Genomic DNA, 71,183 nt, shown 5'->3' on the forward strand with positions numbered 1-71,183 from the left:
TGGCAATACCATGAGCCCCCTACAATAGCCTTGCAACTCCCCTCCCCCACAACTCATTTTCAGTCAGGACCCCCCACAGTTACAATACTGTGAAATTTCAGATTTAAATATCTGAAACCATGAAATTTATGATTTTTAAAATCCTATGACCATGAAATTGACCAAAATAGACTGTGAATTTGGTAGGGCCCTATTATAGGTCATAACCATCACCTTACATTCCACCTGCAGGCCAATGGGCAGCTGGTAAAGATCCCAGATCAATGCTTTCAGCAGGATGCCCCACTCCACACCAGCTTCTGTCCCCAAATGTAGGGGCCTAACTTGATGCACCCGAGCAATCTCATCAAACCCTCTGGTATTTAAAATGGGGCATGTGCTTAACTGGGGCCTATTATAATTTAAAAATAGTTTTGCTTTATTTAAAAAAGTTAATTACTTTTATTTTTTTTTACCCAGCTCCCAGGGCAGGGGGAAATGCAGTGTTGTTGAGATGCTTAATTACTGTTTGTTAAGCCCTTTGAGATCTTTAGGTACTAGCAAAAGAGTAATAAAAATTCAGAGAACCCTGGAAGTGGTTGGGGAAATCTCCAAAACAAGGGAGAGGTGGGGTGCAGTACGTGTGAATTATAATCTTCACCAAGAAAAGCAAATTACGTTGTTCCTACCAAAAAGTAATTGAATAAGTACCTGCTTTTAAAATGGTGAACTTAGTCTATTTAAACAAACCAACCAACCTTAGGTTACAAAAAAGGAGAACTGAACTGGATGTGTCTCTTAATGCTGTCCCTGGGGATTGTGCAGCTTTTCCAACTCTGTTTCCTATCTTCTACTTTTTCCCCTCCTCCAGGTTTGCTTTATAAGGTTTAATTCTTTAAATTCCTGCTCCAGATTTCCTAAGCAGGCAGTAAAATTTTCCTTGAATCCCCCCAACACCAGAGATTTTCCATTCCCCAACTGCCATTAGAACTTTTGGATCTCAAAGATCTTTGTTAAAGGACCAGCACTTGACACACTTTTCTTGTTTTTATTCTCTGTTAAACAAAAGCAGCTTGTCGCGATTTCTGTGTAGCCTTTGCTCTCGGTTCGGGAAGGCACTTAACAACATGCTTAAAGTTAAGCATCTGCTTAAGTGCTTTCCTAAATTTGGGCCTTTGTGTGGCTACTCTGAGACCCTGTAAAATGTTATGGAGCTTGCATGGAGCATAACTGGGATAGATTCTATTTGCTGAATCCAGCCCTTATGTGTTGTAACCTTTTCATTGGCTCTCCTGTGCTGGGTCAGAACAGCGTTTTTATTATGTTTTCAGCAGTGCCACTTGGGGTGCATATGGCAGTTTGTTTAAGAGCTTCTTTGATTGGGTTTTGTTTAGATTGTGCAAGACAAAGCTGTCTTCTTAAAAAATTGGTACAGCTGCAGTTATTATTCACGCTGATAGACAATAGTTTTCCTGAGAGCCACTGAAGTATCAAGGCAAGCATAACAAGCCGAGGCCCTTGTATATACATAGACATCAGTCATCACTGGGGATTGAATCCGATACCTCCAGCACCAAAAGCACAGGTCTCTAATCACTGGAGCTAAAGAAGAGATCACGCCTCCATCGTAGGTAATTACTAGAGAGAGCCATGGTGATATGTATTATGCTGTTGTATTACACGATCACCAGCACTGAAGCAAAAGACAAAGAGATACAGATGAGAAAGTGACTGTACTGAACATTTGCATGTGGTATAGGCATTGGGAATTCTGACTTTCTTTTTTCTCGGTATAGGTTGTTAATTTACTGTTGGTGAAATAAGCCGCATTGTCTGCTGTGGTGATTCGAGTCCTCTATCTACCCACAAAACAGATATAGCAGGGCCCATGGCAATGCAAACGTCACATATGCTGCTCCACCAACTCCCCTCAATGCTGGATCATGGAGACCTGTCTGCATGGTTCTGGACTTTTATGCTGAGGGGTGAATAAGAGTAGCTGTGATAGCGTGTGGAGCGGGGGGAAAGGGGAGGGCTATGTGGATACTTGTGTGTAAGGAAGTGGATTAAGACCATCAATTCATTTCATACAGGTGACTGAACCGCCATCACAGGCTGTGTCTCCATTGCAATTCCCCACTATTGCACTAGGACTAATGCACCTACACCCGTGCTGGCAGCAGCATCGACCAGTTGTGAGCATTTTCACTGTGAGGTCATCTAACCCTGGTCCGAGTAGGCCAAAGGATAACAGCTTTCAGTCACTACAGCATATAGGCTGGATTTGAACCAGCAAGGCTGAATTAAAAGGCTAGGTACCCTATTACCAATTTCCTGAGTGGTCCAGTCACTCGCTTTCCTTTAGTGAGGATTTTCTTATCAATAGGGAAAGTGCTAGTGTAGCAACCCAAATGGGGCATTAGCTAGATGGTAAGGAGTTGAGACTAGGGGAGTCCTTTTAACATCAGCTGTTTACTCATCCTGAAAGTCAATATTGGAAAGCACTCCACTGGGGCCCCAAAATGAAACCAGTCCCTTGAGTGCATTCCTGTATGTCACACCTTAATTATTTTTTCAAAATCTGAGGGTTTTTTGTGAACACAGATACATTTACGTGTCTTCTGGTTGGTTGAAGCAGTATGTCAGGCAGCACTTGCCGCAGTAATGTCTGTCACAGTGACCGGCCATGAAGACTCCAGCCCCACATTCCTCAGAGGGGCACTCTCGACCGACATTAGCATTCTAATTTCTGATCATATTTGCTCATTTTACAAAGCAAACAATGATTTATTTGTTGCAAGCTCTACAAACTCAGCCTGGCCTCTGAAAATCAAGCTGCTTTTTTTTTTTTTTTTTTTAAAATGAATTGTTAGTAATAAAGATTCTGCAGGATGAAATGTGCCCTCAGCAGCATCTGGGCAAATCCATAGTCTCTAAATTATGTTCTCAGTGGAACTGGGCATTGCACAAGTGTCACCAAAGGCACAGCTTGGAGACGAGGGTCTTACACAGGCAGGTGTTGCTGATGGCCCGACTAGGAGACTGTGGGGTTGCACGTGAGTTACTGAAAACATAATTCATCGTGGAGAATCTGCATTACAGGCAATAATTAGGACCCCACCAAATTCATGGCTGTGAAAAATGTATCACAGACTATGAAATCTGGCCTCCCTCATGAAATCTGGCTATTGCGTGGGGGGGCGAGGGCTGTGGTATTGCCACCCTTACTTCTGCATTTCCTTCAGTGCTGGGCGGCCAAAGAGCATCCGCTGCTGTCTGGCCGCCCAGCTCTGAAGGCAGCAGCGCAGAAGTAAGGGTGCCTATGGGGTTGGGGGGTCACTTTTTGGGGAGGGCGTTGTCACAGCCTGAAATATTTTCAAAGGGGGTCCCAGCAAAAAAAAGTTTGAAAACCCTTGATTTAGCAGACTCCCTTACTCAGGGTGACTTACAAACCTAACAGTAGTTCAGTACAATACTTATAAATACTGTGTGAACATATCTGCACAATTTTCTATTTATGCCATGACCAACCCGTGAAAAATGTGTGATTTCTCTGTGATTTAAGTAGACCACTAGCAATAATGTATAACAGTGATACTCCGACCTCAGTGATTCAGGAGACAAATTGGCAATCATTACCTAAGAGAGCCACAGTAGTGTGAATTTATGTATATTATTCCCACAGCAAAATGACTGACCAAGTATCTTACAATTGGTTAATAATATAGTAAAAACATCCTTATTGGTTAATAATGTAGATTTGGTTAATAATTAAATCATACAGTGTTTTAATATCATGAGCTTCAGGAAACACATTAAAGAGCCACTTGTGGCTCCCGAGCCTAAGTCTTAGTATCATTTGAGAGAACACCGCTTGAGTCTCAGACACCAGAGTGAGTTTGCAAGGCTGGATGCTAAAAAGTCACTTTTTCATTTGCAAATGGAGCACATTTGATGTGGAATCAGTAAGACATAATAACCACGGGACCTGCCCAAATTTTTTAAAAGGGAGTTTTAAAGCAGCGCTGCAGTTTTGGGCCTCGGTTTCCTAATATGAGCCACGTGTGTTGACTGCTTGCAGAACTGGGGCCCACGTACACCGGACCCTCGCTAGAACGCGGGATTTGGGATCTATGCCAAGTACTGCGTTAAAATGAAATTATATTTTTGTGACCAAAATTTCAGTACAGGTATATGTAGTTGAGTATTTGCTGGTTATCGCAGGCTAACGATAGCATCAAAACTCGGAACTGTCGCGAAAAATGAGTCTACAATATACCGTACCCACCACGGGTGTCAGTGGAAATTGCGTTTTGAAATGGAAGAGATTTTAATGAATTTGGTTAAATGTTTTGTGCGCTTTGTTTTGATTGGCCGCTTTCAGGCGCCACGAACTTCTGTCTTCGCGTATGGAATGCCATAGAGAAACTTCTGTCTTCCGTCTTCGCGTATTTCGGCGACGCCACTACGCAAATGCATGGCGATGATGGTAGAACAAAAAACTCGTACATACCTTGGAGAGTTCTGCCCGGGGGAAAAATCTTATAATGAACACCAAGGTCACTTAAAACCCAGAAAAATTGTCCTGTACTTAAATTTGGGATCCATGGCCGCAACCGTGTTATATAGCGAGGGTCCGGTGTATATTCAGTGTGGACATGTTAACAGCCAGAACCTTGTGTGTGTGAGCCACCCCCAGGTCAAAACTCGCCGCCCCTCCCCACAGAGGTGGCACTTTACACCCCCTTTGCCCAGTGTAGATGACTGCACAGGGTAGGAGGTGGGGAAGAGTCAGGCCTTGAGGGCTCCTGCTTGGGAAGTTTTAGGCTGGTCTTTGGTCTAGTGCTCAGTGACTTCAATGGGAATCGCACACGTGGGCAGCATGGGGGGGCCTCTGGTGCGTCGCAGAGCCCAGCTGGGGTCCCGGGAGGAACCCTGGCTGTGCCCCCGTGCGTGGTCGGGGGGCCCCCAACGAGCAGGTTTCCACCAAGCCACACCTAGTTCCCCCCCCCATCGCCGCCAACTATTCACCCAGACAAGGCTTCTGGCCCTTTAAGGCGTTGCCACTCGACCCGGCCTGCCCCTGTTTCTGTCCCTTCTGTCTCGCCGTAGCGTCCCCAGGAGAGAGCGGCATTGTGCTGTCCCGTCCCCCCCGCCCTTCGCGCATGCGCCACCGCACATTCCCCCGCCTGGCGGCTACGGAGCTGCCGCCGCTTCCCCCCTCCCCGGCCCTGCTCCCCGCCGAGGAGGAGGCGGCGCCCCGCCCCCCCGGTAAGTGACTGAACAGGGCCGGGGCCAGAGCCCCTCCCCCCCGCCCGCTCCTGGCGGGCACGCGCCAGCCGCCGCCTCGCGGCCCGGGCCCCGCGTCCCCTCCCCGCCCGGACCCGCGGGGCATGCGCCGGGCTCTGCCTCCTCCCGGGGACCTGCCCGCGGGGGGAGGGGGGGTGTATGTGCGTGTGCACCGCCCCCCGCCCCCCACCCCCCACCTGCATGGACCTGCCCCCTCCCTAGCCCCACGTGTGTGGGGCATGCCCCAGCCCCGGCCCCTCCCTAGCACCCTGGGGGGCTGCATGGACCTGTCCCCTCCTTAGCCCCATGTGTGTGGGGCATGCCCCAGCCCTGGCCCCTCCCTAGCACCCTGGGGGGCTGCATGGACCTGTCCCCTCCTTAGCCCCATGTGTGTGGGGCATGCTCCAGCCCTGGCCCCTCCCTAGCACCCCGGGGGGGGGTGGTGTGCATGGACACGCCCCCTCCTGAGTGCCCTGGGGGGGGGGGTGCATGGACCTGCCCCCTTACTATCTCCCATGTGTGTTGGGGCATGTTCCAGCCCCTAGCTCCTCCCTAGCACCCCTGGGGGGAGGTGCATGGACCTGCCCCCTCCTGAGGACTCCTAGGGGGTGCTTGGATCTGCCCAGGGTGTATGGACCTGCCCCTCTCTAGTTTCCATGTGTGTGGGGGCATGGATCTGCCTCCTCCCTAGCTCGCTTGCAGGGGTTGGGGGAATGCCCCAGTCCCTGCTTCTGGGTTGCATGGACTTGCTCCGCTTTTTCTAGTTCCTGTGCCAGGCTGGCACATGCATCAGACCCTGGCCCAGGGATGCATGGCCCTGTCCCCGCACACCCTCCATGCTTCTTCCTCCCCCCGCTCCTATGCTAGGCTGGGGCATGTATCAGTCCGTGCCCCGGGTGTATGGATCTGCTGTCCTCTCTAGCTCCCATAATCTGTATCTAGCTTTGCATGCACAAACCTTTCCCTTCCTTGGTTCACATGCTTTATAGCCTCTGTAGGGGGATGCATTATTCCTTTCTTCCCTCCCCACCTTCTGTGCACTGGTTCTGGGTTGCTTGTGTGGCCCATGTTACTTGCATCCCTTGATCCTGGCCCTTACCATTCATTACATGGAGAACGGTGGGTGTGTCTCATCCTGGGTGCCCAGGCTTCTGTAGGTGACTGGATGTTGGACTGGCACCAGTACGGAAGTAGAGCTTACACCCTCTCCAGCAGGCTGAAGCTTTAAGCATTAATGATTTGGGCTGGGAATAAGTCTCTTCATGAGCTCAATCTTAGCCATATTGTCATCGGCCAGTTGCCATTCAGGAAACCTGGATTGAATATTGCTGTTTCTACTGTTTGGTGCAGAAAGCTGCCTCTTGTTCCTGTGCTGAATGATGAATAACGTTGTCCTAAACAGAGCCACGCACTGAAAAGCTGACGTACAGTTTCCAAAGATCTCTTCCAAAATTTCTTACCAGTGGCTCATCTCCACCGAAGAGAACTCTAGTGTAGATAAGACACAGGTAATACCATGCTGCATGGCCCCCCCAAGGATGATATGATGCTTAAAATGCTACCAGTCACTTCAAATACAGCTCCTACCAGCAGAACAGAACTGGTGGTAGCAACAGTGGGGAAATTACACTAATATTTTTTTCTAAAGACAAAGCCTTACTGTATGTGTCAGAGGTATTTTCCATTGCCAGGCTGAAATCTACTTGGGCTGCAGTAGAGGTTATTCCCTCTGCAGTGTTAAGCCCTGATTGCAGAACATTGGTACAGCAGTTACAGGTTTTGTTTCACAGGGCGAGTCTGTTGAGACTACTACAAGGCTGGCTCTTAATCAGGTGAAACATCTTCCAAGTATACGGCAGAAATGAGTGTAATTTGCTGTTCTGAAGTGCAGTTAAGGAGGCAACCCTTGGTTGAAAAGGGTGAATTAAGAGAGCAGAGGAAGCTAATAGGTTTTTGATTTCTGGGTATGCCTGTTGCATTTTTTGCATTATCATAGGTTTTGCATTGTGTCTGTCATTCAGCCTGAAAGACATCCAGGGCTATTGCTTGCATCTGTTCCATGAACTGAAATCTTTGTCTCTTATGCTTTTGAACTATTTAATTTTAATGGCATTTCAGGGAGTGTGCTGAGAAATAAACTGCCCTCGCCAGATCCTCACAGCTGTATTCTTAGTGATTGCTGAATATGGTGCCAGAAGAGCCTTGCAAAATGTGGTAATCGGTCATAACTGGGGTTCTTAAACTTGTATTCTGTAGACCGCATCTTCTCAGCGCATCACACGGAGCACCTCCCTTGCCACTGGCTAACAAACCTGTGGTAACTACAGCAATTCTTTACACGGAAAAGAGCTCTCAGGAACAGTAATGTGCTTAGCTGTTTAAATGTTGTTTGGCATCTGAGAAAAAGGACAGCAAGCATAATGTGGCTAGCAAAAGGCTCTATAGTTTAGCTTATAAGAAGGGGAGTTGAGAGGAGCATTACATATGGTACAAAGTCATGGGCATGAAACTTTGTGTTTTCACTGGTTATTTGGGGACATGGATTATGGTTAGGATGTACTGTTGTGTTAATTCTCTTCTAGCTGCTGAAATAATTTACTTGATGGCTAACAGTGGAGTTTTGTTTTCTCATAGGTTTGTGTTATTAGAGCAGTTCTTTTGGTGTGAAAGGCTCCCTTTTGAAGCAGCACATTCATTCATTGCTTCAAGTACCATACATCTGACTTGCTAGCTTGAGAACCATGGCAACAGAAGAGAAGAAACCAGATGCAGAATCCACCAAAACACAATCTACTCCTTCCTCCTCAACCAATCAGACCAAGGTGCGTGTAAATCTCAGAATGATATCTCCACCTGTCAGTGCACATGGAAGTTACTTGCATCTTTTACTGACAGACTTACAAATAGGACTGGGGTATTTAATAACTTACATGAATTAAAGGAATTGTTTAGGATTTCTCCTAATTTTGTTTAGAGCCAAGAATATGCTAAGTGCTTTGTGGACAAGACAGACAACAAGATTCCTGCCATTACTCTAAAGAGCTTAGTTTTGATGCAGGTGGATAATGTAACTTGTAACATGCATAACTGAGGTCCAGTACGGCTTATTGAATTTTGCTAGTTTGCAAAATTCATTAAAGGGAATATATCACAAAATGTGTAAATTTTGTTTTATGGTAACACTTCAGAGTATTCATAAATTTGGCATGGTATATTTTGTAACTAATGTAATCACGGTACTAAAACATTGGTGTGACACTAGTATTAAATCTTTGCTGAGAAATGGGGAGACACTGTCAGGGTTTCTTGAAATAATAAACAGCGTTTCCAGTTAGCCATGAGGGAATTATGAGGTCTGTCAGAAGTTTGGTTTCTTTATGATTTCCACAATCATTACAATTGGGGTCAGACTGTGGGGGAATGTTATGGTATCCTACCAAAGCCTTCCCACAATCCCAGAGTAGATGAATATTTCTGCTAAAAAGATCACCAGTGAAATAGCCAGTGCTGGTATGTAAAGGTGACTTGCAAAAGGTGAAAAAAATGGCCTTGCACCCTTTTCTGTTTTGTGATATTTTAAAAAACCCTAAAAGAGTCTTATCAAGAAAATATTTTATTGCGTTCTGCACGAGCAGTTCAGGCCATGGGACAGCTCTAGGGTGACTGGAGAACTGGTGAATTTATTATCTCAATAGAGAGAGGAACAGATTGAAAAATTTGAAGTCACTTGCAATACTTGTGGACATGTGGGAGAAAAAGGATGTCTTTGTTAAAGACCATGGTCCCAATAAGGGTGTGAGAATGTGCAGCACCCCTCTGAAACTCCTTCCCCAAAAAGTCCTTCAGGAAAACCGGGGAAGGTTGGATTTGACATTGCTGATAGTTAAGGTGAAAACAAGTTGTGATTATGGGGGAGCTTTTCAGGTCTTCATTTTAAATTGTAAGCAAAAAAGGCACAACCCCAATTTTTAAAAATCCTTTGCAGGTCACTCCATTGAGATCATTGGCTCAGTTCACACTTCTCAGAGTTCTTGGGCCAGCTTCATTCCTGGTAAAGCAGACTTGGCTGGAGTTACACCAAGGATGAATTTAACCCATTGTTTGAGCATGTTTCTATGTTGGCTCAGGAAGACATTACTGGCTCAGGTTTCCTTCGTAAACATAAGGGCTAGGAACTTAAATTTTTTTAAAAATAAAGGATCAAATCTGGATTGCCATCCAAGTGCAGAGCACTGCATAGTGACTCAGTTTGATACCCCAGTTACAACTGAAACACTGAATTAAAGCTCCGGTCATCTTACTCATGTGATTCTTTCTTACAGCCGGCACCTGTAAAACCAAACTACGCTCTAAAGTTCACATTAGCAGGACACACTAAGGCGGTTTCGTCAGTAAAGTTTAGTCCCAATGGAGAGTGGCTGGCCAGTTCCTGTAAGTATTAGTCTTCGTTAATTCCTTCCCGTTATCTGAAATGTGCACATGTGAACCTCCTGATGGGAGACAGGTAGATGGCTAATCTTAATGCAAAAGGTGGGGGAATATAACCACATGGCTTGTTTTTTAAAGGGACACTCAAAGCTGGCTGTTCCGCAGTTTGACCCACTTTAATGTTTGCTTTTATGTCCTGTTGTCCAATATGCTGAATCTTCCTCTGCCTGGCTTGAAGGGCTTGAGATGCTCAACTTATGCTACTGAGCCACTTTACAAAAAACAATGCAGAGTTACACACTGATTGTGGATACATGTGAAATTAATCCTCGTGCAGAGAGGGGCCCCATGCAGCCCTTTGCACCACTTAAACTTTGGCTTAAGTCTTTAAATTGGGGCTTGCCTGGCATGAGCAACCAGTGTGCATTCTCTGCATTGAGGTGAGATTCACCCAGAGGGCTCCCAGCTCTTCCTCCCCTCCATTGGCATTGTAATATAAAAGCATCTTGGAGAGTCTGCCTGTTCCTTTCTTGTAAGTAGCCAGGTGAAATGTACAAGACTGACAAACTTGGGAAGGGAGGAACTTGACAAGTTTTTTGCCTAGAACTCAAAGCTCACCTTGATATCCATTTAACCTTTTCTTTGGTGATCATTGCAACTGCCTGACAACTTCCTTTTGAATCAAGTACCACATACTTGGGCACTGGTTATTCAAAGGGGATTGGAGAGGAAAGAATTAATTTAGAGGAACACGACTGAAGGTGATGGAGATGGCCACTGAAATCACCATGGCCTCTAGAAATGGGCAGTGATTCTGGTCTTTTACTTTATTGTGACTGCCTTTACGTGTGCAGTTTTCTCCATAGAAATTAACTTCTCACTCTTCATAGTACCTTCTAGAAGTTCATTTATCTTCCTTCCCTGGACAGTTCTCTAACTTTTAACATCTGGCAAATATCAACCTCTTTCTCTCGTACAGAGCACAAGCTAACATGATAATGGGTAGCAGGTTTGTTTCTCACGAGCAGTAATGTCGGCCCAACTTATGGATCAGTTTTGCTTTCTCTGAGGCAGAAGTGTTTCAGTGGCTTGTGTGGAATGAAAACTTTTTTCTCATTGACATTTTTATTTTTAAAAATGAGAAACCAAAGGTCACTGCTTGTCAGATAAATTACAGTGGATCCAATTTTGGAACTGAATTATTTGAGACCTTTTACTTTCAAGGCAGCATGTGTAATCTCAGCTCCTGCAGTGAAACGTTGTCATTTAATGTTTACACCCTACCTTATGCACTGAAGTCTGTGCTTGAGGGTAAAAACAGTAACGTGTTTGCAGAAAAGTAGCCAATGCGCTTCTCGCTCCTTAAGGGAGCTATTTTTAGTACTGCTTGTTTACTAATTGGGAATCTCTTCTCTTTTAGCGGCTGACAAACTAATTAAAATTTGGGGAGCATATGATGGCAAGTTTGAAAAAACAATATCTGGTCACAAACTGGTAAGTACTGAACTCTAAAGAATATTTTGCAGTCTAAATAGCTGTCCTTTCAGATCGCAATTGCAATTCAGTATTGTATCTGGGCTTGCATAATGGATTAACTTGCTAGCTTTCACCTCCAGAAGCCTTCGTATATTGGTTTAATTCATATGAAAGCAAATTGTTTGGTCTAATCTGGAGGCGGGGTTTATTTGTCCCTATGGCAAATCCCCTCCCAACATAAGAATGGCCATAGTGGGTCAGACCAAAGGTCCATCCAGCCCAGCATCCTGTCCACCGACAGTGGCCAATGCCAGGTGCCCCAGAGGGAGTGAACCAAACAGGTAATGATCTAGTGATCTCTCTCCAGCCATCCATCTCCACCCTCTGACAAACAGAGGCTAGGGACACCATTCCTTACCCATCCTGGCTAATAGCCATTAATGGACTTAACCTCCATGAATTTATCCAATTCTCTTTTTAAACCCTGTTATAGTCCTAGCCCTGTATGATGATGATGATGATGGTGGCCTGGGCCTGGAATAACGGGGATGTTTCAGGTCAGGATTGAGAGAGATGGGCGGAAACCTGTGGATTGTTGATAAAGCATCTACATTCACAATGCTTAGCTAGTGTGAAAGTCATTCCCTTCGTGAGCACTAACACTACCTGTTTGAACAGCTGGGCTTCCACCTAGGAAAACTACATTGTGTAATGATTTGCTTTAAATTTTGATCAGAATGGTGCTTTTTAAAAAAAATTTTATTTAAAGGGAACCTGACATTTCTCATGGCTTTACCCATTGAAATTCCGGAAATAAGATCTAATGTTTGGAAATGAAGAATACGTTCCAAAGTACTGAAGTCCAGTTTTCAAAAGTGACTTAGACGATGGCTGTGTCCCGTTCACGTCTACTGAGACTCAGGCTCCTAAATCTCACTAAGAGTCAATAGGACGTAGCTGCCTAAATCACTTTTGAAAACATGACGTACGCTTCTAAGTCACTTGGCTGCTTTTGAAAATCGTACTCTGGGTCATTTCAGGCAGACAGTAGGGATAAGCCCCTCTTCAGGGAGGGAGAAGGAAATGAATCTAACCCAGCTATGTATAAGTTATTATTTATGAACTTCAAAAAGAGGACTAGGTCCCAGAGTAACTAGAACTTCTGGATGAACAAACCACTATGCTCTTGCAATGCGAGGCTCAGCAAAGCTAAAAGCTTCCTGGAGTCATTGGCTGTCCTGTGTTAAGAGGAAGAGGTGTTGAAGTTGCTGTGATCCATTTCTATCCTGACTTTGCAAAGTTAAGGTAACCCTGCTTTTCTCTCTTTCTGGCTTCAGATATGAAACTGTCTATGCTTTGCCTGCTCTGGAGTGAATGAGCAAGCAAAGCTTAGTGTTAAATTGCTTTCCTTTGTTTCAGGGTATCTCTGATGTAGCATGGTCATCAGATTCCAACCTTCTTGTCTCTGCCTCCGATGACAAAACTCTCAAAATTTGGGATGTGAGCTCGGTAAGGGCGGGGCTTGAGTTTTCTCTTCTCCCCAGTCCTCTCTCGGGGTATCTTAAAATGAAGAAGACTAACTTGACATGGAACATTTGTTGTTAACTTTTCACCAGTGATGCCGCTTGCTTGCCTTCTGTATTAGCAATTAAAATAAGCTAGTTCATTTCACTTTTGTTTCTAATCAGTTTAACCGCCTGGTTCTCATGCACTATGAAAATGGGACAGGGTTGGGGTTGGAAACACGCTGTTTCTGTTTTGCTTAATGGTTCCTGTCCCATAAAAACTTGAAGGACTTTTTTTATTTTTTTTTAATAGAAGCCTAGATTTGGGGTAGAAATTTAACCTGACGTTGTCCCTTTATCACAGCATGACTAGTCCTGAATTCAGGTCACCATGGGAACTTTGAAGGTGTGGGAAGTTACTGGTAAATCTACTGTGTGTATATTTGACTCTAACAATATTTTAAATCTGATTTCAGGGCAAGTGTTTGAAGACACTGAAGGGGCACAGTAACTATGTCTTCTGCTGCAACTTCAACCCCCAGTCCAACCTCATTGTTTCAGGCTCAGTAAGTGAACACACTCTCAATGGAGTACAAGTCCCATACACCGTGCAGAGGTCTAGACCATCTGAATTCTACCATGCATAACATGTAATTAAATGAAGTCTTAAAGGGGAGAGTTGGTAGCATCACTACTATGTTGGCTCTTGAGCCAAGGTCAAAGCCCTCAGTCCAGCTTTAGAAGTTTGGGGCTTCACCCATAGCACCCTAAGCGCTGGCTATAGGTCTAGCTCCAGATGTTCTTTCTGGCTTCACTAGCAGTCAGCATATCTACATTCAGTTCATTGCAAAGCCTTCCTTAAGTACTGAGTGGTGCTCTGGCATGAATAGCTTGGGAAATAGAAGCTCCTTGTATCGTCATAGTTCAGATTCTGTGATTGCTCTGGAAGATACGCTTATCTCTTTGAAGGATTATTTGATTATTTCATGCAAACCATGGCATCACTGAAATGTAGCTTCATGACCATTTCAACAGCTTGCTCTGCAGCTCGGAAGCCTTATGCACACGGCTTGTGAAGGGACTGGGAATAGGACTCTCGGGTTCTCCTCACGTTTCTTCCAGCTCGCTGTGTCACCTTGAGCAAGTCATTAAATCTGAATTACCTTTTCTGTAAGCTAGGGATAAATACTAGCTTCCTTGCATGAATATTTGAGCTTAAAATTCACAGAGCTCCTTGCAATTGGCATCAAAGGTCCATGAAGTGCAAAGCATGAAGGTTAGGATTGAACTCCTTTGAAGATCCCCATGCTAAGTGAACAGTGCTCAGTGACTAGCAGTGAAGAGGAATTCCATTAAAATCTTGGGTGCTCCCAAGCAGAAATAAGTCTGGATGCTTGAGGAATGTAGTCATGCATATTTCTCTCCCCTCCCTGATCAAACCTGTTAATCCGTTCATGCGGGCTGGGCGGTACGGCTGGGGAGTGAGTGCATTTAAAAATCACTGTGAATTTGTCCTCTGATTTTCAGTTTGATGAAAGTGTGCGGATATGGGATGTGAAAACAGGGAAGTGCCTCAAGACACTGCCTGCGCATTCTGACCCAGTTTCAGCTGTAAGTGCCTTCAGATACATTAACATGCTGACATGTTTGCCTGCATCTAGCAGGGCTTTTTCCCCTTTTGCAAAGAAGGGAGCAGTGTCTCACTGTTACTCTCTATCTGCCCCTTGGTGAGGGACACAGTGTAATAAATGCCATGTGATGACTTGTAAGGGTATTAATGAACAGGGAGATGCCAGTGACCCATACTTACCACTTGAACCCCAGAATGGATTCTGCCTCTGGGCATTATGACAGGCAGCATCTGCTATAAAAGCGCAGGTTGTGGGGCTACTCCAGTCTGCTCAATGAAAATCTGAATTTGCTGTACCTCTGGGTTTCTCCATAACTTTCTCATTATTCTAAACCACTTCAGGAGGTAGAACGAGAGAACTTCAAAATAAACTGCATTTAAAATCTCATCCATTTAGTGGATGAACATGAATAAAACGTAAAAAAAAAAAAAAGAAAATCCATTCACAGTAAGGAAAACAGAAGGTGTGCAGCATTTAACAGAGATGAAACGTTATAAAATGAAAGCAGAGGTGAGAGAATTCTAAGCTTCAGACATTTTGAGCTGTGGCTGCTCTGAACACATGGATCTGATATTAAAATGGAGTATAGTCCACAATGCTTACCAGAAATGCGTGTGATCGTACAAACTCCCTCCTCACAACCCTCATGTGTGTGTTTAAATATTTGCTATTTAAAATTCACTTTACTGGGGTTTTGCGGGAAGCTCATGGGTGACTGAAGAAAATAAATTGACCCGACTGAGGCGTGCATATAACTAATGCACTCTTCTAGTATGGTCTTGCTACTGTTAGCAAAGTTCCTCACGGTACTGGAGCAGTGAATCAGTTCAGGTCTTAATGTTTTAAGAGGCCTCTTAAAACTGTCTATTACAGTAACTCCTCACTTAACGTTGTAGTTATGTTCCTGAAAAATGCAACTTTAAGTGAAACGATGTAAAACAAATCCAATTTTCCCATAAAATTTAATATAAATGCGGGGGTTTAGGTTCCAAGGAAATTTTTTTTGGGCAGACGAAAGGCATTTATATACTGTACTGTGGTTGGGAAGTGCCCTTGGCTTACCCCACACAGGCACAGCCCGCTGCAGGCAAGAACACTAGGAAGCACCTTTGCAGCAGCAGTGGCAGCTTACCCGGAGAAGAACAAACGCCGACTTCACTGGGGGATGCTCCAGGCCTGCCTCTTCCCGTCCCTGCTCCACTCCAGGCCCACCTCTTCCCACTCCCACTCCACCTCCTCTCTGGAGCACGCCGCATTCCCGCTCCTTCCTCGCCCCCAAGAAAGCCCTAAGCCCGCCCGCTTAGGGCTTTCTGGGGGGGGGGGGGGGGAGTGGAGATGCAGCGCTTCCCCGCTCCTCCCCCTCCCTCTCAGAAAGTCCTAAGCACCACCAAACAGCTGTTTGGTGGTGGGGGAAGCGCTGGGAGGGAGGGGGAGGCGGCGGAGAAGAGGAACGTGTACAATGCACCCTTGTAAAGTTGCTGCTCTTCCACAAAATCTTACATGCAGTGGACAGAGCAAGCAGCCAAACGATGTTATAAGGGAGCAGTGCACAACTTTAAACGAGCATGTTCCCTCATTGAGCAGCAACGTAACTTAAGCTGGAGGATGTTAAGTGAGGAGTTACTGTAATTGTTATGAAAGTTTACTAGATAGTCTCAATCTATTTGCCCACCCATTACCCTGCTAACTGAATTAACTGCAGCTGTCTGTATTCAAGCTGGGAAAAAAAACCCAGGTGGATGCAAATGAGGCATTAGAATTTTGCAACGCTGACTGACAGTAACATTCCCAGAGTGCTTTTTTTTAACCTGATATGTCTGAACTTTCTGTGCCCATCACGTTGTTGTGAATTCTTGCCATACCCTCTGCATGAATCGCAGCGTACTCGTTGTGTGACAATGGGGCCCCAACGTACTACTTGGGAGACAAATAATTTTCAAATGTGTCTGCTTGCTCTTCAGAAACATGAATACTGCTATTTTCCCCCCATATATAAAACCACAGGTGCATTTTAATCGTGATGGTTCCCTGATAGTGTCAAGTAGCTATGACGGTCTCTGGTAAGTGGTTATTTCTTCAGTAACATTTATTATGTGCCATAGCCTTCTAGGCTCCTTACATAAAAATAACTTAAACGTAGATTCTTTTAGTTTTACACTTCTTATATCATGACTTTGAGATTAAAATGTAAACTTACAAGTTGATGATATAATACATTCCATAGCTACAATAGTGACTGATGTCTCTTTTTTGTTATAGTCGAATCTGGGATACAGCATCAGGCCAGTGCTTAAAAACATTGATTGGTAAGCAGGCAAATGTGTGTATGTTGTTCTTGATTCTCTCTGCTGTATTATCGTTTAGAATATGAAATACCCAGCATGACTTTGACTGCTGTTAGGTGGTTTTCTTATCGGCTTTGATTTCTCTTTTCCTTCTCCTTACACTGTCCTCTTTATACACAACCATCCTTGCAGTTGATTTTGGGGGAAATATCCTCTCAGATGCGTAGGAAACCTTCTTAGGCTTGGAATATAGCCTAGTGTGTGCTGACAATAAACCTAAGTACCTTACTACAGGGTTTTCCACTAGTCATTGTTGTATTATGTCTGGCTGTGCAATGGCTTGGAACTGCTGTGGCAAAAGTAAGTCTTCTTTCACTTTCAGAAATGATAGCTACGTACTCCAGTGCAATAGCACATGGCAGTGGGAGAAGACTAAATGTGTTTACAATTTAGGGTTGTGGTATTTGAGAACTGATGCCCTTCTTAAGACAATGGGCAGCCTGTTGAACAGTGCATGTCATGCCTTTGATTACCAGACTCTAGTGTTAACATGAAGTGACGTAGGCAAAACTGCACCTTCTCGTATTCACAATGGACGTACTTTAGCAGTAGGGTGTGTCTCAGTGAAATGGTTTTATGACTAATGCCCTAATCTTGGGATGATCTTCAAATAGTTGTGGACAAGACATAGAAAATTGCAGAAATGTAATAATGGACCTTTATTCATAGTGGTAATTTGGAAAAGCCAGAGTAGACTTAAGAATAGCCATACTGGGTCAGACCAAGGGTTCATCTAGCCCAGTATCCTGTCTTCCGACAGTGGCCAGTGCCAGGTGCTTCAGAAGGAATGAACAGAACAGGGAATCATCGAGTGATCCGTCCCCTGTCGCCCACTCCCAGCTTCTGGCAAAAGACCTATTTGTTTAAGAAAAAAAATGACTGGAGTGATATAAACATTCAAGCATTATGTTATGCCAGTTATTTTTTTTTTGATAACCAGACATCTTGCTGCAACGGTATTACAGTCCTTTTTTTAAAAAAAGTGACTGATACGATCTAAAAATTCAGTGACTAAAATTCCGAAGACTAAAAGTCTTAACACAAACGCTGTAGAAATTGAATCCAATCATTTTAGCCTTTAAGATTTTACAGGCATCAAATGTTAGTGCGGTACTATTTGCATACTCAAAACACATGCAAAATTGTGGACTGTGCAAAATAAGCTAATTAAAACGAAAACTGTGGTGGAAGCCCAATATTGCATGTTTTGCAGTATCACAAATGAAGTAGGGCTTACTTATGACTTTTACAGCCACACTCTGGTCTATAGGGAGGGTTGATGCAGGAGTGGGAAGGTTGGGTAACGGATGATTATGTAATAATAAAATGCTAGTAAACCAAATATTCTTCCTCTTGAACTATTTCACGTTACCACTTTCCTGTATCTCCCATCAGTTTGCTTGAAGTATAAAATGGTAGCTGAACAAAAACGTAACTAAACTAATCTTGAAGTTGGCCTTTCTAATCTGCGGTAGGTCTGTTTTGTCACAAGAAATTCTTTGTCCATGAGAGAAATATTTCACCATATTCTGCATAACACCCTTGTGTTTCCAACGCAGATGATGATAACCCTCCTGTGTCTTTTGTGAAATTCTCTCCAAATGGCAAATACATACTCGCAGCAACTCTGGACAAGTAGGTATTAAAAAACACATTTAAAGTGCATTCATCACCTTCAATAGCATAAAAAAGGTTGCTTTTGTAATATTCTTACGATGGGTAAACTCATACCTACCGTCACACTTCTATAATCGAGTCCTCTGGGAATTATATGGTCAGAACGTCAGCAAAGTTTATGCTATTGGCAGTCTTAGCACTGAGGTTGCCATACCCCCGTGCACTCTTAGCTTTGCGTCGTTTCAGAGCCTTCGTCGTGGAGTAGTTCCTTGATCGAATGGTTCTCTTGTTGGAACACCATGAAAGGCTGTGAGTCTCCCTCTCTCTCTCTCAAAGGCAGCAGTGCTCAAATAGCTGTGTATACAAAGCAGAAAAGCTATGCAGGGGGATTGGTTCTATTGAGAGTTCTCCAATTGGAATATTTCCAGTGCCACTGCTACCAAGAACCAGCCACTCTTCCTTCTCCACCCTTGTATTAATTGCTGCTGCTGTAATGAGACGTTCCCATCCCTAAGTCCCAGGGTGATGAGCTAGTTATCTATGAATGTCGTCTTATAAAAGACATTACAGGATTGTTCCTTCTCTTTTCATACGGTGAATGCAAGGAAACCCTAAATTAAGGCTATTTTGCAAGCCAGAGCAGGGGAGTCAACATTGTTGCCTCGTACTTCAATATGGGTGGGGTTTTTGTGTTTTTCTTTTGTGTGTGTGAAAGACACACATCTGTCTGAAACCAGTGGCTAATTTCATTTAGACTACCAAATAGAATTTGAACGTTATCTCTTTCTTGCCTACTACTGACTGATTTAAAAGCTGTCATCCCATTATGCAATCCCTGTAACTACCTAGATGCAGGACAGTGTGTGGTTCTGGCTTGGTTTTGCTTGGTCCAAAATTGGTATCTTGCAGTATGTGTTAGCTCAAAATGTGGGGGACGAAAGGAACTGAATGACAATTCTCAACTCTATTGGTCACATACCTCATCATTGCATCTCTTCACGTAAGAAGAAAAAAGGACTTGACAAAATGCATTCTTAAAGACTTGCTCCGTATTTTTTTCACAGAGGAGAATACAAATGGCATATAAATTAAAATCTAATTCTTGTTGGGTTAGTTGAAACTCTGCATTCCCAAGCCGGACTAGAATGAGTAATGTAGGCTCTGGGAAGCTCTAGTATGGAAAAACTTTTATGTACCAAGAAATCATGACTGGCGAAATAACACAAAGCCTAAAGTCCTTGTTCTCCTTTTTGTTCTCTAGCACACTGAAACTTTGGGACTATAGCAAAGGAAAGGTACAGTCACAATCTCTTACTATAAAGTCCTAGCTAGGTTTGTAGCCTGCTTTGGATGGTTTCACATAAGGTTAAACTTGTTCTGTCATCTGTACAATATAATTACTATAAATAATATTTGTTACAGCCCTTGTTCTAGAGTAGTGGACTAAATGGGATAATTTAAAAAGTTCCTTTACATTTTTGTGATGCCCAGAGACACTGAATTCTGTGTTTCTTGAACTGGTAAATTGTTCTTTCTGTGGGTGGAAGTGACAAATTGGGGTCATTTGCCACACCCCCCCAGCGAAGTGATTGTTTAGCATTCTAGGGCAGAGATGCCCTCTGCATCCTTTGGACAAGTTGATGGAGTGGGAAATGTGCACAGATATATTTAGTCTGCCCTGCAAAGGGAGTTTGTCCTTGACTGCTAGATATCTCATTGCCAGCTGCGCTTATGGTTTTTTTACCTTTTGGCTCTTCACTTCCAGTGCCTGAAGACGTACACAGGTCACAAGAATGAGAAATACTGCATCTTTGCAAACTTCTCCGTCACTGGTGGAAAGGTTGGTGATTACTGAGCTGCTTTTAGTGATGTGGGTGCATTTGAGGATTTATTTTTCATCAAAATTAAGGAGATGATGCAAATCTCTCTGGGCCTATAAATAGCTGACGTGCCCTGAGTGCAAAACTGTTTTCATCCTGGGGGGAGCCCAGTATAACAAGTGCTACAGTTAATGTTGCAAACTTCCAAGCAATGAGGAGGGATTCTAATAGAAGCAATGGTCCCAAGGTTTCAATCTCCTGGAAACTTTACTTGCTGGGGGCTTGGTCGAAAGGGACCATTTTGGGGAAAGTTTTAGGAAACTCCATTCAGCTGTGTGGGTGCTCCAGGGTACCTGTTTGCCACAGCTGCCAGTGTAGACTCAGTGCTTCGAATGGTGCCAGGTGTCACCTACCCCAGTAACACAGGGAAAACCTCAGTGATGAACAGCCATATCGTTAGTTCATAACCCAGCACTTGCCTGGTACAGATTGTGAGTTGCCTTGGTTGAGATGCTGGCTCTAGGACCACAGCATCCCTGTGCAGGAGGTGGAACTTTCTTGAGGGGCCGCTCTGAGAGTCCCTCAAGGACTAAGATCCATCTTAACCCTCACCCCCTTCTGCTTCGAGGGCTAAGGCCACTTCTTCAACTAGCCTTGCTGGCCTTTGGCATGGCCTAGTGGAAGGAGCATTGGACCAGGATTCAAGAGACCTGGGTTCTATTTCTCTCTCTGCCACTGGCCTGCTGAGTGATCTTGGGCAAGTTACATCCCCCTCCCTCTCCTCCTGGCTCTGTGCCTCAATGTCCCCGTCTGTAAAATGGGAATAATATCTACCTCTGTGAAGTGCTTTGAGAACCACTTATGAAAAGCACTGTAGAAGAGCTAGATATTATGATTAAGACAGAACAACGTGGACATATGAAAACAAACCCCAAGGCCTACCAAAACAAAACACTCGACTGCACACACAGTTCTCCTCGCCGGGGGGTGTGTGTGTGAGTGAGAGAAAGGGAGAATGAACCACACATGACTCATGATAGCCACGTTGCTGAAGGCACTCAAGTGCTATGGTGATGAGGGTAGTATATGAACCTATATAGAGGAAATAGCAATTAAAGCTGGGGTGGCAGGAAAGACTAGAATGGCACTTCAATAACTATTTCCCTCTGCATCTTTTCCAGTGGATTGTGTCTGGTTCAGAGGACAACCTGGTTTATATTTGGAACCTCCAAACAAAAGAGATTGTACAGAAATTACAGGGACACACAGGTGTGAATCTGCTTTGTGGTACACTGATCTTGATTAAACATTCCTTAACTGAATAAATAACGAGCACATAGCGTTTAAGGTTAATTTGATGCTGTGAATTGGAAAATGTCTGTTTAGTGTTTTTGTTCAGAATTTGACAGATGAGATTAGTATAAAAATCTGTCTGAATGGAGCATGATTAGGACCCATGGTGTGTTTTCCCTGACACTTGATGGGCATTTTTACCGGAATTATTGTCCTATCAGAGACATTTCTTTCCTTGAATTATATGGAAAGAAATTGGCCAAGATTTTCACAAGTGTCGTGTGACGTTAGGCACCCCAACTCACTAGTCGCTTTGGGGAAAACCCTGGCCATTGGCTCCTCCCAAAGCTGCACTTGTCTGAGGATGCGTTCCGAGTGAGCTTGAGGCATCTTTAGAGACACTGACCCCATCTGCAAAGAGCTTTGAATACTTAGCCCCTGCCCCTACAAATGCTTAAGCACATGCTCAGTTTTACTCACATGAGTAGTCAGGGGCATGACCCCAGTTAATAGAATTATGCACGTGCTTAAGTGTTTGCATGATCAGTGTCTTAGGGCCAAATCGTGCAGATTTATGCACCTGCTTAACCCTGTGCACTGAGCGTGCCCATCGAATGGGACTGTTTGCAATCGGTAAGTGGAGCCTGTGTGCGTAAGTCTTTGGAGGATCAGGGCTTTCAGTCGTGAGTTTGGGGCACTTGTGGCTTAATCAGCTATCTGCTATTTGCTTTGGTGGGCTTTTATCTGTCCTAACTTGCATGCGTAGGGTTTCTTGGTATAATGTGGTCAGAACATTGGGTCTGGTTCTGGTTCTTTCCTATATTACTGCTGTGAAATAGTTCCCTAAGTTCTGCCCGTTGTAATATCGTATAAACTTTCACCCACTTCTCAGCTATTAAACTCACAATTGGGGTAGGCCCACTAACATTTGTATTCATAAATCATCATACTCAATTGTCAGTATCTGCTGTAGCGAGAGAACCTGGCCATGTCTTACGATGGGGCAGCTGTGCACATTTGAGCTGAAAATACCTGCTCTGAACCAAAGCATCTTGGACTGGTATAAATGATGATATCTCTCTCTCTCCTTTTATTTAGATGTTGTGATCTCAACAGCTTGTCACCCGACAGAAAACATCATTGCATCAGCGGCACTAGAAAACGACAAAACAATTAAACTGTGGAAGAGTGACTGTTAAACACTTTCAGTATCACTTTAGAGACTGCCAGGAAAATTGTGGGTTTGTGTTTTTTTTAAATCCCCCCTCCCCACCCCCATGAGAATAATAATGAGATAAAACCCAGGTTGGCAGGAAACCTGAAGAATATTTGAGAAAGCGGTTTCTGTTAGTCTTGACCCAAAGAGAATGTCTTAGCTTGTTGCTAGAGCCGGGCAGTGTGGTGGAAAAAAGCAAGCAGTCTCTCCTTTTCGTGCCTGATCCCTTGGCAGACAAACGGATCCTTCTAACATCGCATTAGGAGTATCAGCCTTGAATTGGAAGCCCCAGAGATACTGTACTTTGTGGTGAAGGTGGCACTGCTCCTTGGCTGTCTTGTTGCTGCTTAAGGAGCTGTCGGTCTGTTTTGTACCAGTAAGTTAAGTCGTAATACTAGAAATACTTGGGTTTTTTTTTAAAATGTCTAATTTTTATTTTTTTTATTGCAGACCGGTAGGTTCTAGTCTATCAGAAGTGTCTCTTTATTGTTTTGAATAGGAGTGCTGCATCTTTAAGGATGCCTCATTTTAAACACTCAGCTCCAACTTTGTGACCAAATAAAACCATCCAGTTCCAGAGTTCCCTTTCCTGCCCCAGCTCCAGACTCCTGTGGTGAAATATCTGCTCTTACTTCTGTGTAGTTGCTGACCCCTCATTACGTGTGTTTAATAGATGCTGTCATAGAACAAAGTTGCAGCGTTTTTTCTTTTCCCTGTTAACCATTAAAGCGATTCCTGCTTATAGTTGTTCTCAGCATATTTTACCTTTTTTTTTCTCTCTACTGGAAAAAAAAGTGAGTTCACAAAATATTGTAAAGTTACTTCAGTGTAGGAAACCCTCTCCCCCCCCCCCCCAACAATTTTGTATCTTGGAAATCCATCGTATCAACCTGTGTTGCTAATAGCATGACTCTGTAACTATTTCAGCGTCGCTATGTCTTTTCCCCTTTTTTGTCACACTCGTGTGGTATTGACACATCCAAACCAGAACCATATGCCATAATAAAAAGGTGGGATTTTACGTGTACGCTGGTGGTGAGAGTGCACTAATGTGAAGTGTCCGCGTCCCTTCCGTTCACAAGGCTTCCTCCAAAACCAACTTTTTTTTTTTTTTTGCAGCCCACTTCTGCTGTAGAAGTTTAGCCCCTCTTATAAAATACTGGGGTCAGTGATCTGGTAAGAGTCCATTTTGTGGAGGGAAGAGATGATGAGCATAACTCCAGTCCAGATGCACTTTAAAGAAGCCAGCAGACAGTTATGTGGAAGGAGTCCTCAGCTTGAGGCAACACGTGTAAACTCTCACAGTGGACTGGACTCTTACCTAAGGTGAAAAGAATTCTGGCCAGTCTGCTGTCCTATCTATAGGGGAAGCAAAAGTCTCAAATGCTAAATAATTGTTGGGTTAAAGGATTACTGCATCTTCCAGCCGGCGTTGGCTTTTGAGAACTAGCTGGAGGTTAGTCTTAACCGTTTGCAACAAAAAAGCCTAGTAGCCAAAAACAGGCAAACAACTGCCATAAAACAAGACTCATCTGAAACCAAACCTTGGTGGGTCAGAAAATGTGAGATTTTTTTTAAATTTTGCCTAGGGTGTTCCTTCTGACTTTGCACTATCTGCTCTTGTGGAGGCAAAAGTGCCCAATTCTGGCAGCCCCATTTTCGCATCGACTCTTAAACTTTCAAATAAGTAGTGCAAACTCCTTGTGTTTCCTATGAGAAGGGATTTTTCAGTTAGTAGTGAAAGGCAGAGAGTTTTAACCATATTCATGATTGCCCCTGCCAAGCAACAGTGCAAGAGGGTACAGGGCACTTAAAGAAATAGAATGAAGCAACTTATCTCTAAGTGTGGATGATCTGAAGGGGAAAGAGCTGTGGAAACTGATGCTTAACACCTTAAGTGTATTAACTTCCCAGTACAAAGTGTGCACCTGCAAAAGTTGCTTTAGAAGTCAGCTACACATGAGCTGGCTTTCTGGTAAATAAAGTGAATCCCATGTGTAAGCTTGGAAAACAGCTGCAGAACAATCTCTTGACTGATGAGGTTTATAAGAGTCTGCTAATAATGGAATTTTCTGAATAATCAGGGCCTCTACCCCTAAAATAAATCTGTCAATTTTTTTTATGTAGTCCTTTTTTATTTAATAAGTGGGAATAGTTTTTTAACAGGCTTTCTCAATAGTCAGGTGCTTCAGTGACGAACCTAACACACCGCGGACCAGTGGAAACAACCTGATGTAGAGTGGGCCCGAATCTGAAACACTTGGTGGTGTTGGCATGTGGCTTACTAGCTTCTCCACTCCTTCTTCAGATTGAAGCTACATATTTTAATTTGTACCATCTAGTATGAGGAGACATTTAAGGTCAATATTTTTTCCTGCATAAATATAGGGGTCAAGTTGGGCTGTACCAAACTGGCTGTCAAGCCATCCTTACTACTTCTGTGTTTGTTTTCTCACTGCACCCAACGAGGGAGCACTATGTCCCTAGTTAGATTTCCCCCCACTTTTGAATTGCCATTTGTATCAGTAACACCATGTAACAAGAATCCTCATGTGAGATTCTGTTCCTGTAAGGTGCCAAATGTGATTTCTTAAGGTTCTTGAAATAAAACTCCTGGTTTTTGTGCTATGGACAGTAACATCCACGCCTGGCTAAAAGGCTTGTCATGTTCCTATTGCATTCTACCTGCTAAACCTACACCATTAAACGCTATTTCCAAATGTTGAGTCAATGTCTTAACTCACTACAGTAAATACCTATTAGTTTCAAGACAACTGATTCAGCCAGGGTGTACGGCTTGCTGGCCGATTGTTTGCATGTGAGGGGATTCACATGCAACAAGCAGTTTCTCCAGCAAGGGCTTCTGTTTATTCAGTGGGATTCTGCCCAGTGCTGCCAGCCCTGAGTGGCTAAACTAAGTAGTAAAAGGGATAACGTCCTCCTCCCTGGATAGTAGTCTGAGACAGAATTGAGCTGTCCACTTTTACAGGTTCTAGCTAGGGCAAGGAAGTCCTACATTGTTTAGAGCCCATTTGTATTAGTGTAGCCCTAATCATGGACCAAGAGCCTTTTGTGCTGGGCACTGTACAAACAGAACAAAAACAATGGTCTAAGTATAAGACAAGCTAGTTACAGAAAGATGGGGGTATACAAGGAAACAATGAGACAATACATATAGGGCTTGGGGCTGAACAAGCAGTATCCAGGATCTCAACCAAGTTGGGATGTGAGACAAGCCTCTGCTGAAAATTTTCTCCCTCCACACCCATTGTGTAGCATGCAGTTGACCTGGCTACTGCCCTCCTCAGTACACAGAGCATTTCAGAAGTGCTGTGTGTCTATTTTCAACATCTGGCCTCGTTGGACTAGAAATGGCTGTAGTGACATGTCAGATCCAAATCAGCATTATGACATGATGGTGCATCACACTGTAATAAATGCTGCGTTGTGCTGATCCTGAAAACTGGCTTGAAAATTCGTGGATGCCCCACAGGTCTTGTGGGGCACAGAGTTGTGATCTTGGAAAGACAAGGCTGTATGTGTGTCATCACCACCATGATTGCTGAGACCAAAACAAAAATGATTTGTTCCTTAGTTTTTCATCAGAAACTCCTGGGTTTTGGCATCCTAGCCAGCCTGATTTAGAATGAGCTAGACTCCTCCATGAGTGATCTAATCTCTGTTAAATTATTGTGTAGTCTACTGGAGTTTTCCAATGGGGTTTAGGTCTTTTAAAAATATTTAAGCTTTTCAGCCACTTTTGTTCATGTTTGCATAGCGCCTGATGGGCACTACCATACTATAAATAACAAGAGAAAATAGTCTAATACATAGCAAATGCTGATTCCAAATTATGAGCAATGTGAAATACCCTCCATCGTGTACCAGGACTTCTCCATCGATCTATAAAATGATTTTTGCAATGATTTTTTCCCCCTTTTTTTTTTAACCCATCACACACATCCAGCCACTGTACCATAGTCTGACTATATAGTTAAGGTGTTTGGGCACCACCTGGATGAAGGGGTGGGTGGGTTATATTGCACTGTAAAAAGGGAGTAATTTCTTTGATGCAAAATCTCAGTTTTCCCTGTTAAAATGGGATTTTTAACTAGCTATTATTAACATTTATTTCTGTTTTCAAACCCTGGACATGATAATGCATAAAACCCACGCTTGACAGAACTGAAAATCAGCCGGGGAAAATGGCCTTGCTGTGCTAATATGCTCTGCTGTTCTACTTGGGGTATTTTTATGATACTTTGGTTTTAGCATAATCCCATATTGCCACTTAAAAAAAAGCATCATTTATGAAATGCAGCAATAAAGTCAAGCAGCCTTGCCCACTGCAACGGTTATTGTGCTCGACGGGCCTATGACAGAGCAAAAAAAAAAAAAAAACTTGGTTAGATGCCACGAAGTAAGTGGCAATGCCTTAACCATATGCGTGTTGTAAAGGTCACTAGGACCTCTTCCATCCTTATCAAGGGGAGTGCTAACCTTCTCTCCTTTCATACAACACGAGTAGTGGGTGCAGGCAGTAGGCTTTTAAATCACTGGAACATTACAAGTTTCTCAGTTAGGGTGATTACAGAAATGCAATATAAAAGATATTAAATAACACGAAGCGTCAAATAATAACATTTCAACTGATTCACAAAAGTAATACGTATTGAATTAACCTGCGCTTGTCCCTTGGTACTCTGATTCAGAAGCCAAATAATTCAATAAAGAGCATAACGTTAGGCTGTTGCCCGGCTGTCATGCTCTAATATATTCATCCCTTTTAGCCAATCAGAATGAAGGAGTCAGCAGATTCGGATACAAGGGGGTGCTGAATTTTAGCTCCTAAAAATACGATAGGATCCTGCTTTCGGCTGTGAAGATCCTAACTGTTGGACTGGCCTGAAAAAGCCCCTCATACACTAACAACCCATAACAGACTAGCCGAATCAGCGGTCTCCAAACAGCAGATACATTTACTGGCCATTTTGAAGGTGGCAGCTGCCGCTCACAGCGCCTATCCGCCTCACCCACGATGGCGGCCGCAGCGGGGCGGGGAAGAGCCTGTATTTGAGGTTCGAATCCCAACTGGGACAGAAACGTCATCGTTCTCCAAACCCCCCCGCTTTTTTTTTTTTTATAAAAGCCCCACACCAGCACAGGAGCTCGTTGGAAGCTTTGCTCTTTCACCAACAGAAGCTGGTCCAATACAAGAGATTACCGCCCCCACTTTGTCTCTCTAAAACTTTTTAGCACGTTTACACTTTTTTCTATTTAATTATTATTTTTTTCAATGATAGGGGTTTTTTTTGTTTTGGTTTTTTAAAAGAAAACTGATTTTTAAAAACCCCTAATTTTTACTGTAGTTTTTTTTTTTTCATTTCAGGGCTTTAGGCAAGGCTGGCAATTTAGCATTCTTGGGACCCCCAAAGGAGCAGCCAGTGGGGGCACAATGGGGCTTCAAGGACCCCCAAGGGGCAGAGCGTGGGGGTATAGAGGACTGCACAGGTTCCCTGATCCCCGCCGCTAACACGGATGTTGGTGGAGCTGTTCATACTTTGCTCCAGCATGAGGGTGATCCAATCAGGCCCATGGGGTGTCTTAACCCCTCTTCTGTGTGTCACACCTCTCTGGTCCTGAGACATTGAACTGGGGAGTCGGGGAGAGATTGGGCTGGTCTGTATATTGCCATATGAGCACAGTGCGCAAAGAATGCAGGAGGCCCTCAAGAAGTTCCTTGCATTGCATGAAAGGGAAGTCATCTGCAGTGCTGGAGTGGCTGGCCAAACAGGTTTTGACCAGCAATTTCATGATAATTGCATGAAAAATTATCAGCATTCTTCAACTTGCTGTATTTGAACAGCACTGAGCCAGATTCTAGGGCTGATATAATGAACTGAACCACCATCCCTGATCCAGCGACCCCCATCCCTGTTTCCAGCTCATCGGCCCAGCTGAGATACAGCTCTGTCTTTACCAGAGTTTTCTTTAAGGCACCTCTGGGCACGTAAGGCCTTCTGTAAAGAAACAAGTGCTGTGAGGTGCATGCACAGGATGGTGTCACAGACAGGGTGGCTGTTGTTGTTACTAATTATTTTTCAGCTCTCTGGGTGCTCCACAGAAGGCTTAGAAAGATACAGCTCTTGCCTCAGGGCGTCTACAATCTCCATTTCAGCTGTGACTCAGGCAAGAGAGACCATAGGAAGGGTATGGGATGAGGATAAAAGGCACATGAATGAGTGTGTTCCTTCTTTGCATATGGAGCCACAAATTGATGTAAAAGTTGGGATTTTTTCTGTTTGAGTGGCATTTTGTAGGTCTAAAAAGCTTGAGGCCCATGAATGAACTGCTGAGAAGTGGATGAGGTTTGGGGATTAGCATCTTGAATTCTGAATCCCATGTGAATGCTTCCTAATCCCCGTGAAATCCCCCAGAGTTTAGTTCTGTCTCCATTTCAGTCGGCAGATTCTGAATGGAACAAAACCAGAACGGTTTCCTTAGTCCCAAAACCATGGAGTGCAGAATTCTGGGGGGGAGTCTGTGTCCTCTAAAGGTCAGCACAAAGGACTGGGGTCAGTGCTTCTGGGTGAAAATCCTCAACTGGTGTAAATTGGTATCGTTCCATTGGCAATTTACACCATCTGTGGCTCTGCCTCCTGGTATCTATCCCTGGTTCTGCCAGGGACACTTTTGTGTGTGACCTGAGGCAAGTCATAACCTCTTTGTGGCTCATTTCATCTGTGGGTAAAATGAATACAATAATGCAGACCTCCTGGAGGTTAATTAATTAACATCTTTGAGATGCACTGGTGGAAGTGCAATGTTTCATTAGTTTATTTCTTCTTTTATGTTTTGAACACATCCAAATAGACTCTTTAGAAAGTTCAATGAAAAATGACTGTCTAAGAGCAGCTGCAAATTCAGTGTTTACAATCAACAAATATTTCAGGTGCAAACAAGCAACATGCTGGTTTTTGTGCCTGCAGCATTCACAATAAACTAGCGTTCCAGCTGCCCCAGACTGAGACCCATTCGTGGGGGGATTTGACTGAGAAGGGAAAATTAGTGCCATGTGATAAATTATGACTCTGGTTGGGGATGAGCTCTAAGAAGGATTTACCCGCAAAACCGTCTAATCTGTGCTCAGTTTATCCATCTTTCTGGGTATCCCAAAGGTTTAAGTGAGAACATGAATGTACCACGAACTTGTTAATCAAATTTTTCTCAGTCAGGGGAGGAATGCAGTTTGCTGATTCCAATTGTCCAGCGCTGATAAAGCTCTGTAAATTACATCAGGGCTAATGACGCGATGAGGGACGTTTATGCTAATCCCAAAGACGGCAACAGCACCAAAAACATGCTCTAAACAAATGGGATCCAAAGGAAATGAAATCAAGAAGCCAAGGCAAATCAGAAATTGAAGCACTTCAAATTGTGACCTCATGAGCGGAGCAGCATCATGCCTTGGCCATTGCTTTTGTAAGAAACAGGGACACGAGTCAAATTTCCTGGCCAAATTTCAACTTTGTTAGATGCTCAGTGACAACTTAAATATCAGGACTGTTGACGCTTCCATTCCTCCTCTGAGAAGGGAGTGGAAGGGTCAGACAGATATGCACAATTTACCGTCAGTGACGTTTCATTTTGGTGACCTAAGCAGGGGGCATTTGGAGATGCCACTGCTTATCTTAACCCTAATTGAGAAGCAGCTATGTCCAAAGAGTCCAGCAGCGGCCCTGGGTACAGGCAAGCCCCACCAAGAGGGAGCCAGGTTCCAGGAGTCCAGTTGAACCAAGTGTCCCCATGACCATATTATGAATGTCTGTACCATCTACTGCAGTGGTTCCCAAACTTTTTGCCTGCATGACCCCATTCTGAGTCTTATTGATTCCTGTGACCCCATAACTACATCACTAGACTCACTGCTGGAGACTGAACCGCATACGGCACCTGCCTGGGCCCCGAACAGAACTACGTGTTCCACAAAATGGCATCTTCCAGGCCGTGTGACCTTGCAAGTGTGGTGCACGCGAGGTCACGCTGCGCAGAGGATGCCATTTTGTAGAGTGGGTCCGGATGTGTTAGGATTTGGTTTGTATATTCACCTGCTGAGGGTGCAGCCCCACTTGGGGGCGTGATGCATAGCTTGGGAACCACTGATCTTCTGTGAGTGATATCTCTTTCTGGTGATTCACATGGGTGGAGATTTTGTTATGGTGGGGAGCTTATGAGCTTTAAAAGACTGCAAGTGGTCAAGACTTTGGTGTTATAGCTGATGAAAGGTTGGGACCTCCAGCAGCACAATGTGTCAAGGTGTGAATTCAGTCCCGACTGAAAGAGAAGAGTCCTGCCTATTGAAATCAGTGGCCTGGTTTTCCATGGCACCTTGGGATTTCCAGGTTGGGAGCCTCTCGTCCAAAATACCTGGCCTACCTGATGAAACTTGGACAAGTTCATGGAAGCGGGTGGTTTGGTTGAAGGTTGGTGCACATTTACACTAGTTGAATATCTGGCCCTCAATCAGTGTAGCTCCATCAACTCAACAAGGTTATGATGATTTGTAACCGCTGCCATCAGATCTTCTTTCATGCAGTTGGTCTCTCAACTCAGAAACCAAGGCAGTTCTTTGAAGATTAAAAGTTAGTTTCCTCTGCTTGTTGAATCCTAGGATTTATGTCTGAATGTCATTAATCCCAAGTATTCACTTGATCTCTTCCCCAAGGCTTTTGGTCTTCACCACAGTAGACATTTGTTACACTCACATTGTTTTGAGGCAAGACGTTGGGGGTGGTTGTGTGATTTCAATAAATGGTCTGTATTATTTAGGCAGCTCTCCTATGCGCTGCTTCTTTGGTTCAACATTAATTGGCTATACTGAGTGCTTGCACCTGACTTAGACAAGTATGTGTTGCCTCCAAGTGAAATATTAATGACCAAACTTGCTACTGAATAGGTCTACCAGGAGATAAGGCTCAATTTCCAGTTGCTAGTCAAGCCATACATCCTAATTAGTGGGGAGATTTCCCAAGGACAAATCCAGACCATAATCATTCAGTTCTGTTAGAGAAGCAGACGGTAAGTTGTGAGCCAGCACTCCTCCTGCCAGGGAAGAGTCTTTTTCCATTGATTTCAATGGAAGTGAGGAGCCTAAATACTTTTGTGGATCAGGACCATACAAACGGAACATGTACTGGCTCCCTTGTGAATCACCACTGGGCTTTGAACCTGGGATTTTCAGCTTTATAGCATTGGCAGCTACCACTTGAGCTAAATGAGTAAATTCCATTATTAGGTAGCAATAGTAGGCTATTATCCTGGATGAACCAGCTGCTAAAGGGGGATGTGTAATACATTGACCCAGTGGGTGACATGTGATCAGAACTGGGAGATCTGGGTGCTGTTCCCAATTTTGCCACTGCTGGCTATGCAGTCTTGGGCAAGTCACTTAACTGCTCTGTGCCTCAGTTTCCCCTTCTGGAAAATGTGGATAGTCATACTCATCCTTGAAAAGCATTTTGATACCATGGAGTAAAAAGGGCTACAGCAGTGCTACGGTGTGCAGAGAAAACATCTCCGATCCAGCCCATTTCTCCTACCCCGTTGGAAGTGTTATTCATGTGGAGTGGCAGCCTCGGCACAGTGTGCAATGAAAGTAACAATGATCAAGGCTTCTAGTTCTCTGCTTATGTTTCCCCCCTCCCCAATCCCTTTACACATGGAGAGATTTCCTCAGGCAGCCAGCACCTCACTCTCCGATTTGTTCCTTGTGACCCCAGCTGTATGAGTCAGACACTGGGTGAGAGGGTGTGACCCAGAGAAACTGCTTTCCCCGGCGCAGCTAACGAGAGGTTGATGTCCATGCTAACTAAGCAGCTTATTTTGCCATTTTAATTTTTTAATCCCATACATTCGGTTGTTCTCTCTTCTCAGTAAGCATTAGCTCTTCAAGTCCAATTAGCTACATTTAGAGCTTGGGCTTTGGAGGTGGGGGAGCTGGCAAGACTCGGGACACCAACGATTTGATGGCCAAGAGCTTTGAGGGTATGGAAGGCTGAGAGAAGCAGTGATAAGGCTCTGATCTGGCCGTTGCGTCCCTGCTGCAGGGGCATTGCCACCAGCAATTGCAAATTCTGAATCCAGTCTGGCCAGCAAATCATTGAAGAGAGCGTACCTCTTGTCCTTGCTCTCAGTGCTCTAGGAGGCTGGGTGTGGGGTGCGTGTGTGTGCGGGGGAGGAGGGTTGGACACATTGCAAGACATCAGGACAAAATCTGGGACTGGAATAAAACACAGGGTAAAAGGCTGGAACAGAGGGGTTTGAGGATGGGCTTGCCTCTGTCATGCTTGCTGCTGGTTTTTGTTCTTAGTATTGTAACGCGTGGTGCAGTAGCTTCTAGAGATGCCAGCTGAAATCAGCGTCCCATTGCAGCAGGCCCGGGTATGTGCACATAGTGAAAGTCAGACTGTATACTCCTTCGGAGCAAGGACTAACAGACACAGGTGGGAGGAAGCTAGGGTGACCAGCACTGTTCCCTCTAAGCTGTGCGCACGTGCGTGCGCACACAGATCCTAAACCCCGCGCACACAGCGAAACACCGCGCGCACAGAAATTTGCACAGAAGCACAACAATTTGCACAGAAGAAATTTTTGCACACATGGCCTGTCAAAAATTTTCACAGAAGAAATTTTTTGCGCACATGGCCTGTCAAAAATTAGAGGGAACATTGGTGACCAGATGTCCCGATTTTATAGGGACAGTCCCGATTTTTGGGTCTTTTTCTTATATAGGCTTCTATAACCCCCCACCCCTTGTCCCGATTTTTCACACTTGCTGTCTGGTCACCCTAGAGGAAGCAAATATCCCCATTTTACAAACGTGCAGCTGGGGCAGAGGGAGATGAAGTGCCCTACTCAAGGTGACAAGGAGAGTCAAAAACCCAGATCTCAGCCCAGTGATTCAGCTTTTCTTCCACTCTTCCACTTCTTCCACTCAGATAACGAGGGCACTGCGTGAATATTATTTGAAATTCACCCCCAGAGCAGAGGAGCCAGGGCGAGCAGGATGTATATGCCACATAGGCCTTCTGCTCATGGGGTGACTTTCACCCAAGATACAAAACTAGACTAGTTTCAGAGTAACAGCCGTGTTAGTCTGTATTCGCAGTCTACAACCTATCCTGAAGGATGACCCAACACTCTCACAAATCTTGGGAGACAGGCCAGTCCTTGCCTACAGACAGCCCCCCAACCTGAAGCAAATACTCACCAACAAGCACATACCACACAACAGAACCACTAAGCCAGGAACCTATCCTTGCAACAAAGCCCGTTGCCAACTGTGCCCACATATCTATTCAGGGGACACCATCACAGGGCCTAATAACATCAGCCACACTATCAGAGGCTCGTTCACCTGCACATCCACCAATGTGATATATGCCATCATGTGCCAGCAATGCCCCTCTGCCATGTACATTGGTCAAACTGGACAGTCTCTACGTAAAAGAATAAATGGACACAAATCAGATGTCAAGAATTATAACGTTCATAAACCAGTCGGAGAACACTTCAATCTCTCTGGTCACGCAATCACAGACATGAAGGTCGCTATCTTACAACAAAAAAACTTCAAATCCAGACTCCAGCGAAAAACTGCTGAATTGGAATTCATTTGCAAATTGGATACTATTAATTTAGGCTTAAATAGAGACTGGGAGTGGCTAAGTCATTATGCAAGGTAGTCTATTTCCCCTTGTTTTTTCCTACCCCCCCCACTCCCCCCGACGTTCTGGTTAAACTTGGATTTATGCTGGAAATGGCCCACCTTGATTGTCATGCACATTGTGGGGAGAGTGGTCAGTTTGGATGAGCTATTGCCAGCAGGAGAGTGAGTTTGTGTGTGTGTGTGTGTTTGGGGGGGGGGGGGTGAGAAAACCTGGATTTGTGCTGGAAATGGCCCACCTTGATTATCATGCACATTGTAGGGAGAGTGGTCACTTTGGATAAGCTATTACCAGCAGCAGAGTGAGTTTGTGTGTGTGTGTTTTTTTGGAAAAAAGGGGTGGGGGGGTGAGAGAACCTGGATTTGTGCAGGAAATGGCCCACCTTGATTATCATACACATTGTGAAGAGAGTGGTCACTTTGGATGGGCTATTACCAGCAGGAGAGTGAGTTTGTGTGTGTGTGGGGGGGCGGGGCGGAGGGTGAGAAAACCTGGATTTGTGCTGGAAATGGCCCAACTTGATGATCACTTTAGATAAGCTATTACCAGCAGGAGAGTGGGGTGGGAGGAGGTATTGTTTCATGGTCTCTGTGTATATAATGTCTTCTGCAGTTTCCACAGTATGCATCCGATGAAGTGCGCTGTAGCTCACGAAAGCTCATGCTCAAATAAATTGGTTAATCTCTAAGGTGCCACAAGTACTCCTTTTCTTTTTGCGAAAACTAGACTAGGAAGTGTTATCCTGAGCCATGCATTTCTCTCCCACTGAAGAAAATGATGCCGCTTAAAAATCCCACCTCCTCTTGTGACCTCTCTGCAGATGACAGAGTAATTAGTGATTCCACCGTGATGGCGGACGTATTCCTAGGACATCTCAATATGGCGAAAGGAAAGCACAGACTTCTTCCATAAGACATTAAATTCTGTGACTAATACATCGAACAAGGGCTCCAATCCTGCAAGGAGCTCTATGCAGGCAGGGTGCCCTGTGCCCAAGCAGAACCACTTTGAAGTCCAGGGGGCAAAGGAGCTGGCTGAGATGGAGGTTGTTCCAGGATTGAGGCCTGTTTTTCCAGCACTCCAAACCTGGGGGACAGGGGATGTTGGGTCCAGGGGCTGGTTCATCCTGTTATAAAGAAAGGGAGCAGTTGCAAAATTCAGATCTAGATTTTGGCTGAGATTTTCAAAGCAGCCTAATGTATTTAGATGCCCAAATCCCATTAAAACTAATGGGAATTGAGCATCCAAAGCTCTCTGAATTGCACATCCAAATACCTTGGTGTGTGGCCAATAGGCACTTATACTGAGAGTCTAAGTGGCCAGGTGGCTACAGCATTGCAGTAGAACCTAGATTCTGTTCCTGGCTTTACCTCTGGCCTGTTGGGGGTGCCCAGGGCCAAGTCACTTTCCCCTCTTTCTGCCTCAGTTTCCCCATCTGTAAAAGGGGGATAATGGTACTGAGCCCTTTTGTAAAGTGCTTTGAGATTTATGGATGAAAAGTGCTTTATAAGAGCTAGGTATTATTATCTTACAACACACCTGTGAGGCAGGGCAGGGTTATTATCCACATTGTACACATGGGAAACGGAGGAAGAGAGAGACTCCATGACTTCATCAAGGTCACATGGGAAATCTGTAACAGAGCAGGGTACTGAACCCTGGTCTCCTAAACCAGTGTCTTAATCACTGGACCATCTTCCCTCCCTAATGTTGGCGCAAGGCACTGTTCAGATCTAGGATTTTACTTCAGGCCTCTCTCTAGTTTAAAAAAGAAACTGTTTTGTTTTAAATAAATGATAAAAAATTTGTAAACCCATTTCTGTCTGCATCCAATTTTGCTCTTACACCATCACCCCACCTGGGGGTATTTTTTGTTCGAAAATCTTAATTTGGGATTTAAAATCAGTCCATTTCTCTTTAATAAAATTATTCTTGGCCTCTTTAAATAGCACAGTATGTCATACAAAGTCAGTTCAACCAGATGAAAAAGCTCAAAGAGGAAAAAGAAAAAAAAGGGGAAAAAACCCCCAACCCTTCTGTCTAATCCAACTGAATTAGAGGATTTCCAAGTGGATTTAGAACTAAATCTTGATTAGGGAGAATTTCTCTCCAAGAGCTGCTGCGTGATAGTATTAATGGGTAACGATCATGGATAGAGGAAATAGGACAGAAATAACCGAGGGTTACACACACACACGCACACGTCTGTTCGTGAAGCGAAAGAATCAGGGGACTCTCTCAGGAGGAAAACAAAAAACCCCAACACCGCAGTGACTGAGAGACTTAGGGGACGACTGGAAGAAGACCTTATACGTACGAACTGCCTTTTTCTGTCTGTTTCATTATGTGATTCTAAAGAAGGTTTCCATGGTTCTAAATTAATAACAAGATGATTCTCAAGTAGCCCAGAATGATGCACATGCCTGGAGATTGTAGCGGGCATGCCAAGGGGCAGGAATGGCTGCACGGGTTAGATGGTCTGTTCTGTCTACACTTCGCACACACGCATTTGATTTGTTTTGTTTTTAACATAGAGTGAATCCCTGGAACTGATCCCCATGCTGTTAAGACACAGGCTTGGTGCTGCATATGGGATCCTCTCTCTGATGACTGTGGCTTTTGTTCTTCCAGTGGGTAAGTGCTTCCAATCTACAAGGTTATAAATGTGCCAGCTGGTTGTTTGAAGTTGCTTTTTCAACCTCCTAGCTGCTAAAATGTGATTTATGTTTGGAGGGCATTTAAGGGCATTTCCACCCAGGGTCTACTTAGTCACTGCTGAGTCATGGTGTCAGAACTGAATGAATAGAATCATACATTGTATAAAAAGAGGGGTGCAGATAAAGAGGAGCATGGGTCTAGCATAAGTCAGGAGTCCTGGGTTCTGTTCCTGACCCTCTTTACTGGGTGGCCTTGGGAAAACCCTCTGAGGCTTCATTTCCCTATCTATGCGGTGAAATGCTTCGAGAGCCAAAGCTGAGAGGACTTACGGAAGGGCTAAGTAGTATTATTTGGAGGTGCGTGGGTGGGATGTGGAAGCGTTGTCAGGTCTCCAGCACTGGAGGGCTGCACAGAGAGCAGTGGAACAGTGGGAAATCCAATGCTGCGAGAGTCAAGGCGTTACCAACTTCTATTGCTCTGCTCATTGAGTCCAATACAGGCATCAGGTGCTGTGTCTGCCTTAAAATTCCCATGATGACTGCATGGAAATCCTTATTGCTCCTTTCTGTCCATGACCACAGTGTTTTAGGGACTTGAGATGGCTTGATTTTCCATCCAGGCTTAGACTATGGGTAGTTCTCAGACAACACAACTAAATCCAGCTGGGAAAACAGGTGCTATCCTTGTACCATAAGGGGACTTGAAACACTGGGTGGGACTCACTGTCCCAGAGGTCACAGACAATTGCTTTTCCATCCTGCCCCATCTGATATTTCATTGTCAGTTTGCAGCTCTGCTAGACACCAGGGTTTAACAAAGGGAAGACATTAATAGAAAAAAATAAGCATCCAAATGACAATGATAAATGTGCAAATGAAGGCGAAATTATTTTTCTAGGCTCTTCAGAGATCATAGTCTAGATTTCTGTTTGCTTAATGATATCTTCTTGGAGTATGTATTTGTAGGATCTGTTTCACAGGCAGAGGTATTTGACTAGAGAGAGAGAGAGAGAGAGAGAGACTTGAACGGCACCTTTCAGTATGTGGGAGGGTGTATATTGTCTCTGCTACTTGGAAACAGCACCTGATTAATCTCGTATTTCTCACCAGGCTGATATCACTACTCTATGGGTGGGTGCCATCCTCCTGCTAGGATGAATATGTTGTTAGAATGCAAGTCTGCTCTGATAAGTTACCGTGGCACCTTGTCTACCCCCTGTGTGCATTTGGCATCAGAGATGCTGACTTTAATGGCTAAAATAAGTTTGTGCCACTTTTTAGTCCTGTTAGTACAGCTGACGGACAAGAGCTGGACCGCATTCCCTCTTGTGCGTCATCAACAGAATGGATCTCTGAGCTCCAGCTCCGGGACTGATGAGTTACCTAGCAATGGGGCTACACAGGTGTAATTTGGGCTCCACCAGTGTCACTGAGGGCAGAAGTAGGCCTATGGAACCCTTATTACTGGTGATGATGTGTGAAAAGGAAAGAAACCAGTCTGGCTTTCAGATCACAGGTTGTGTTTGCAGGGCTGTGACGTAGGGGAAAAAACATTTGCTGAGCACGTTTGATCTGGAATCAGTGAAACACAATTCGAACACAACTCAAAACATGGGAATAAATGCAGAACCCCATGGTGCCATTTTTGCACCCCCTTTTTAGAGCAGAACCTCTTTTTAAAGTGAGATGGATGCACAATATCCTAGACTTGGGCTGAATGCTTTGTGTTTAATTTTCCAGTTACCTGAGGCATTTGTTGGCCTATATAATAATGATCACATTCATAACCGAACACATTCTGTGCAATATACAGAGATATCCCCTAAAGTCACCAACATCCATATCCTCAAAGGTACTTAAGCTCTTAAGTCCCATGAGAATTAGGCACCTAAATAACTTAGAGGATCTGAGCCTAAATGTTGACTCTGAGAGGTCTGTGGCATTAACATTTCTTTTACTGCTTACAAAACTGCTTCTAATTATGCTCATTCAGGCTTGGGCCCCGCTCCCTCTCATCTTTCTGGTTTTACAGTGACCTCTAGTGGGCAAAAGGAGGTTTTGTTATAATGGTATGAGGATATTCCTTGGGCCCATTTGGTTGCACAAATGTTGACATTGTGATTCATAGCTTAATGCAGCTCGGCAAGGTAAAGGGCAACACAAACATTTTATTGAAGGATCTCTAAAAAGAACTGAAGTATTTGCCCTTGGAAGAATCTGGTCATGTTTCCAATGGTTTTGTTTAGCTTCTGGTCTACAGTGCTACGGCTGCAATATTATCGTTGGCACAAAGTACGTTGACATGGGCTGCTCCAACCCAGAAGTGATTACCTGCTCCCAGTCTCACCAGGGCTTCAAACACCGGTTCTGCATTAAAACGGAAAGCGGTAAGTCTGCCTCCATTTCGCACAAGTTAAACGCTTGCCCAGGGGGGTTCACTAACCGGCAATGCTGTTGTGCAACAACGGATCCGTTTATTTTTGCTGGTACCAGGCTATGATGTTGTTGTTGTTTTGTTACAGCCCTACAGGGGGCAGCATGTGACCTGTAATTCAGCCTGGAAGCCAGAGTATAGCAACCAAAGGGTGTTGAGATGGGTCCTGATCCAACACCCATTTGAAGACAGTGGAGATGCTTCCATTGACTGCACTGGGCCTTGGATCAGGCCCTTGAAGTTAGTATGAGCAGCAGAAGTCATCAAGCCATTCCCCGTTGGGTAATGAAGTCCCCAGACCATTACAAAGAGCCTGGTCCTGACTTGCAGAGACCATCTTTAATTGGGCCTGATATTGAATAGATCTGCTTACATTTCCAAAGTGCAGCTCAGGACCCTGTTTGTGTGGCTTTGGACAGAGTGACATAGGACACATTTGCTTACCCTGGAAATAGCGTGTGTCCACACTCAGAAGCCGACGAGTCCCACAGGAGTTAGGCAACTCTCAAGAATGTTGTAAAACTAGCTGATTTTGTTCTTGTTCAGCATGGTGTCCGCCGGGTGAATTCACTAGAGTGAGTGTGGGGTACAAGCAGAGTAAGTAAGACCAGGATCAGGACCACCCTCTCTGAGACTCACCCACCACTGATTATATTGCACTGTTTTACTGTGTTTGGACCAGCCGTGTCCCTCTGCCCTGATGGGATGTTCTCTCTGCTCTGTGCTTGCTCTGCAGTGGTACTGGGAATCCTGCTGACCAGTGGCTGCGCCACGTCCCGTCACTGCCAACAGCAGGAGCTGCCGGGTGTGCGGATCCATTGCTGTGACACGGATCTGTGCAATGGCTCCCCAAGATCTGCCCTCCCACATTATACCCTGTCCAGCTGCTGCCTCCTGGTGTCCTCAGTCATTGTGGCCTTCTTCCTCCTCTGAGATCCCAGGGCCAGCCATCTACTGAGCATGGGCCAGTGGGGAGAAGGCATCTGCAGACTGGCACAAACATTTCACGGTTCTAACATGTTAGATCTGAAAGAAAACCCATGTTCTTTTTCTCTTCTCTCTCAATAAAGGCACCAAGCAAACTGACCCAGCAAGGCCCCAGGCTTAGTCACACACCTGAATGTGGGATACACCACTCTAGCACAGGGGTTTTGTTGCTTCTCCATTGTTGCAGGAAGTTGGGAGTGAAACCCTGTGGCTGGGGTTGTGTGTAATCCACTGGCCAGTGTATTATGTGTCTGCCGCTGGGCCTGACCCACAGAGGATGAGAGTCTGTGACAGCCGCTGGCTGTAGAGCAGTGGCCTTTAGCTCCGGCGGTCCCCAGTTCAATTCCTGCTCTGAGCCAAGATGATGGCCACTGGCTGGGCAAAGGAGAGGTGCCGCAGCATGTTTGCTTTTCCTTTACAGAAGTCCCCCTAGGAGGGGGTGGGCTCCGGAACTGAAGAGAGATGTGAGCCGCTCTTTATAGCATGCAGGACTTCAGCGGGTAGGTTAATGGTGAAGGGGCCTGGGGGCAGTGGGCCACAAGGAAAATTCCTAGGGACATAAGATCCTATGTGGACCATGTCACTGGGGTGCTGGTGGGAGCATGGAGCCACCATGCCATTGGCTCTGGCTGCCCCAGGGCTTGGGAGCTGCTGGTTTTGGGGGGATATCCTTGTTCTTCCCAAGGGGAGGCCATCCCCCGGAGAGGAGAATTCCTAGCATATTTGCATGGGCTTACTCGGTGGAGGGGTAGGGGGAAGGCTTCACTGCAGAATTAGCTTGGGTACCTCCACTTGACCTACTGCTCTGGAGTTAGCCTCGCTCGAGTGAAAGCAGCCACTCTGCAAAGTGATCCTTTAGCGGCTGTATCCACAGGAGCGCTGCACTCCCTCCTTTGCACCACTGGGACTTCCTGGAGCACCTCTGATGGTCCCTAGTACTGCCTAAGCTGAGCTGCACTATACATTCTTTCCCAATGAATTGTGGGGGGGGGGGGGGGGCTGGGCTGGCCTTTCTGGGCACATGGGGTGGGGGGGAATCATGGGAAGGCCTTGGAGGACTAGGGGCATTTGGGTGGCAGTGAAGTAGCCATATAGGGGAGGGTGGATTCCTTAGACACTGATGTAATGCAGGGTGTTCTGAATTAATGCTTTAACCTCCTATGAGAACACAGTTTGGGATCTTTCTGGATGGAAAGCCCTCTCTAAATGCAAAATAGGATATCAGATCAGAGCATTGATCCATCCCGACCAGGATCCTGCCTCAGCCAGCACCCTGTGCTGATCTGGACACACGTACGTGGGAAATATTTTGAACTGGGACATTTCCCAGGAAAACAAATGAAGCTCAATGATACATAACGGCAATTACTCCTGCTTCTTTGGGATGGTAAGCCCGTTTAGTTGGGTGTGTCACAGTATGTGATTAAGTGAGAGCTAGGGATGCCTGGGCTTTGTAATACTCAGAAGCTGGGGATGCTCTGTCCCTCATTGCAAAACCTCTAAAAACCCACAAAACTCCTTTAGTGGGCACTTGCAGGTTGTTTCAAGATGTAACATTACCTCCTTAGGTCAGGCTATGTCATCTGGGGCATGTAGCACTGGAGTGGGAGGCCTATTGCCAGCTCTGCCACTGACCTACTAGGTGACCATGTGCAATTTGCTTCACCTCGGTTTCTCCTCTCATCCTGCTGCCGTTTAGCCTGTGAGCACTCTGGGTGAAGGACTCTCCCCCTGCGGAGTTGTGTGGTGCCCAGCACAATGGAATCCTGATCTTGGCTGGGGCCTCCAGGCAGGACTGATTTGAAGTAACAACTGAACTGTCCCCAAGGTCATAGCGTTGGGAAACAGGGAAATAGGCTGGCATTGTAGTTCCTCAGCTCATGTGCATTTAGAGAGAAAACACCACCTAATGGTTAAACCAACGGCCTGGCACTGGAGTTCTGTTCCCAGCTCTGCCAAAGCCCTTCAGTCTGAGCGTGGGCTGGTTAATTAATCTATGCGTGCGTCAGTTTCCCTATCTGTAAAAGCCATACTAATGCTTTACTAACTACCCGAGCATCATTTACAAATGTGTGTGAAGCCCTCTGAAATTTTATAGTGCCTTCCATGCAGGACACTCAGAATATTTGTCATGCCCCCAACCCCCCCAGCTCAGCTTAGGAGAAAATCCCACACTTTGAGAGCAGCCGAGCTGATTCTTCTGTGCTGAGAGGCAGTGTGGTCTCAGCTAGGAAAGGCTGGCAGTCAAAATACCTGGGTTCTATTCCCCAGCTCTGTCACAAAATCCAGTTGTGACCCTGGAGCTCCGTGCCTCAGTTTCCCCACCAGTAAAGCAAGGAGACAATATTTCCCCCTGCATGTGGTGTTGAGAATTAGTTAAGCTTTGAACAAATGAAGTGCTGCACACATGCTAAATAGCTGTATGAGCTCGAACGCCTTAGTTAGTCTGATACAAGCAGAGCAAAGGAATTTAAGAATCATTCCAGGTACGAAGCAGCATCGTCTCTTAACTGGGATGATAAGCCATCCACGGGGACACCCCGTTTGACAGCATTTTACTGCCCTGCTGCAGGGGAGGCCAGGAAAGGCCTATGTTGACATGGTGGGTACAGTTTAACCTTACAGCAAGACTAGATTTAGGAGCATCACCTGAGAGAGGAGGTTTTTGAAAGGTCATTTATCCAACAAGATATTCCCCTATTCACTCCAATCTAATCCACGGTCATTTCTCCACCTGTGAGTGTTTTGGGGCATCAGATTTAGTGGTAGCATGCCAGGTGCCTTGGGGCTTGAAGGCAAGCGTCGTAGAAAGCTTGACAGCTAGGGCTTATAGCGTCTGGCAGGTTCCCATTAAGCACAGGGAGAAAGAAAGGGTTATTTTCTGAAGCAGAAAGAAAGAGGTGCAAACCCCCCTGTTATAATGGTGTAGACCAGAGTTCCTCAACCTGTGGCTCGGGCCCCAGAACTGGGTCGCCAGAATGTTTCAAAGGGTTCAAAGCTCCCGTCCCTGGGCTCGCCTCCCAGCTCCAGGCACTGCAGCCTCTGGGGTCCCAGCGCCACTCTGGTTTGGCCCAGCCGTCATAATGACAGGAGTCCAGGTAGGCCAAATTTGAGTGAGTGTCACTGCAACCCCATGAGCCAGCTCACAACTCCACAGTCAGGGGGAGGGGCCAAACCGGGGCCATGCTGCAGCCCCAGACATTGCATAGCCCGGAAAGGAGACCCAAGCCCAGCCAGCCCCACAGCACAGGATACAAGGGGCATGGAGCCACAGTGAGCCCCTGAGGCCTCATACTTGGGCTGTTCCTTCTGGCCCATTGCTCTGTCAGAGGGTGTTTGAGCAGCCGTGTGTAGGTACCAACAGCCAGAGCTTGGGCCTGTTGTCGAGGGTTTCATTGAATTGTCCTCCTGCCATCTAGCCAAAGTAGCTGCCCTGTGCTTGAGGACTGCTCTTCCTGCTACTGCACATACCCTGCCAGCAAGGGCCTGCTTCTTCTCCAGCCTCGCACGCCCCCCAGCTCACAACTCTCCAGATCCCAGGGCTCCTTCCATGGCTGCTGAATGACGACCCTCGGAATCGCTCCCAAGAGGGGCAGTGAACCTGCGGCCTGATTCCTTATGTGACGGTGTTGCTAAGTCACCTCCTCCCCGGTACTAGCCCTTTGCTCTCCCTGCGCCAGCTCCGAGGGCGAGTGGCGGGTTCTGACACCTGGAGATGTTTCAGTCCTGTTGGATTGTGGGGCTTACTGACGCGGTGCCAACCTGGAACTTGGGTCAGGGCTCATCTATAGAGCCTGGGGTTTGGAGTTCCCAATGAAGCAAGGGGCTGAGTTCCAGGATCAGTGCCTGAGGCCCTGCAAAGAGAAACCCCTGTGTTCATCCAGCCCCAGTCATACTAAACAAGAGGCCCACCCAGGACCCTGTTTTCCAGGCTCCTGGCCAAGCTCATCCTGCCTGTCCCAGCTGCTCCTCAGTGCTCGGCCATGAATTCCTGAAGCTCCATGTGGAAGGTTGCCCTGCAGCTCTGTTTGTGGCATCCCAGGCTGTATAAATGAGTCAGCGGAAGCTGCACGGTGGATGAGGGGATAGTGCAGCCTGGGGTGGGGTGGCAAGCAGGCAGCTGTGGGTTGGAGTAGATGGGTCCCAGCGAGGGCTGGGTCACACAGGGAGGGCCCTGATAATTCCAGAGCGCTGGCAAGAGTGATGCGTTCCTATCTTGCTTTATTTCTACTCCCTCACTGTGCCCTGTAGTCCCACACACCTGAATGAGCTGCTTAGCCAGAGCCTGGCACTTAGATATCCTGCCCCTGGCTTGCCCCTTGTGCCTGTAAAGTGCTTGGAGGGCTACTGAGGCAAAGCACCATGTCTGAGCTCGATATTATTATTATTATTATTCTGGGCTGGCAGGCTCCATCTGAACCCTGCTACCCCTCTCACGTGCTTTCTACCAAAGGGCCATTTTAGCCCCAGGAACCAGCACACTAACCCAGCCATCTCTTTGGTCTGAGAGCTACTTCGTTGTCACCTGGAATTTCTGCCAAGGATGCAGTGGGTTGCAGAAGAGAATTTTAGCCACTGGCTTTTGACCAACACATCTCTTCTAGCTCAGCCAATTCTTTCCACCAGAGAGCGCCCTTGGATCTCCCAGAGTCTCCCCATTCACAATGTGATCTGAAAAAACTCACCCCCACCCCTACCAAAAAAAAAAAAAAGTTAATAAGAAACAGGGGTAGCTTAAAGAACCATGAAGCCTGTAACATCAGCTTCTCCAGCATCAGTGACTGGCTCACAGACCCACTGAGAGCTGTATTTTCAAACAGATCCATTAAAGGAGCCTCTCCTGTCATTCCTATAATCCCTTGGGAGGTTTCCTTGCTTTATGGGTGAACTCCCCAACCAATCCTCAGTCCATGGAGATGCAGATCAAACACTGTACCATGGCAAAAATGTCCCACTGAAGCAGAAGTAGGGCCCAGGAGATTTTCCCAGGACCAGCCCTGTGGAAGGCCACAGTCACACAAAGATGGCTGAATGGGGTCTGGCTAGGTGCTTCTATGGCCTCCATCTCCATTACTATCTCTTCCTCATCTGTAATGTTCGCCTTCCCTCATTAATATATCTATACTCACAGCACCTCTCAGAGGGAAGTAATGCCCCCATTTTACAGATTAGGAAATTGAGGCACAGAGACACAACGTGAGGTGTTCAAACGGGCTAACAAAACCGGAAAAATGTTGACCAGTCCCCAAAATGCTTGTGGCTTGGTGTTCAGGCAAAAACATTTTCACTTTTTAGATTTTAAGGTTTTTTTTTTTTTTTTGACAACCCCTCCCCCAACTTAAGAAAAATGTGAATGAAAACAAACATTTCAACTTTCCTTGAAAATTTCACAGGCACAAAAACCATTTCCCGAGCCGCAGTAATCATTATGATCACGATCGATCATTTATTTGTTTAGGTAATATACTTTTGCAGTGAAAATTTGGTGGCTTCACTCAGTTTTGCCGCAAAACCACATAAAGGGCTTGCATCTGGATTCTCTTTGAGGAGTTTCTGAGTGTTGCTCTGGCTCAGAAAAGCCCCACTTGATGCTGATGCCAAATCATAATGAGGCTCCAGACTTCCTGTGAAGCAAACGGAGTTTCCTCCGCTTCATGTCTAGGTGGTACCTGAGTAGCATCAGGTTTTTTCCATCGTGCTTTGCATGCTCCTCCAGGTGGCGCCACTGCTTACCCAATTTTGCCCCCCTTCCCCAGCTTGAGTCATCCATCTTGCAATGTGTAAGAGGCCTGTTGCAGTTAAGTAGGCTGAAGTGCGCCTGAACTCTTTAACCTCTGCCCTGAGATTGCTCCTTTTGCCCCAGGGTAGCGGATCAGCTCCATTGCACTCTCAAAACAGGGGCAGCTCCTTAGCTGACATTTCTTTCTCCCGCTGGATCCTATTAGCACCCGGAGGTTGAAAATGCTACTTTGGAGTGTCGGGAGGGATTTGATTTATACTGGAAAGCAGTGGCAATCTGTCTTTCTGTGCACACACACAACTGCGGGGACTGACTCAAGGAGGCAAGATGAAGAGATCTAAATCCAGATGACCTGGACAAACGGTGACTGAACGGGGCTGTGATAACTGTGGACAAAGCTTTGAACAACAAGGAGAGCCAATAAGTATTTAGGACAGTCGAGGGGATTTAACTGGGGAACAAGGGGAAGAAATTGAGGCCAGGGAAAAGTAGGCTACAGGATGGCTAGGGCGGACTTACAGAGGTGAGTTTCTGATTGCAACCATCATTGGCCAACCACTTAGCTCTGCCAGGGCAAACTTCTAGCATCACCAGGGTAAGCTGCTAGTGAGCCAGTGTTTGCAGAGGTGCAGCCCATCCCAGTTTCTAGAAGGGAAGATCTACACCAGAGTGTTTTCACTTACCTGCACTAATGGGTTCACCTCCCTGCAGCTAGGGAGTAATGAGGACTAATCTCCAGGGTAGATCAGGCCTGGAATAATCCGGAGACATTAAAATGGAGTAAACTAGCCTGAGCAAAGCTCTAGGGAGAAATCCTTGCTCCATTAAATCAATGGGAGTTTTGAACTGATGTCAGCAGAGCCGGGATTTCACCCCTTGAGGGAAAGAATCCTGCACTAGCTGGGACTGGGGGATCAGGCCAAGACAGTCAGGTTAGGTCTTTGTATCTCTGATGGCTATGGAAACCCAGCAGCTTGGTTCCCCACATGTTTGTCACCCCAAAGGAGGAGGATTGCAAAGCAGTTTGCATGAAGCTATGCCCTGAAGCTTTTCGCAAATGGGAGCTCACACGCAAGGCTGCAGCCAGCACCTTATGTCCACTGCTTCCGCACTGGCCCTGGCTGCTCGTTGATTTCTGAGAGACGATGAAGGAGTTTTTTTGAGCCATCCGGGATTTTCGTGAGTCCTTTTCACAAACTCCACATTCTACAGCCTTGTTAGTTTCTCAGCTTTCAACCCCCAGTCTGCTTAGTTTATATGAGATCTGACAAGATCACAGTTTGTGTTGGTTTGGCTGCAGGCTACCTACCCTCACTTACCTAATGCATATGTGAATTTCATAGACTAGAGAGAGTGGGAGAGGAAAATATGAATCCAGTGGCTCCTAAAGGAAGGCTGATTGGCCTTTAGCAGGTTTTGACACACTAGCACCTAGACTTTCCGCTGGAGCCTAGGTTGAAATCCCAGCAGTGTCCTTTTCAGCCTTCTTACACAGAGAGATGGATTTCCACAGAGTTTTCCACGTGTTGGTCGTTTGGATAAGCCCTTGAAAATGAGGCTGTCTCTACTCTGCACGGGAATTAAACCCTCCTGCCTCCCTCTCCCTCCCCTGCCCTTTCTTTTTTAATTTAAGAGCTGGGATTTGCCCTAGTCTCCTTATCTAAAATTTCTTCTTCCTCCATTGTGGAAGGGTGCGATTGGTGGTTTCTCTCCTGTACCCCCAGAGGTGGCTGCATTTCAGTGATTCCATTGTACGTTTGTATAATACTTTCAGATGAAATGCCCAACTGAACTGCAATATATTATTTTACACACACACACACACACACACACACACACACACACACACACACGGCAGCTAGCACAATCCTTTCTTGAAAAAAATGGAAGCAGTTTCTGTGTCAAAAGCCCTTTTATGAAAGCCTTAGTAGCTAAAGAATTGCCATTGTTTTAGTCTCTAGTGAGTGCTGGTCTTAAAATATTTCCAGCTCCAAGCAGGCTTTGACATTCTGCCCAGACCAGAGAGAGGGAACAAACATGAGTTCGGAAATGTTTCGACAAGACACTGCTCCTTTTTCTGTTCGGAGAACCATGCTCCTCCCGTGACTGCATCCCCCTTCCCAAGTGCAGGGAAAACTCTCCCGATACACCTCGGAAAAGCAGCGAGGTGTTTGGACTGAACTGCACCTCCTTGTAATAGCAGATGATAGAGACGGAGGAGCCGTGAGCTGCATCAAAACCGTTAGTGCACAGAAAGTTTGCCTTACTAAGGCTTTGCTGACTTGTCTCGGGTCCGGATAGTGTCTGATCTTCTCTGTGGCTGTTATACAGGCTTGCAAAGGGTCATTCCATCCCCTCTGGCTGACGCCTGAACCGGGGATGCTGGGACATTCAGTAATTTCAGTCTCTCCTAGCAGCTGGGCAGTGGCAGTAACTGGGTTTCTAGATGGACGGTAGAATAACTGTAATGGTTCCCCTGCTTGGGCTGCCGGGGGAGTTTGCACCACAGATCTTCACTGTCAAAAGCATGAGCCTTTGCTACCTGAGCTAAAGGAATGACAACTGTCAGCTGTAAACAGCAGTAGGCTTTTATCTGGTTGCAATTTCCCTTCACACAGCTATTGCCCCGTAGCTCTAACCAGCAGCACCCCTGGCTTTTCTCCTATTAGCCCCCCACACCCCACCATCACTGCCAATGTAATTGAGCCTTGACAGATAGCCGAGCTCAGCCCTGCCACGTCATCTCATTGTGGACCTCCAGCTTCCTTTCTGTTTCAAGCTTTTCCTCCCCTCAGTTCTGATTTTCTGGGCCTGGACTATTCATTCTGCTCTGAGGCCTCACCAGGCTAACACTTCCTGCCATGGCGTTCTGTGTTGTGTGCTGACTTTGTGGTATGCATCCACTAGGAAGAAGAACACCACACATTTTGCTCGTGACCTAGGCCATGTCTAAACTCTGGGTGCTATCATGCTGTAGCGCCAGAGTGTAGACGCTTCCTACATTGACGGAAAGGGGTTTGATTTTCCATAGGTAATCTACCTCTACAAGCCACGTCCACACTGGGGTTAGGTCAGCATAGGGGTTTTTCATACCCCTAAGCACCCTAGCTATGTCAATCTGGCTTTTAAGTGTAGACCAAGCCCTAATTTATAGCATGCGAACCCAAGCAGGGGAAGTCAAGTACAGTAATCCACTGTGCTACTTTGCAAAGCTCTTAGCCCTGCAAATCCACAATGTGTGCCACTGGTCTTGTAGCGTGTGAGAACAATCTAGCTGCGCTATGCAAGGAAAAATGATTAGAGAAGAAAGCTTATTTGGGGTTGGTTTATGAAACAGAAGCCAATTTGGGGCTAAAATACATGCCAGACCTTCCAGTGAGGCACAAACACATATAAACTTGGTCCAGCTCATAGTGCTTATGGGTGTAAGGTAGGCAGGGTTGCCAAACAGAGCACAAAACTGGGCGTTTGGAGACGGGGGGTTCTAACACCAGCACCATCACAGCAGCTCTATAGGATCAGGGACAATCCACTTAGCTTCTTAGGGCCTCCATTGCCAATTCTGTGAAGCGAGGATAACACCACTCAGGGCTTGTCTACACTAGGCATGGCTACGACAGTATAAATAGGTCAGTAAAATTCCCAGCGTAGGCAAGCCCTTCCCAGCCTTTGTAAAGCACATTGAGATTCTTGGGAGAAAGATGCAAAGTACTCTTACAGATCTGAAAGCATCTAGGAACTTCACAGCCATTATGGTGCAGAACCACGACTTCTAGGAACTTTATGGCCTCAGTGGGGTTAGAACTTGGATCCAGAAGCACAGCCTCCTATCACCTTAGCTAAAGGAGAATCTCTGTTAGCTGTATAAGGCCTATGACACACAGTGGACAGCTCTGATGCTATCCACAGAGGCACAGCAATGATTTAATTCCAGTATTATTTATTCTTATGTTGTAGTTCCCCAGTGGATCATCACTGCCTAGCTGTAGCTCCGGGAGATTTCCTGAGACACTGCATGCATTGGAGAGGTCTCGTTAACATTTGCTTATCTCTGCTCTTAGTGCTCACGTTGGAGAAAGGATTCCCATTTACCCAGGAACAATGTACGTTAAAATTTAATAAATGCTTGTGCAACTCGAGGATAAATAAACATCACTTAAAACACAGTCACATTGCAGATGTGCTGTTTAATTCATGCTCTGGAAGTGCACATTGTTTATAGCCATTCATTTCAGTAGCTAGTAAAAAGCAGGGTGGATCCACTCTGAATTTCAAACAAAAGAACAGATTCTCATTATGTTACAGACTTTGGGGGATTTTTTACACCCATGCACACCCCCAAATGCTTCAATTTTTGGGCCCCACCTGGAGATTCCTTAAAGGGTCCTGATAGTCAGAAAGTGTTCAGAACCAGCCCTTGGAAAATCAAGCCCCGTTGAGACGTCTGTAGCTGGGCAGCCAAAGGTGGAGACACCAAAGCTCTCTCGTCAAATTGGAAGGTGTGGGCCATTGTTTAGAAGGAGAAGAACGTGATTTTGCAGGGCCCCTGATTTTTCTCACTCCCCACCCTGCCTTGGTTTGCAAAAAACTAAAAGTTCTCGTGATTCAGAGATTCCAAAGCCAGACGTGACCACTGTGATCACCTAGTCTGACCTCCTGTATAAACTGGGCCAGAGAACTTCCCCGAAATAGTTCTTAGAGCAGATCTTTAAAAATAAATAAATAAATAAAATAAAAAATCCCATCCAGCCAGGAGAGAGTTGGATCCAGACTGGTGCAGAGAATAGAGTTGGTCATCTTTCTAGACTAGCAGATTGTGCCAGTTGTCACGTTTTGCTGATTTGTTTCTAATCAGGGAAGTGTTCAGGAAAAGCGGGTAATTAGCAGTTTATTCATAAGTCTGCAGAATGTGGATGCACAAGTTTGCAGAATATGTGGTTGATAAGAATTCAGATAGCTTATTATCGTAGTACCCTGACATCCGAGTCCTGGACCGGGACCCCATTACGCTAGGCGCTGTATAGACAAAGAACAAAAAATCTTCTTATGAACGACGATGCTTGATTTAGCATAGGTGATCTTGTCTTTTCCCCTGTGGGTAGGCCCAGCAATTATAACAGCCTACTACTTATCCCCAGCTAAAGGAGTTACTCCTTTAGCTCAAGTAGTAGAGGCCTGTGTTTTGGGTGCTGAAGAGCCTGGGTTTAATCCCCAATGCTTTTAGGTTTGTTACAGCTGCATTGATGAGGATTCCAAGGTTAGAGAATCAGTGCCTCATCTGCTCTCTTTCCATATAAAAACAAGCAGAGGGGACAAAGAGTGGGAAAACCGCACACGTTCTCCCCTCTTTCTGGCAGTATGCAGGACCAGCAGGGGTATGGAGCAGGCAGACATCTTCAGTGGGTGCTGGGGAGCAGTCCAGCATCGATAGGGTGACCAGATAGCAACTGTGAAAAACTGGGACGGGGATGGGGGGGTAATAGGTGCCTATATAAGAAAAAGTCCCCCAAAATGGGACGGTCCCTATAAAAACGGGACATCTGGTCACCCTAAGCATAGATATCTCTTCTATTACAGTGGGCCCAAGACAGCTTTCCCCTTTGATTTGCTCCCCTCCCTTTACATATTAGAAAAGGGATGGGGTGAGCCATAGAAATTAGTGACGGAAAAGCATTCTCCTGTCAGGAAACCCATTCTCCTCCCAAAGCAGGAGTGCTTTCTGGCAGAAGAAGAAATGGTGATTTCGAGGAACGTCTATAGGAAGATGCTCTCACCAGACCGACAGTTCAGGGCAAATATAGTCTCCAGTCTCATGGAATGGAACCAAAGTGCCATTCATTGTGACACAAAAGTGTGATGCTCCTGCATGAACATATGAGGACAGCAGCCTCAAGAGATGGCCACAAACCCATAGTTTATTTCAAGCTGAAGTTAGTAAGAAGGGGTGGGGGTGGGGGGGGGGGAAGACCTTTTTCTCTTTAGTAAATAATACAAAACCCAAGATATCAATTGGCCTGACACAGATATAAGAACCAGAGCTGTCTGGATACCAGGTGCAATTTGATTAATTGGTTACACTATTTGACAAAGAACAGCTACATTCATTGAAGAGCGTATCTGACCAATACTGCTTGGCCCGTCTTAATATTCCCATTTAGAGTCACCAAGAGTCCACGCCTGGTCCCTGTGTACTGCGTAAAGAGCGTGGATTCTTCAAACCGTGAGGACTGCTGTTTGTTGGGAAGTTCTCCGTGGTGGACTTCGCTTTCCAGTGATTGGCCTGCGATAACAAAAGGCGTTCATTTGTGCTCGCTCTTGGGAGACCTATAAATAATGCATGCGTCGGTTGGCTGCTAATAAGTCAAAAGGTGTTATTCTCCTCCGCTCATAAGCTAGATTCATACTTCCTTAAGGAACCTGCTAATGGATCATCTGTGTATTACAACGTCTTCTTGCCCAATTATCTCATTTATCCGGCGTGGCACAACCCAGTTAAACCTTTTCCTTCCGTCCTGTTGTTTTAGCATCTTACACCCTGGGGCCACTGCAGCTGACTTCACAGATTCTGCTGAGGAGGACGGATGTATATTTATGTCACAGTTTGTGCTCTTCTGCCCTTCAGTGAAGGTCGCTCGCAGGGGTGGAGGGAATGCAATGTAAAGCAGCTGCCATGCTCCTACAGGAAGGGAGAGCATACACACAGCAGCGGTTGATACTATTAAAATGTAAGGTTTCCCCTCCCTTCCCCCAGTTGAGAACAGGAGATGTATTGGTAAATCACAACACCCAGTAATGCTATGGTCCTGATTCTCCTTTCACTTGCCCTGATGTAAGTCTGGAGGAACTCCCCTGGGGCCGACGGAGTTATATCACTGTAACACTGATGGGAAGGGAGATTCAGGCCTGATGTCCTCATCCTGTGATGGCTGTTAACAGTGGTTTGTAAGGAGTCCTTTTCACTTGCTGTGGGACTGGACAACACCATCGCTGGGCCCCCCTGGCTGTTTGGTGGGTCTGGAGTAGCTTATCATTAGAGACATGTCCCCTTCTTGTAGCACAAAAGAAGACAAGAGAAAAGAGATTGAACCACTAGACCTTTATTAAGAGACCATAAGAGGGGTTGCTCTCTTGGCTTGCACAAAACATTGTTCCACCCAGGTTCTTTCACTCACCCTTTGGTGTGGATGATCCAGGTCCCTGGACTTAAATCACAATAACTCTGGTGAAGGTGATGCGTTCATGAGACTGGAGTCACTGCACTTTAGCACTTGGCTTCCTCAGCAGGACACCTCAAGGAGGGGAAGATGGAAGAACCAGTTTAGCTTATGAACCAGGGGCAAGAGTAGGGGACAACAGGCAGGCAAAGGTTGGTGGGGATGCAGAAGAAAAGCAGAGGCAGGCACCGAAGCAGGGCATGTAGTTCAATGACACTATGGGCCCCGTAATAGCTCACCCATTACCTTGAGAAGGTCAAACCTGTTTTGTCGTGAGAAGGAGTGCTGGCGGGGATGCCAGCATCACCCACCAAAACGACAATAGGAAGTCTGCATGGACAAATGAAGCCACTGAATTTAGTGCCCCTGGTTAGTAGGTGAGGGTGCTACTGGTTATCTCCTGGCTGGGCAGAAAGGAAAGTAATCTGGTTTAGCATTTAGGACCTGGCTGAAAGAAAAAAAAGAGAACTACTTTTTAAAGTTCATCCAGAAGCCTAATGGATCACCAAGGGTTAAACAAAGGGCAGGGAAGCTGGCTGCTCCGGAGATGCTGGGAGTGTGAGCAAAGACCCAGAGCAGGGACATGGGAGAGAAAATAGACACTGCTGAGGCCATCCATGGAAGAGGGTTTGTTAACATCATTTAACCTCCTACCCATGTGAGTTTTATAGCTATCATTACAGCGAGGGTGCCTGGGGTGTTTGAATTAGAGCCCCGTGTGTGTTTGTGTGTGTGTGTGTGTGTGTGTCCGTCCAACAGGGAGGGGCCATCGAGGGGAGGTAGGGAAGGTAGAAAACGGGGCCCACTAGAGGTATAAAAAGGAATAAAGAGAAGAGCACAATATTTAACCTTTCAAGTTGGTACGTGGTTACTTGTCAGCTATCTGTGCACATGCAGGCTGGAGAACAAGGAATGGTACAGGTAGGGAGCATGCTGATAATGATACCATTATGTCTAATAGTCTAATCTCTCCATCTGAGCCACTTTGTGGGGAGCAAAAGGATCAGAGAGGGCCGAGTGCGTGGAAAAAAGCAACCAAGCTTGGCGAAGATGGAGATTAAAGATACAAAAACAACCCCAGGGCTCAGCCTAGAACATATTTGTTCCTGATTAGCTGGATGTGCTTTGCCTGTCTAGCTAGACACCAGGTGATGACATGCAAAAGCATCTTGCAGGCAGGGCGTACTGTCTTCTGTGTTGGTTGAAAGGAATTGCTTTGCTAGCAAGAGGGTCTAAATTAGTTTAATCCACTTTGGACGTGTCTACATGGAAATATTCCAGAATAGCCACTCTGCTTTAAATTCACACCCTACCTTCCTGTGGAATAACTTCCAGGTGTACACAAGTCCTAAGTGTAGAGGCGGTGGGGCTAAACCAAGGGAAACAGGAGCTCCTGGGTTCCAATCCCATTTCTGACACTAAGGCCCAAATGGATCACTAGTATAAACTGGTCCTACTCCACTGGCCTCATCATCATCAATCCCAAGACTCAACGGCAAGTGACTTAGGGCTGGATTGTGAGAGGGCAACGTCCTAGCACCCACCAGCCTGTACTGCTTCCTCTTACTGCCCACAGGGACACTGGTCACTGGAGGAGAAGGGATCAAGCCCAGGGAGCTATCTCGGTACACTGCCGGGAGCAGGCCATTTTAAGGGATTGTACCCTGTTTGCGCTCACCCTACTTGCTGAGAATCCCTGGGATTCTGCCTTCTGAGATGTGATCCATCTTTATGCAGCTCTGTCCCCCAGGCTCTGTGTCTATCTGGCACAATCTGCCCCTTAACATCTCTGGGATAATTGCACCAGCATAAAGCTGCAGTAGTTACATTGTAGTCAAATGAGTTACTCAGGATTAAATCTATGTAATTGACAGCAGGATCCATCACTCTGTGGCTCAGTTTCCCCACCTGGAATGTGAATAAATTAATATTACATCCAGCACCTGCCTCCCAGGGCTGTTGGATTAACAGGTGAATGGCTGAAAAGCCGACCGTTCGTCTTCTAACACTGGAACACTGACAGTTTTCACTTTAAGGCAAGGGTGCCGGAACCTTTGTAGAAGTTGGGGGGGGGCCAAGGCAAAAGTGCCCCCTCCCTCTCTGTGGCTGGCTGCTCCGGCAGGGAGCCAGTTGCTCTCTCTTCTGGCACCACAGCAGCCACTGGCACGTGAAAGGTGTAATCGCAGCGCTTTCCTGGCAGAATCTATTATTCTGCGGGGGCGGGAAAAAGATCTGCGGGGGACATGAATTCTCAGCTCATGTTCCTTTTGTTAAAAAGCTGAAGGGCATGACCCTCGCACTGTTAAAAGTAGGGGGCTATGGTTCCTTACCACCACCCCCCCCCCCCGGTTCCAGCACATTAAAGCACATACCCAATTTATTTTTAATTGCTTTTCCGTTGTGACTGACACAGCCACACGCCCGACCAGCTCTTACAAATGTACATCCTGAAAACAGCTTCATGTCTCTTGCCCCCCTGGGCTCCCCTACACACCGGACCCACTGCATCATTAACGTACACCCCCTTGCGTTTGTTCCTCAGAAATACGCAGGGACGGACTTTCACCTGGCATAAACACCATTGATTTCACAGGAGAGACGTCCATTGACACGACCTGAAGCACGAGTCTGGTCCATTTTCTCCGTGAGAATTATTTTTTGCAGTTTCACTCAGATTCTGCCTTTTTAGCCATGGGTTGAATCTCCTTTCCAACAGGAAGTTATACTCTTGTTGGACAGCTCATCTGAACAGCTAATTCTTCAAGGCACGCTGTTAGCAGGAGGTCTAGGCTGATCAGTGTATCTATTTTCTGAACAATGTTAAAGAGTGGGGAGCGGGTCAGTTTAACCCTGATGGAGCATAAAATCAGGGTACAGCTTAGTAGACGGGCGAAGAGCTTAGCATTGCCTCCTTCGGGCAGTTCTGGGCTGTTCATCTACATCCGTTGGTTCCTAGGAAAGATTCCTGCCAAGTTCCAGTTTTACGCCACTGACATGAAATATGACAAGTTGCTCGTCGGGCCTATGGAGTCTCTGTAGCCGTCAAACACTAACTCCTTAGGTGACAAGAGAAAACTTGGCTGGCATCGGCTCCTGAGGTCTGAGCACAAGGCTGCTAACTAGTAAACAAGGGATAATCTGATCAATTAAGTGCTCAACCTCCAGTCCCAGGCAAGGGCACAGCTCTACCAGGTAAAGCTCTTGAAATAAACAGACTGTACAGCACTGGTGCAGAGGGTCAGACAGCTGCAGCTTGGGTGGAAACCCCTGGGCACAGATGAGGCTAACGAAGGTACTATCATTTCTCTTGGACATGGATTGTCCAAGTATCCAAGGCCCAGCCCAGTCACTTTAGGGCACATTTACACAGCAAGAACAACCCTTCATCAGTGAGTTCCAGAGCCCGGGTCAACTGACTTGGCCTTGGGCGGCAGGGCTAAAAATAGCAGTGTAGATGTTTGGGCTCGGACTGGAACCTGGGCTCTGAGCCCCTCCCCCCTTGCCGTGTCTCAGAGCCTGGGCTCCAGCCCGAACTCGAATGTCTCCACTGCTATTTTTAGCCCCACGGCCCAAGCCCTGCAAGCCCAAGTCAGCTCAGTGCCACAGGTCTTGTATTGCTGTGTAGCCATACCGGTGAGAGCTCCCAGAGAAACACAGGAATTCCCATCGTACCCAGTTTGCCATGCTGGGTAAGACTGACCCTGTCTCTGACCATAGCCAATGTCACACGCTTCCAAGGAAGGTGCAAGAAAATGGGTAATGAACAGATCTAGAATAATCTGGCCACAGGGCAGTTAGTGGTTGTCTTATGCCATGAAGTAAGAAGGTTTTCCCTAGATCTCTCCTTAGATGGGAGCCTGGTCTTTTGCTCCCCAGGAAGCTGGGAACAACTTTGTTCCTAGGAGTGGGGGTGCTCCATGTTATCACAGAATGATCATCTAGCTCACTGGTTCTCAACCAGGGGTCCAGGGCCCCCTGGGGGACCGTGAGCAGGTTTCAGGGGGTCCACCAAGCAGGGCCAGCGTTAGACTCACTGGGGCCCAGGGCAGAAAGCCGAAGCCCCACCGCATGGGTCTGAAGCCCAGGGCCCTGAGCCCCGCCACCCTGAAGCCTGAGCAATGTAGCTTCGCCGGGGCCCGTGGTGTGGGGCCCCAGGCAATTGCCCTGCTTGCTACCCCCTAACACCGGCCCTGGCTTTTATATGCAGAAAACCTGTTATTGTGGCACAGGTGGGCCATGGAGTTTTTATAGTGTGCGGGTGGAGGGAGGGCTCAGAAAGAAACAGGTTGAGAACCCCTGATCTAGCTGATTAAGGAGTGGCACTGAGGGACACAGAAAGGGATCTGTCCAGTTCTCTTTGGCCAGCAGGACAATAGCTTCAGTCCAAAGCCCTGAGATGGGGTGATGAGCGGGTTAAAGAGAAGGCAAAATGTGCTAGCTTCTCATTCCATGCTATAGGTATACCCATGTTCTGAAGGAGCAATGGAGCTTAGAAGGGTGTAGGCCCCTGTACAGAGATAGCTCGGAAGATGCTTATGTACTGGTTCAATGTCATCTAGACGTCTAAGTGGGCTTTACCCATTGCAGTGACGATGTCAGATAAACAGACGTCAGGGTGAGCTATTGCCTGTCAGCAGCCACTTGGATTTCCTCCCCTCAGTGCTCTAGCTTCTCCAGCCTTTCCTCTTCCAGAGAAAGGAGGCAAATCCCATAAAGGCTCTGCACCCCTTTCTGACCCTGAGGGCCAGATTAAATCACTGCCGTAAAGGGATCCAGTGCCACTGCAGCCAGTGAAATCGTGACTGCCTACACCCACAGTGAATTTTGCCACTCGCTGGGCTCTTGGCTCTGCAAGAAGAGAGAGGAAATGGTAACATCGAAGGACATGAATGACCTCATCCCCAAATCTTGCGTATCTGAGTGCAGGAGAGCAGTAGAGAACGGAAATTAAAAATGTCTGGTGCTAACGACGGAAAGCTCGTTAGTAGGCACACGTAGAAAAGGGGCTTTGCACCACCACGGGAGTTTCCTGTATTATTATAATGTCTGGGTTATGTTGAAACTTGCCATTAAGCAGCCTACAGCAAAGGGTGCATTTTCTGTGCATTAAAGCCAGGGGCAGCAACAGGGTGCAGACGGGAAATGTGTTGAATGACGCTGGAGCTCAGGTACTCTTGAGAACAGCCAAGATAGAATCCTGTGTCTTATGTTTTGTGTGAACGTGTGTGCCCGGTAAAAGTTCTGGACAGACTCCCCGGGGGTCTGAAATGCTTTAGCCACAGATAGGTAGAGAGCATAGGTGCAGCAATGCAAGTGTCCTCTACCCTGCTGCGCTGGAGAAGACACTTCTTTAAGGCTCCACGGCCCATCCAGTCCTTCACCTCTCTGCTGTGACCACCAGCTCCTGCAGTTTCTAGTGTTGTGGATACCTCTCTTATGGGAATGAGTCTGACACCCCTCATCTCGTTTCACAAAAGCCACCGAAACCAGACGGTGACCCCTCCTGATCGGCAGTACTCACCTGGCCTGGATTTGAACCTGCAGTCTAATGCAAGGCTCCAGAGGCCAAATTCATCTTTGGTGTAACTTCACAGAAGCAGATGGAATTACACCAAGGATGGATTTGGCTCTGTGTTATGCCACAATTCTCCTTTGCTGATCAGCCCCACAAGGCCCTGATAAAAGAACAGGGCTCTCAACGGAAAACGTGCTAGGAAGATAAATGCAACAGAAATGATTTGTATTTCATCCACAGGCCCACCAAGTTTGGGCCCCATTGTGCTAGGTGCGGTACAATCATAGAAGATGACGGTACCTGACTCAAAGAGCCATTTTTGCTGAAATTTTATATAAAAAAATGGATTTTCCAGGAGAGAGGCAAAAGCCCCACCAAAAATGTTCATAGAAAATGTTTGTATTTGTTGACCAGCTTTTTTTCAACTATTGAAGCATGTCAGTGAAATTAAAAAATAATAAAGTAAATTTAAAAAAAAACCAACAACAAACCCTCCATGATTTTTTCGTACCGTTTTTTCAACAGCTGCACTTATAGACTAATGCGATCGGTTTAAAATTGGAAACATTTTCCAGTGGACCAACCCAAATGCTAGCTCAAACAAATTGAACTCTTTTCAGACACATGCTGGCTGAAATCCACCTTCCCTCAAATTCCCTCATTCAGAACATTTCTCCCCCCTCCCAATAAGATAATGCATATTACAGTTTCCAAGGAGCTCAGATTTTGAAACCTGCGATATTTGCCCTACCCCCTCTACAAGCAAGGAGTGAGAAAATGTCTAAGGAATTAGAGCTGTCAGATCCAATAACCTGAAATCTTATTTGTGGCAGTGAAGGAGGGAGGCATGATGGGCATTGCCATAATTAAGGGGAGTTGAAGTGGGGAAAAGAAATATCAGAACCTGAAATGTTATCCTGCTTCTGAACAGCCCTGCAGGTAGGAAAAGAAAAGGAAAAAACAAAACGAAACATGGAAACCAAACCCCTGCAATAGCCCTATTCACCTACAAGGCTTTTATCCACTCAGAGTGTTTGATTCTCCCCTCATCTCGGTGTTCAATTAATCAATAGAACAAATCTCCAGTGTCGCACCTCTCACAGCACCCACGGGCTCCTCGGAGATTGATTAAAGTAAACATCAATTTTCAGGGCTGCACGCCTCTGAAAACACGGCACTTTTCCAGACTGAATTGCTACTGTGCACTCAGAGTGAATAAAGGCGAGGAACAATATGGGAGATTTGTTACCTTGCGGAGCAACTGCTCAATCTAACGCTTTCTCTAGTGCTGTTTTAAAAGGGGAAACAAAAAAAGCAAGACCAGGGCAACCCAACACACACAGAGACACACAGACACACACCAGGCAAAGGGGGAAACGATCTGGTCTGCAGGGTGGGAGAGAACGGATTTGTTTGAGCTTATTTCAACCGAATTACTGTAACTGATCATGTGAAACTGACACAAGAACCCATGTCCAATTCACAGAACTAGAGATGGGGTTTAAACTCGGGATGTCAAAACTTCCGTTGACTTAATTCCTCCAGCCCCCGCAAGTGGCAGTAGCTATGTCGGCGGGAGAAGCTGTCCACACTGGCGCTTAGGTCGGTGTAACTTATGTCCCGTGGAGGATGGCTTATTCACACCCCTAAGTGACATAACTTATACTGGTTATAACTTATACTGATGTAAGCTATAGTCTGTACATAGCCCTCATGTCTTAAAAACTCAAGAGCAGTGTTTGGATTTGAATCCTTGCATCAGAAGCTGTCCCTCCTTGCTTTTGATTCTGGGACGCATGCAAATATCAGAAAGGGCTGTGTCGCCCAGTACAGAATTGCCAGCCATGCCATATGCAAACTGCACTTCCACCACTCCAGGGATGAGAACCTGTATAGAAAACCACCGTCATCAGTAGCAGCAAGTAGGTCCAAGCATCCCCAGCCGAGATCAGGGCCCCTTTGTGCTAGGCCTGGGTCCAAAACACGTAGCAAGAAATAATCTCTGCCCCCCCAAAGCCTGCAATCTAAATAGACAAGTCAGACAAAGTGTGGGAGACAGGAAGTGTTTCTTGACCCAGTTGTGCAGATGGGGAACTGAGGCACAGATAATTTAAGTAACTTGCCCACAGTCACACAGGAAGTCTGTGGCAGAACCAGGAACTGGTTTTTCTAATACCCAGGCCTGGTTCCCTAGCCACAAGACCACCTCTTCCTTTTCATGCCAGCTGCTCTTAGCCCTCAGTCACATTTTTAGGAACTGGTCTGTCCAGCTTTAGTTCTTCGCAGCTAGAGAGGCTGCATCAACAGCAACAGATGGTTGAAGCGCACGGTACTGAAAGCAGCAAGCACCATGGAATACAGCTCTCTCATAGCTCATCTGCTTTTAAAAAAAAGGACAGTTGGTTGGGTTTTCAGGGAGCCCCTCCATGAACACACAGGCTGCTGTGTGATTTTTATCTGCATTTTTGTGCATCAGGACCTGGAGTTGTGCCTAGGAATAGGGTGGGGGAAGCGACAAAGATTTACAAAGCTGAGCTGGAAGGGAAAGCCACGCAGAGAGGTGTTAAACCGAGGACAGCCTTCTTCTGTGGTCAGTCTGAATCAGCCCCGTACTGCCTCTCTCTTTGGAGCCTTGACAACAAACCTTTTACACAGCCTGGACAAAATGCTCAGAAAGTTAAAAATGGCTTTTTAGCCTTGTAGAGCCCTCAAGAGACACCAGGCCAAATATTGTTTCTGATGTAACTCCACTTCAGTCAATCGAGTTGCACCAGGGATGACGTGGTATCTCCGTCCTCCCATGTACTGTCAAGGGGCTCGCCAGGAAAAGCATTAGCAGCGCAAGGTTTGTGTTAATTCTCAGGCTGCTGCACTGAAAATTTGTACGTTCCATCTGAGCGTTGAGTCTAATCCAAGGGTGAGGTTCAATAGATAGGGAAGCCAGTGATGGTGTCAAAAAGTAGCGATCATCCCCGATTTACACAAAGACAAGGAGAACTTTTATAGGACTTAAAGGAAGCCTGTCTTTAAAGGACACAAAAACACATGACTCTAATACATATACTTAACAGATATACAATCAAAGCTGGAATAACCAAATTTCCTTCTCTGACAGCTTTGCTGTCCTGGTGGATGGGGAACAGGTTGGACACACCTGTCAGGGATGGTCTAGGTTTACTAGGCCCTGTTTCAGTGCCGGGGGCTGGATTTGAAGGCCTCTCAAGGTCCCTTCCAGCCCCATATTTCTATGATTCTGATCTAGTTTAATTTTTAAAACCGCAAATGACTGTAGAAAATATTTCAGTTTCTTTTCTTATCAGATGTTCTCTGAAGTTGTCCCTCATCAAATTGCAAGGAACCTGCACTGTCATAGAAGCCAGATGTCAGAACTTTGATCAATATATCAGTGATTGTATTGATCCCACATGGCGGGGAGGGGGAAAGGGTGCTAGGAGGATGAGATAGGTTTAAAGATGGAATGTATAAAGGTGAGGAGGTTGCACTAAACTTTTCCTCAGATATTTAAAGAGCAATGAAAATTCTGGAAACAGGCGACATTTTGGAAGAACAGAGAACACTGCAACAGTATTGCCAGCACGTGCGAGTCTTGAGATATTTAGGGTTGTTCTTAAAGCCCCAGGTCCTGGAGTCATGTGATTATGTAAGACTCAGCTTTCATTCAAAACCAAAACGGAAGCTTCAAAGCCTTATGAGTGTTGAGAAAAGCTTGACAATCTGAATTCCTTAAAGTTCCTACACTGGAAGGTAAACATAAAGAACCCCAACCCTACTGGATATTTTCTCCTTTAAATCTCTTGATTTTTAGGCTAATCTTGCGATTGCTTGATTTTTAAATCATGGCTGGCAATACTGCTGCAAGCTGTGATAAGTTTTAGTGACAGATCCTCAGCTGGTATAAGTGAAATCAAGCTTTTAATCTTTTTTCTTAACTGCCCGAAAATCTTGCCAGTTCATGCCAGTCAGTGGTTTGGAAAAAATCAGAAGGGAGCTTTAAAAAAGGGTTGTGGAAGGTGATAAATTATAGTAATGTTTATTTCCATCAATCATGTCTGATGGTCTTTGGAATCCAGTTTAGTAAGGATAAATCTCTATGCATGATAAAGGAAGGGTCGTGGATAGGCTACAGGATGGTATGTCTGAAATGCAGCTAGACCCTCACTTAATTGAAGAACACACCAGCTGCAGATCAGCAACAAACTCTTTATTTCATCAGACAGACTTAAGATGACTTATGTCCCTCCCCCTACCTCCGGCCCTGCCCAGCCCAATCTTCCCAAATTTTGCCCAGGGGACCATGTCTGAGGACAAAAGGTGAGTTTAGTCTCCTTGGCCCATTTGTTCCTTTGTTTCTCTGAGACTCTGACCAGTTGGTGACAGCTATGATGGTGGTGGTTTTCTCTGACGTGGACCACCTTACCTATTGGCGCTTGAACTGAGCTCATTTGATACATGGCCCACTGGGGGGCTATCAGACAGTAACACCTTTCACTTATTAACAGGCTGGGCGAGATCTGAACCACTCACCCAGAAGTCAAGTCTGTATAGCCCACTCCATCAGCCATCCTGTCCCACCAGAAGTGAGGCTGTTTGGCCAAACTCCTACAGGTGTCCGAATACGCATCCTTTTAAAGTTAACGTGGTTCAGGGAAAGACCCACCTAGTGGTTGATTCTGGAAACTACGAGGGTCGGTTGCCCATATGAATTGTATTTTGGGAGCTGAGGAGCAGCTTGGCTGACTTTTAAGCAGCAGGCAAAGGCTACCTCCTGTAGTTTGTCCACTGTGTATTCTTGTGTACAGATTCAGCTGCTTCTTTCCTCCCATTTGAAAGCTTCAGCGGTCCAGAAATCAGCTGCCATGGGATTTTTAAAACAGGTTTTGAACATGGATTAGGGTTGCCAATTTTGGTTGGGCGTATTCCTGGAGGTTTCATCACATGACATAATTTTTAAAGATTAATCTTTAATTGCTGGAGACTCCAGGACAATCCGGGAGGGTTGGCAACTCTAACATGGATTGGTGCAGTCCACATTGACAAAACCATATCTGAAACTAAATTAGCCAGAGGCATGTGAAAACACAGCTGGAATCCCAGTGTGGACAGGGTGCTTAATACAACCTAGAACAAAGCACAGGACTAGACATGCATCACAGGATTCTAATGATTGTTCTACGATATCCATCATGTCACCAAAACCCCTCTGATGTGTAGAAGCCGAGGAACTCACAGCTACTGGGGCCATATTTTTCTATGCATCATTCACTCTGTGACCCAGGGGGAGGAAGCCAAAAGTAATTACAGAAAGGAAAAGGCTTATTCCTGAATTAATATTTGTTATTTGTATTCCAAAGACCTTACAATGTAAATAGACAAGACAGGGCAAAGGAAGGACTGTGATCCTCATTTCACAGATGGGGAAACTGAGGCACAGAGCAATTATGTGACTTGCTCAAAGGCCTGGTAGAGCCAGGAATTGAACCCTGCTCTGCTGAGCTTCAGTTCCATGTCCTAACCCCGAAAGTGCCCTTCCCATCTGTATTAATGACTGAAAGGAAGCCACTGGGTGGTGGAAAAAGGGATGCTGGGAATAATACAGACAGCTGTTAAATAATAACAGACATGGGCTTGAAACAAAACTCTACATCTGAGCAGCTTTGACCGCTCAGACAGATCAAAACTTTCAGGCCTCTAATAATAACAGCAATGCATTGAGTTTAGCTTGGGGTTCAGGCTTTTGAAGAAGCTGCAGTCATTCTAAATCTCTGTGAGTGGTAGCACATCGCCACAGACAGCCTTTCCCTTGAAGCTGCTGGAATTCTGGGAGGAAGCAGCTGAGCTGGTCAACAGGTTTGTTCTCCCAATAGCCTCCTGCATAATGGCCAGTGAAGCACCAGCATGTGTGTTTCACCCTCTGCTGGCGTAGAGCCAGGGCCCTACCAAATTCACAATCCATTTGGGTAAATTTCATGGTCATCACATTTTTAAAATCTGGAATTTCACAATTTCAGATATTTAAATCTTAAATTTCACCATGTTGTAACCATGGGGGTCCGAACCCAAAAGAGGGTCATGGGAGGTGGGGGGAGGTCACAAGGCTATTGTAGGGTGGTCATGGTTATTGCCACCCTTATTTCTGCACTGCCTTCAGAGCTGGGTGGCTGGAGAGTGGCAGCTGCAGGCCGGGGACCCAACCCAATACCAGACCATGCCACCCTTGCTTCTGCACTGCTGCTGGGTGCCTGACCAGTAGCCACCCCTCCCCAGCCACCCAGCTCTGAAGGCAATGCAGAAGTAAGGATGGCTATACCACAGCCCCCCTACAATAGCCAGATTTCACAGGGGACACCAGATTCCATGGTCCGTGATGTGTTTTTCACAGCCGTGAATTTGGTAGGGCCCTATGTATAGCCCTTGCTAGAAGACTCCTGTCTGCTGTTCATATAGCTAGGAGCACAGGCTTGCAAAGGGAATCTGCACAGGTTATCCTTTCGTCGTGTGGGCAAACCACTGCTTGAATGCCCTCCAGCGGCAATGCAGTTTGCAAATAATTAACATTACCGCAGAGTCCATGGTGATCCCTACAGCAACAAGGGGGGAGATTGTAGTAATTGAAACAACTGTAATGGCAGTCGCTGTACACTTTGCAGGCAAGTTAATTGATCTTATACGATTGGGGGAAATGGGGCCAAGTACGCTTCCTCTGCCCCCTTAATGGACATGGTGCTATAGCATTGGGGCACTTTTGGTATTTCATAGAAATGTAGGGCTGATACGGCTCTCAAGAGGTCATTTAGTCTGGTGGTTCTCAACCAGGGGTCCAGGCGGGGCCCCCTGGGGGGCTGCGTGTACGTTTCAGGGGATCCGCCAAGCAGGACCAGCATTAGACTTGCTGGGGCCCAGGGCAGAAAGCCGAAGCCTCACTGCATGGGTCTGAAGCCTGGGGCCCTGAGCCCTGCCACAGGGGCTGAAGCTGAAGCCTGAGAAATGTAGCTTCACGGGGGCCCCAGTGGTGTGGGGCCCCAGGCAATTGCCCTGCTTGCTACCCCCTAACACTGGCCCTGGCTTTTATGTGCAGAAAGGCAGTTATTGTGGCCCAGGTGGGCCATGGAGTTTTTATAGCATGTTGGTGGGGGGTGCAGCTCAGAAAGAAAAAGATTGAGAACCCCTGATCTAGTCCAGTCCCCTGCACTGAGGCAGGATTAAGTATACCTAAACTGTCCCTGCCAGGTGTTGGTCTAACCTGTTCTTAAAAACCTCCAGTGGTGAGGATTCCACAACCTCCTTAGACAACCTGGTCCAGTGCTTAACTATTCGAGAAAGTTTTTCCTAATATTTACCCTAAATCTCCATGTTACACACTAAGCCAGTTATTTCTTGTGCTTGGGGGAGCGTAGGGAACAACTGATCACCATCCTCGTCATAACAACCTTTTACCCATTTGAAAACTGCTATCGCGTCTCCTCTCAGCTGTCTCTAGACTAAAACTTGCCCAGTCCTTTCAGCCTTTCCTCAGAGGTCATGTTTTCCAAACCTCTTTTCATTTTGTTTCTCTCCACGGGTCGCTCTCCAGTTTGTCCACCTCTTTCCTAAAGTGTGGTGCCCAAAACTGGACGCAGGACTTCGGCTGAGGCCCCACCAGTGCCGAGTAGAGCAGAAATTCCTGTGACTTCCTTCTGACACTCATGGATTGAAACAGTTCATATTACATCCAAGATTCACACAGACACAAGGCCTCCTTGTCATTGGCGGTGTCCACTTTAAATGAGCGCACAGAGGTTTGCATGTGCAAAACTCAAGTGAGCTTGTGGAAAAACTCACCTTGCTTCCGTCCTTTTAGTGGTGTCTGGGGGCCTATTATAGAAATGAAAACAAACTACTGTTGTCAAGAGCTGGCGTAGATCAAACCTTCCCCTGCATCTGCTCTCCTCATCCAGTGACGAGATAAGTATCCTCCAAATCTGCAAAAGGCTACAGAAGGGCCAATTCTTCTCTCAGTTATTGCACAGTAATGTCAACTGACATGCTATATATAAGTCTCCAAATCTGCCCAGCTGAGGCTCTGGAGGATCAAGTGGGAGCAAATTCCAGAGTCAAGGACCCTTCTCTAAACACACCCTGCTGCCCCCAGGCCCTGTGGGGGTGGGTGGGGGGAACAGACAGCAAAAGCATTATGGCAGATCTAGGGGGAGTCAGCCTCTGAGTGAGACCCTCAGGGTTAGGTGAGAACCAGCTCCTTGAAGTGCCCCCTTGAGGCAGGGCAGGAACCAGGGGAGGACACGAGCCCAGCTATTATGTGTTTGTAATGCCAACAAATCCCGGTCGTCAGTGGACGGGATCGAACCTGGGACCTCGGGAGCTTAGTGTGTGAGCCTCTACTGCATGAGCTAAAAGCCAACTGCCTGTTAGCTAAGGCAGTTGGGCAGACTCATTTTATCTCTCTCTCTAAGTGGTCTCGGTGACACTAGATGGGACAGACACCACCCCAGAAGGTGTGGGGTTACATGTTCACATCGATCTCCTTTGCTTAAAAGACACGTGCACAGTGGGCCGTTCGGGCCTAACTCCTTGATGTGCATGCCGGTGGATGTTTGTTCACATATTTGCACATGCAGGTAGAGAGGCTGGGGGTGAGATGGGGTGAAAATTTGGAAGCCACAAGTCACCTGGCAGAATCAGGCCTGCAGCATGGGCAGGCTGAAGTCAGCAATCGTGTTCCCAGCATATACATAAAAATCAGAAATAAAAAATTAAACCATAGCAACAAAAGGCGCTCACATGGCAACAGCAGCACCTGCTGCAAAACAAACAGTAACAAAGAGGCTCTGGGGGGAAAAAAGTCTTGGTCAGTTACTTAAGGTTTTTTAAGGTAACGTGGAGTTTTGTGCCCCAGATCTACAGGAGCCTGGAATGAATACACTGACTCAGTGATAATGCAAAGAACCATCCGCTTTGTACTGGCCCAGCTACAGAGCCCTAAGTGAAACTCTTGTCCTAGCATGCTCCAGGTCTTGTGTAAAGCCTGGACTGGAACCTCCAGGGACGGTGTGTGCCTTGATGGTCTCACGTCCTTGCCAAGGACATGGAAAGGTTCTTCCCGAACGTCACAGAGTGTGAGAAGACAGGAACAATGAGGCAAATGTCGAAATCAGCGGGAGTTTTCCCGGATTAAAAGAAATGGCGAGTACAACTTGCTGGCTCCAGGACTGTGGTACAGGGACAAACTGCCCCCCTTTACTCAGCAGGAGGCCCCGTGCAAAGCAGAGTTCAGCTGGGCCTGAGGGTGCCACCGAAGGTCTCTGCCCTGGGTAGGGTGACCAGCTAGCATGTGTGAAAAATCGGGACAGAGGGTGGGGGGTAATAGGAGCCCATATTAAAAAAAAGCCCCCAAAATCGGTAGTGTCCCTATAAAATCGGGACGTCTGGTCACCCTAGCCTTGGGTGGTGGTAGTTTACAGTGGATGGATGCAATACACAAAATAAAAGGGTGGCAGAGAGATCTGCAGCCAGTGATGGGAAGCCAGATGCGGGGAGTGGCTTTGAAGGAGGAGGGAGAGGAAATTTGGACCCCTGGAAGGAGGAAGATGAGCCAAGCACAGCAGGCAGCGTGAAGGGAGGTACAAAGTCAAGAGTGGGAGTGGTGAGGGGAGAAGCCTAATGGCTGATTATCTGGAGCGGGTGCAGGAGGAAGAGAAATGAGAGGGAGGAAGGGGTGGAGCTGTTTGGTGCCTGAGGCCCTGATGCAGCATGCAGGCACTTCAGCTGGGATTTAAGCACGGGCCTAATTGCTTTGTTATTAGGGATGTGCCTAAAATTAAGCCTGTGCTTAAAGGCGAGAACGAGGAACTGATATCTGGATATAGGCAGAGGAAGTGAGTGGCAGGAGTCAGTTAGGTGAGTGATGTGATCGGAGCAGAGAGGAGAGCCAATGTTGGTAGTACTGGTATAAAACCATCTGCAGGGGTATTAGCGTCTACACAGCAGTACTTAGCTAAACAATCCCTGTCTGCCCTGGTCAGAGAAACCATGCTTCAACAGCACCTCTCCCAGAATCCCAGCAGAAGGGGTGAGCCTTCTGGTTTGTGTCTTCAAGGGCCCATGTGCCAGGGGATAACACCTACGCACACGGACACTATGCACGGAACTCTAACACCTTTCTCTTTACTGAATGGATAAAGCACAGGGTGCAAATCATACAGAAACAAACATCCTGAATGCAATGCCCCTCGCTCTAGCTCAACCCTCCCTGGGGAGCCCTGGACCATCTCAGTGTAGGTAGGCATAGTCCCCCGCCCCATCAGACTCCCGCATCTTGAGCTGGTGAAAATGGCTGAAGTCCTCAAAACAGATTAACTCCTGCCCTTTCCAGTCCTTCTGTCAGATGACCCCTGGATCAGCCTTTTCAGGCGATCCCAGACCTCTACCGGATGACTTCATTGCCAGGTATCTCCCCACCCCCCCACCAACCAGTTTTCCTGGCTGGGAGCCAGTCTATTGTCTAGGATGTTTGTAATTGAGTAGAGAGGACCACCTGGAGTTAATGACTCTCTGTTTGTCACCGCTGTATGACTAGGCCTTGGAATTTCAGTCCAACATGGAGGTAAAACGCACAACAGAGAGGTCAACTTGCCCCCACATTCAGAATGGAATTTGCAGTTTGGTAAAGACACAGAGTTCCTAAGTGGTACAGACCAGACGCCCAAATTGCTAGCAGTGGCTGCGTTTCAGCACAGCTGCAGCTAACGTGTTCCTGGTTTCCGTGTATAGGCCCGAATGACTCAGCCCTTCTGCAGTACCTCCATTCTCTCGGAGCAAGGTAACCTTGAAACTACTTCATCCTCGTAACAATTAGGGAAATGGAATGAGAACACCGAGGGATCGATGCTCACTCATCTAGGCTGCAACATGAGTGAAAAGAAATAATAATGAATTCCTTTGTTATCCTGTTTTCAATTACATCCCAAGGTTTATTGTCTTTCGAGAACCAATAATGCAGTCAAGGCCCACCCCCTGAGTAGCTGGGTATCGTGTAGATTTAATGAACAGATTGGACCATGGAATGCAGCCCCTCTGGAATTTAAAATAACAAAATAGTACGGACAGCTCAGAACACTCCTGATTCCTGAATCTGTTCTGATCTTCGCCCCCCTCAGCTCCCATGAGTCTGTGCGCGTGCGCACACACGCCCAAATACCATTCTTATTCTTCATGAATAGATCAGGGACCAGCTTCTTGGTAGGTGTACATCAGCATAGCACCGGCAGGTGTGCATCAGCGTTCCCGTCGCCCCCCCGTCAGTACCTGGCCTGTGGCGGGAAAGCGAATGATCCAACCAGCGGATCAAGTTCGGCGACGAATCCTGGTCATGTGCTACCTGAGGCATGTTGCCCATATACTAAGCAGCATCAGCATAGCACCATTGAAGCCAGCTGAGGATCTGGCCCAAGATCTGCTCTATAATCCACAGCCAACGAGCCTAGAAAGTGTCGTAACACACAGCTCAGAGTGCAAAGCTGCAATCCCTGTCCTTGTAGCTGAGATTCACCGCACTGACCGCCGTGTGTTACTGTTGGAGCGGTCTGAAATATTCAGCTCAAACCACAAAGATGCTTGGACGTGGTTTTAACTTGATCTGTGTTTGAGACCTCATGGAACATAAACTGAGCTTGGCCTCATAGCTGGGAAGCCAATGAGCATCGTAATCTTCAAGCGGCCCCTTCCATTGTAATTATCACTCCTACTTACAGCACCAGTATCCCCCCTACAGGTTTCAAGCTGGTCCCTGAAGACCTCCCAGGTAAGAATTCTGGTAGTGATGATGGTGGTCCCCAGGGCTTGCTGGAGGATTTTGGGAGGATCTGGCTGTGGTTGGTCACTCTTGGTTTGTTTGAGTTTGTCTCCATTGGCTCTCTAGGGGTTGGCGGCTTTCCAAGCCTCTCTGAACCAAGCTGCAGCACATAGCTTGTGAAACTCATGCTCAGCCCAACCAGACGGTTGCGACTCCCAGCCAAGCGACCCTAGAATTGGGAATGCAACTGACGAGATCAGCAGTACCAAATGAGAGACAATCAGCCCTATGAGGAGTCAGGGTGAAACCCACCTCTTTGCAGAGGGGCCAGCCCCATGCAATGCAATTACATTCGAAGTAAACCCTCAAAGTAGTGCTTAAGTGAGACTTGATCGGTGCATGGGCCAGTTCATCTGCAAAGTGGTGAACTTTGCCATAATGAAAAAGGCTGTTTTAACCTCCCAGTGCAAGGTATGCCATTCCAGTTGAGCAGGGATCACACCTG

General features: G+C 46.2%; 1 protein-coding gene, 1 long non-coding RNA gene and 1 other non-coding gene across 6 annotated transcripts; 2 read left to right on the top strand and 1 right to left on the bottom strand.

The window, feature by feature from the left end:
- The first annotated feature begins 5,142 nt into the window (after window positions 1-5,142).
- Window positions 5,143-25,304, top strand: WDR5 (WD repeat domain 5). Of its 4 annotated transcripts, XR_012642064.1 has the most exons (16): window positions 5,147-5,250; window positions 6,619-6,776; window positions 7,903-8,090; window positions 9,591-9,699; window positions 11,117-11,190; window positions 12,592-12,681; window positions 13,154-13,243; window positions 14,205-14,288; window positions 16,313-16,368; window positions 16,568-16,614; window positions 18,213-18,288; window positions 19,532-19,565; window positions 20,036-20,110; window positions 21,272-21,359; window positions 22,482-22,975; window positions 23,719-25,304. XR_012642064.1 is itself a non-coding variant. In XM_074973490.1 (15 exons), the coding sequence occupies exons 3-15, from the start codon at window positions 8,010-8,012 to the stop codon at window positions 22,580-22,582; spliced, it is 1,005 nt and encodes a 334-aa protein (XP_074829591.1). In that variant the 5' UTR covers window positions 5,147-5,250; window positions 6,619-6,776; window positions 7,903-8,009; the 3' UTR covers window positions 22,583-25,304. The 4 variants fall into 4 exon arrangements, 3 of the variants coding, with proteins under 3 accessions (XP_074829593.1, XP_074829591.1, XP_074829592.1); XM_074973490.1 differs by having other exon boundaries at window positions 22,482-25,304; XM_074973492.1 differs by lacking the exon at window positions 6,619-6,776 and having other exon boundaries at window positions 5,143-5,250; window positions 22,482-25,304.
- Window positions 25,305-26,993: 1,689 nt separating this feature from the next.
- On the bottom strand, window positions 26,994-27,121 carry LOC142000131 (U6atac minor spliceosomal RNA). The gene has a single exon (XR_012642178.1). It is a non-coding gene; the product is annotated as a U6atac minor spliceosomal RNA (small nuclear RNA).
- A 9,038-nt stretch (window positions 27,122-36,159) lies between these two features.
- On the top strand, window positions 36,160-40,486 carry LOC141999891 (uncharacterized). Its single transcript, XR_012642108.1, has 4 exons — window positions 36,160-36,638; window positions 36,860-36,959; window positions 39,229-39,369; window positions 40,153-40,486. It is a non-coding gene; the product is annotated as an uncharacterized LOC141999891 (long non-coding RNA).
- The last annotated feature ends 30,697 nt before the right edge of the window (window positions 40,487-71,183 follow it).

Source organism: Natator depressus, chromosome 16 (genome assembly GCF_965152275.1).
Source record: "Natator depressus isolate rNatDep1 chromosome 16, rNatDep2.hap1, whole genome shotgun sequence".
NCBI classification, from domain to species: Eukaryota; Metazoa; Chordata; order Testudines; family Cheloniidae; genus Natator; species Natator depressus.

Excerpts from the sequence above, each read along its gene's own strand:
- WDR5 (XM_074973492.1), top strand. The coding sequence starts at position 8,010 with ATGGCAACAGAAGAGAAGAAACCAGATGCAGAATCCACCAAAACACAA. Across the intron at positions 8,091-9,590 it reads CCTCAACCAATCAGACCAAG|CCGGCACCTGTAAAACCAAA; the intron begins GTGCGTGTAAAT and ends TCTTTCTTACAG. Across the intron at positions 14,289-16,312 it reads ATTCTGACCCAGTTTCAGCT|GTGCATTTTAATCGTGATGG; the intron begins GTAAGTGCCTTC and ends ATAAAACCACAG.